General features: G+C 47.7%; 2 protein-coding genes across 5 annotated transcripts; both read right to left on the minus strand.

Annotated features, from left to right (window-relative positions):
- Positions 1-5,135: 5,135 nt before the first annotated feature.
- NCKAP5L (NCK associated protein 5 like) lies at positions 5,136-38,347 on the minus strand. Of its 4 annotated transcripts, none has more exons than XM_077170844.1 (13): positions 26,000-26,441; positions 23,278-23,339; positions 21,460-21,588; positions 20,726-20,794; positions 20,577-20,615; positions 19,711-19,830; positions 16,920-17,033; positions 13,312-15,941; positions 12,296-12,458; positions 12,001-12,082; positions 11,460-11,765; positions 11,224-11,363; positions 5,136-8,389 (listed from the first exon to the last, which is right to left on the minus strand). In XM_077170844.1, exons 1-13 carry the CDS (start codon positions 26,076-26,078, stop codon positions 8,345-8,347), a joined length of 3,978 nt encoding a protein of 1,325 aa, XP_077026959.1. In that variant the 5' UTR covers positions 26,079-26,441; the 3' UTR covers positions 5,136-8,344. The 4 variants fall into 4 exon arrangements, with proteins under 4 accessions (XP_077026959.1, XP_077026957.1, XP_077026958.1 ...); XM_077170842.1 differs by lacking the exons at positions 5,136-8,389; positions 26,000-26,441 and adding exons at positions 9,991-10,895; positions 38,237-38,347; XM_077170843.1 differs by lacking the exons at positions 5,136-8,389; positions 26,000-26,441 and adding exons at positions 9,991-10,895; positions 38,237-38,347 and having other exon boundaries at positions 21,460-21,624.
- A 9,907-nt stretch (positions 38,348-48,254) lies between these two features.
- On the minus strand, positions 48,255-56,058 carry BCDIN3D (BCDIN3 domain containing RNA methyltransferase). Its single transcript, XM_077170838.1, has 2 exons — positions 55,754-56,058; positions 48,255-52,230 (listed from the first exon to the last, which is right to left on the minus strand). The coding sequence occupies exons 1-2, from the start codon at positions 55,988-55,990 to the stop codon at positions 51,616-51,618; spliced, it is 852 nt and encodes a 283-aa protein (XP_077026953.1). The 5' UTR covers positions 55,991-56,058; the 3' UTR covers positions 48,255-51,615.
- Between the last annotated feature and the right edge of the window lie 12,765 nt (positions 56,059-68,823).

Consider the following 68,823-nt stretch of genomic DNA (forward strand, 5'->3'; position numbering starts at 1 on the left):
ACCTTAAACTCTCATCCTTATCCTATTTGCCTGACTCGGTCATACCCTCACGCAGGACTTAGCTGTGATATCACCTTCTCTAGAAGGCGGTCTCTGAGCCACCAAGACTGGGCTGGAGCCCCGACTGTGCCACCCAGCACGTTCCTAAGATCACCCAATGACAGGCTGGCATCACCCAGTGCGAGTCCTGAGGGCTGGGACATGCCACATTCATCTCGGGCCCCTGGCATTAGTATTTCATTCCTACTAGTGTCCAATAAGTAAGTGTTTGTTATATAAACAGCAGTGTGGCTAGAAATGAAAGAGGAGGTGTGTGTATGTGTGTAAGCAGGCGTGTGTGTGTGTGTGAAAAGGGACAAAGACTCATAAGGGTCACTGGGAGGTAGTGTCCTGACTTCAGAAGGGTCAAGAACAGAAAGAGAAACAAGGCCCAGAGACCCTCCTGCCGCCTTGCCCACGACGCATGCCTTGGGACAGGCTGCGAGAATGGCGCCCACCATGATGCCAAGTTTGGGGACTTGCAGGACTGGCAAGGATCAGTGCCAGGGAACAGACATGAGGGAAGATTATATGCCCGTCAAGTCCACATGTTCACATGCTCCGTACTTTGTCTGACGAACATAGCGGATGGGTGACACGCTCAGAGGGGAGGGTGGTCGGGATTTGGTGGGTTGGTCACAAGTGAAGGGAGGGCCCCCTGTACTTCCTCATCCAACCACAAGGTGGCAGTTCAGGCCCGCAAGCCTCTCAGGTGGGCCTGCCAATACTGGGTCCCTCTTGGCAACAGATTAATCCCGATTGTTCAGTAAAAAATGACTTTTTTTTTTTTTAAGTTTTAGAAGTTTGAAAAGGAAGCATATTTGTAGCTAACTTATATGTGTGGCTTCTGAATAACTGCTGGGCCTGTTCTGCCTTAGAGAAGGACCCCACGGCTACCCTGTTGGCTTCCATCCACCTCACTCAACCACGGAAGCCGGATTTCCCGGTGACCTCACGGCCGGACGTGACCCCGCCCACTCGCACTCGGCACGGAGGGCAGACCTGGCTCCATCTCCCTCTCCCTCCGTGTCCGTGTCACTCTGGGGTACCTTGGTGTTCCTGTGGGTGACCGCCCCCCACGCCCACCGCCAGCCTCTCAGCGCCTCCATGTCCCCTCAGGGGACTTTCACGTCTGCCTCAGCCCGGCACCCGCAGCGGATCTGAAAGCCTACTCTTCACCCTCAGACCCGAGCCCGCGGCCTTCCGGCTCTCACGTCCTCGCCCCTTCTCACCTGCGCTGGGGTTGCGGCAAACCCCAGCCCGGCCCCTTTACCCTCCCCTTTATCCCGCTCCGGAGCCCCACCCCCGCCCCTACTGCCCCTGGTGACCTGCTCGCCTCAGCGGAGGAGCCTCACCAATGCCTGCTTTGAACTTTGAACTCCAGCCAGGTGGTCCCGCATGACCCGTGCCACGGCCTGTTGCACGCTCCGCCGTGAGAGCTGGTGCGCGAGGCTGGGAGTGCCGCCAGCGCCGCGGTCAAGGCCAAGCGCACGGTCCAGTTTGTAGACCCGAACCAGGGGGTTCGAGGTCGCCGCCGTCTGCCAGCCCCCCACCGTGGGGCAGCGGGCCTGTGCCTGCCCAGCCGGGGCCCACCACGAGTTTGACCGGATGTCTGCCACGAGGGCCTCCTGCGCGGGCGTGGACGGAGGGCTCCCATTCTCAGAGGCTCGCGAAGGCTCACGAAGAAGGATTTTGAAGACGTGGGCGGAGAGGATGAGAGTGAGGTGGTCTGGGGGCCCTGCACCCGCAGCGCCGGGTCTGTCTCCCCAGTTTTGTAATTCTCATTCCTCTGTTTCCCTAACCGCCTACAAATACAGTTGATGTCACAAGTGAAAAAAAAAAAAGTGATGCGGTCTCATCTTGCAGAAGGTAGCCAAGAGAAAGCTGAAAAGCTCGCCTTAGGATGTTTTTGTTCCCTGGGTGGAGCTTCTGCTAAAATCTCAGGAAACCTGTTCTGAGTTTAGGCTCGGTAGCTTTCAGATCTTCTGTGCTGGGCATTTTCGGCATTTCTTAGGGGCTCACCTCCCTCAACTGCAGCCTTAGCTGCTCAATACCTTTGGCATAGAGCTGTAAGCTCAAATTCAGGGACTTTTTTTTTTTTTTCAACTTGAACGTTGTAAAATTTTATTGCAATTTCTTTCCACGGATTTTCTTACCACTGTTTGGAATCTTAAAATCCATGAGCCAGAAGAAAAAATGAAAAATCGTGGAATGGTAACCTATACCAAACTTTAAAATCTGTTGTGTAACTACTTGTTAAAATGTACTTGGAAATTTATTGATTTATGTATATATATATATATATATATATATATATATATATATATATATGTTGTTTTTTCACAATAAAAAAAGTTAAGGCATCTGAAATACGTTCTACAACTAATTGTGATGCTGCACTTTGAAATTTATTACTTTTTTGTATATATATTATTTTTCACAAAAAAGAAAGAAAATAAGTCGATTGTGGTGATAAAAAAATATTTAAGCCTTCTAGCCTCCTATATTCTGGAGCAGATAAAAGGAAAAATCTAAGAAGATCGTATGGTAGCCCATGACAAACTGGGATCTGTTCTGTAACCATTTGTTGAACAGTGCTTTGAAAACTATTGCTTTTTTTTTGTTGCTTTTTATATATGTTAAACTATACAATAAAAAAAAGTTAAGGCAGTCCAATGGTAGCTCAGTGTTAGAATTCTTGCCTGTTATCCTGGAGACCTGGTTTGATTCCCTTCTTTTAAAAAAAAGTTAAAAAAAGCGGGGGGAGGAGTGCAAGGATAGTTCAGTGGTAGAATTCTCACCTGTGATGCGGGAGACTGGGGTTCGAATCCTGACCCATGTACTTCCTCAAAAAAAACAAAAATGCAAAGAAACAAACAAAAATTCAACAAATGGTGCTGCAATAACCGATACTCACATGGAAAAAGAATGAAATTGACCCTGATATACAGCATACAAAAAAAAAAAGTGAAACTTCTCCTTCCAAAAGTAAAGTTTCTCTTTATCAGAGACGATTATCTGTATCTCTCAGCAGGTTAGTCACTAACCTGCTTGAGGACATGTAAATGGGGAAAGAAAAGGGTTTACATATACAGATAATTTAAATGGATATAACCTTATGAAACTTGTGTTACAGGAGATAGCAGGCTAATTAATCTACTTTGTTTCGCTGGACTGTGTTGTTGTAATTCAATATTTTGATGTTTTCCTTGGTCTGTGTTTTATAAAATGATGTGATATAAATGTTGTGAATTGTGATATAATTCAAAATAATGGATATTTAATAGGTTTCATTTTGGAACAATGTGCTAACAGTCCCCATTTACAAACCACTTCTTAAAGTTCTTTGATCAACCCCATAAAGCCTACTGACTTCCAACACAGTCAAAAGGTGGCTGAAGCACAGAACATAGCCAGATCTAGTTGGCTTTTGTGGGCTGACCTGGAAATTTAAGTTCCACCTATTACATTGTTACTGTAAGAAATAATACATTCCAGATTGGGAGTTAGGCTCCTGAGAACACCTCCTTCCCATGGTGGCCCCTGGCTACCTTACCAGATCAAAGCCCAGCCTCTCCACTACCAAACTACAGTTGTAAGTAGAGAGAGGGCCAGACAGTTTATAGGACATTCTCTAAGTCATGTTGAGTGTGCTGGTTTGAATCCGTTATGTACCCCAGGAAAGACCATGTTCTTTTAGTCCAATCATGTAAGGCTAGACCTCTTGTAGATGGGACATTTTGGTTAGGCTATTTCAATTGAGAGGTGACCCAGTCCATTCCAGGTGGGTCTTAATCCTTCACTGGAGTCCTTTGGGAAGAGGATAAAATACAGTAAAAGCATAGAGATAAATGCCTTTGGAGAAAGAAGCGAGGATCTACAGGAGCTGCGAGAGAAAGCCATTGAAACCAGAACCCAGTAGAGAAGGACCGAAGACTTCGCCATGTGCCTTCCCATGTGACAGAGGAATCCCAGATGCCATTGGCCTTTCCTCAGAGAAGGTATCATCTTGTTGACGCCTTAATTTGGACATTTTTCTAGACCTTAGAACTGTAACTTGTGGTAGAATATATCTCTGTTGGTAAAATCCAGTCCATTTTTGGTATATTGCATTTGGGCAAATTTAGCAAACCCAAACAGTGAGATTTTACCAATATCCATGTCAACTTTACTTTGGTATAAACTCCCTACTAATATAACAAAATTAAAAGCCTTAAATAAAACAATGCATGCTATCTAGGTGCTATTATAACAATAAATAAGCGTATTTGTGCCAATTTTATATACAGTTATCAGGTATAGAAAACTGACTTTTGACAGTATTTTTTCTACTCCATTTTCTGTTTTTATAAAGTCTTATTTAGTTATCGGGCTTAGTTGTGTATTGTTTCTGTTCTCACTGCCCTTGTTATTGCTGTAAAATGTTTCATCTATGCCTTCACAGTGTGAAATCTTTATTCTAGTCTTTTTTGTAAAACATACTATTGGCTTCCATGTGCAATAAACCCTTTCTGTTGGGATTATGGGTGCAGGCTGGAGCTGGACTGCCTGGGTTGAATCATGGCTCTTCCACATACAAGCTCTGATGTCGGGCAAGTTACTGAAAATTAATACCCATCTTAAATGGTTACTCTTTGGAGAAAAATCTGAATTCTCCACTGTGGATTTCAGGTACAGGCTGGGCCTCCATCTGTGTCCTCACTGACCTGTCACTGGGTTCCAGCTGCTCTGACATTTTCAACTGCATCAGGAACACTCTAAGCTCTTTCTCTTCTCAGAGTCTTTGACATGCTGGTCCCTCTGCCCAGAATGCTTTTACCTCCCATCCACTCTACCCCATCCCATCTTGCATCTCATGACACATGCACCCCATCCCTCTGGGCTCAGATGAAATGTCACTTTGATAGAGTGACTTTCCCAGACCACTCTATATAGCAGTGCTGTCCAATAGAAATATAACATAAACTACTACTGTAATTTAAAATTTCTAGTAGCCACATTAAAAAAAGTAAAAATAAACAAATGGAATTAATTTTAATAATACATTTTATTTTACCCAACGTTTCAGGTCACTACAGTCTCTTTTGCTGAAGAAGCCTTCTTGCTGGTCTCCTACTTCCGTGCTTGCCCTCCATAGTCTATTCCCATCACTTTCCAACATCTCCCCCCTTCGCTCTCAGTAAAAGCCTAAGTCCTTACAAGGCCCTGCATGATCTCTCTCTCCTATCAAATTGGCTAAGAATAAAATGCTTCACGAATACTCAATGTTGTGGAGGATATGGGGAGACAGTCCCACTTCTGTACAGTCGATGGGAGTGCACAAAAATTTAAATTAAACATACTTTATGACCAAGAAATTCCATGTGTAGGAATTTATATTATGGAAACAGACAAATGACCAAAGATGCATGCGTGATGTTCCCTGCAGCACTGTTTGTCATGGCAAAACAAAGCAAAACAAAATGGCAACCAACTAACTGCACATCAATAGGGTCAGTGGCTGAAAGATTTCAAATAGAGCTAAGAGGTTATTCGGGAGTTTATTCTTAAGCATTATATAGCTATCTCTTTCTAGTTTATGGTGTATTGGAGAGGCTAGAGGGAAGTACCTGAAACTGCAGAGCTGTGTTCTGGTAGCCATGTTTCTTGACGAAGATGGTATAATGATATAGCTTTCGCAATGTGACTGTGTGATTGTGAAAACCTTGTGTCTGTTGCTCCTTTTATCTATGGTATGGACAGATGAGTAAAAAATAGGGATAAAAAAACAAATATTAGGGGGAACAAAGGTTAAAATAAATTGAGTAGATTGAAATACTAGTGGTCAATGAGAGGCAGGGGTAAGAGGTATGGCATGATGAACTTTTTCTTTTTTCTTTCTTTTGCTGGAGTGATGTAAATGTTCAAAAAAATGATCATGGTGATGAATACACAACTATGTGATGATATTGTGAGCTATTGATTGTAACCATGTCAGGAATGTTTGCATGTCAAGGATGTTTGTATGTTTGTTCGTTGTTTAAATAAAATTTTTTTTAAAAAATAGGCAGCTGATTAAATAAATATGACACATCCATACAATGGAATTCCACAAACAATAATGGAGATTCATGGTCTTCAGAAAGAACTCTAAGATACATCTAGTGCTAAAAGGAAAAAGTAAGTCAGCAATAGTAGAAAATCTCACTGTCTAATAAAAGGTAAACAAAAACATACTTATGTGCATTGTATTTTTAAAATGTTTGATAGGAAAAAAATGTTTGATAGGCTTACTATCTAACTGGGGTTCTGTCTGGGGAGTGAGACTGGAAATTGGAGTGTGAAAGAAACTCTTCCTTTTACTTATATAAACATTCAATTCAGTTTCGATTAATTTTTTTACCATGAACATGTACTTTTATGATTTGTATGCTTTTAATACTTTAAAAACTAATTTAAAAGAAACCCCTCCCCACCCCAAGATTGTAGAAATGCTCACCTATACTTACTTCAAATTCAGGTGACTTTACTTTAAAATTATTCCTAGGATAGAATTAACTCACACGTGATTACAAACCAGGGATCTATTTGGAAAGCTGGCTGCAGAGTATGACTGTCTCTTTTTAAAAAAACTTTTCTTTTGATAAAGAAAGCAAACGTGCTATTTGTAGAAAATCCAGAAAAGGGTAAAGAAGAAAACCATTGGCAATCCAGAGAAAACCTTGATTAGCATTTTGGGACATTTCCTGCAAAAGGCAGCGTGCCCAGTGAAGTGGAACCTGAAAGCTTTTCATCATTTTTTGCTGAGATCTTGATGCCATTTGGGGGATTTCTGGCAGTTTAGGCTTCCTTTGTTTGGGAAACTTGGCAGAATGGGTCATACGCAATGGGTGGGCAAATATTCATCCACTGTCGTTGGAGAAAACAGTGTGGCTACCTTAATTCTGCGAGCAGATGTGGCAAGCTGAAATGTGAAGGGTTTGGTCATGATGAGAAACAAGTGGTCTTGTAGCCGAACCCTTCCTTGGAGAGCAAGGAGGAATCGGTTTCCTGGAGCATTTTAAAACTCAATTACGGGTCCTCCTCCACAGAATGATTTCTGCCAGAATTTCAGTTATCCCACCCTGTGTGGGGACACACACACAGTTCCGTGGGTTGCCGGGTGGCTCGCCTGGGGATTTCCCATCTCGGAACAGCTGGTAAGAAAGCGCTGGGCCCTGGCGTGGCCGACGCTGCCCTCTTCTGCCCACATTGCCCAGGGACCGCAGTGACTCCCTGCATTTGCAAACGCTGGAGCACAGAACCCAGCAGCGGACTCATCAGGCCCTGGTGACTGAAATGTGGACTGAGTCTCCACTTGTAGGATGTGGAATACAGGTCCAACCCAACCAAAACTCCTTCCAGGAAAGGAAATAGGATTAATAGCCTGCAGGCAAACTTCTGTTGCAATAAGGAAATGAGGTAACCCATCAGGTTCAAACCGAGAAAGGGGCTTGATAAATCAAGAAATGGTTCGCTATGAAAAGAATGTACACTTCTTTGAGCCCGCCTGGCAAGAGGCAGAGCTGTGCAGCTTGGTAATATCACACTTAAGCCCATAAAAGCAGAAGAGACAGTGGGTTAGAGACCTGGGACTAGAAGATGGAGGTGAGACAATGGGACGCTAACATTTAAACAAGACCGTGACTTCTCATTTGATCCTCCTCGAAGTCTTGTTCATTTTTTTGATGGTGACATCAAATAAGGAAACAGGAGGGACAGAAGTCAGATCGGGGAAGGAGATAGAAAGAGCAGAGTAAAGGAGAAAGACAGGCTGATGGGAGCCCCTGGACCGGCCCAGCCTGCTAACATTCCAGTGATGGGGAAAACCGAGGCTTGAGGCTCAGAGGAGGGACAAAACTTTCACCTCAAAACCAGGATTCGTAGCCAAGGCTTTCCACTTCCAGCGCAGGGCTCTCAAGCCGTGCTCACTGGGAAGGATGCACTAGGCCAGAACAGGATGAGATCAAGTCCCGGCAGAAGGTAAAGCTGTCCACCCAAAAAGGAACTATTCCCACCAGGCTCCATCACTTCTCGGCCTCAGGCAATCGTGGAATCTTCTGAGCCTCAACGTCTTCATGTGTAAAATAAGGTTGGTGATGCTTCCTCCGGCAGGGCTCTTGTGGGGTCAGGAATGGAGAGGCTGGACCACATGGTGGGTGCTTATTTTAATGGTGGTTATCTCACTGTCCTCAGGGAGCATGGTGGCTGCTGAGGCACCGCTGGGGGCAGCTAGAATAAAGGTCGCTGCTGACACCCTCCTCATCCCCAACTTTCCTTGGTTTGCTCAGGGGATGCAACCAGCCTCCAGTGGTATGACTGCATTTTTTTTCTAATTGTGGTTTCAAAAAAAAAATTATATATATATAATAAAATTTGCCATTCTAACCATTTTTAAAAGTACAATTCAGTGGCATTAATATTTTTACAAAGTTATGCTACCATTACTACCATCCATTGCTAAAACTTCTTTCATTACCCCAAAACAGAAACTCTATACCCATTGAGCAATATTTCCCCATTTCCCCTCCAGGCTCCCGTCCCTGGTAACCTGTAATCTACTTTCTGTCTCTTCATAATGTCCTTATTCTAGATAGTTCATATCAGTGGAATCATACAATATTTGTCCTTTTGTGTCTAGCTTATTTCACTTAGAATGTTTTCCAGGTTCATCCGTGTTCCAGCATGCATCAGAGCTTCATTCCTTTTTACAGCTGATTTAAGATTCCTTTGTAAGAATAGACCACATTGTTTACCCATTTATCTGCTGATGGATACTTGGATTGTTCCTCCCTGTTGGCTATCATGAGTAATGCCACCATGAACAATTGCACACAAGTGTGTTTGGATCTGTTTCCAGTTATGCAGCATATACAAACTAGGAGTTGTATGGCTGGATCATATGGTAATTCTGGTTAGCTTTTTGAGGAACTGCCAATTTGTGTTCCATAGAGGCTGCACATAACTGAGATTGGTATGGACCCTGCAATCCTCCCTGTCCACACACCCCTAACTTTGGCTCTTGTGAGTCTGTGGTGCTAACACAAAGCCGGACACACTAACCACGTGTCCACTACAGGGACCCCACTCCCACACACACCCCACCAACCCATGGGCACAAACTATCCAGAGCCCTGGCCACAAAGTCAGGGTCCCTAGGCATGCCCGCTGACTTCAGAGCTATCGATAAGTCATGGCAGGTGTAGACCAAGGCAGGTGGGTGCTCTGGACAAGTCATAGCACACCTTGCAGGAAAGAGGCCTTCCTTAGCCCAGCCCAGGCTGCACCTTCAGGCCACAGCCCAGGTTCTCCCCCAACAGGAAATCCAAGTGCTGAGGGGCCATGATCACCCCATGGTCTCCGGTGGCCTGTGGAGTCTGAAGTAACTCCTGGAAATCTGGACCCTTCTCTACAGCCTCATTCCTGCCCCCCTTTCTAAACTGGGAATTTTAGAGCCAGGGGTAGGAGCATGAGGGTTTGGGGAAAACCCAAAATGTGAAGAGAGAGTAGAGAGGGTGGCCAGTTTGATCCTAGCTGTGCTCCCCTCATAGGAACAAGAGGTGTCACTGAACTCCATTTGCTCTCAGCCCCTAAGCTAACAGTCTGCAGGTCCCACCCCGCCTGATGTGGAAGGGTTTAGTGCTGTGCCTCGGCCATCCTCTCTGCCTCCGTTCTCCAGAGACAGCCCTGCCCAAGCCTTAGGCCAAGGGAGTCTCCCTCAGCCCAGGCGCCATTCCAGGCCTAAGCAGGCCCTCCTTCCTTAGTCACCTTCTGGGGCGACTCCAGCCAGCTACCCTGGGTGGGGGGGTGGGGCTTGCAAGGGCACTGGGTCAGAGTCCAGGTCCCCGAGGTCCCTAGACCTTGAGCCCACACAGAACCTGTGCACCCCTCCACCCCTGGGCCCCCCGCAGAACCAGCCGAGGCACGGGCAGGGAGAGGCCTCCACGCTTTATTAGGGATACGGCAGAAGCAGAGGCTGGAAGCAGAGCAGCCGCCTTTTAAACAACAGATAAATTAACCGCGGTGCAGGGACGGGGACAAGGACTGGGCCAGGCGCTTTAATGTAAAAAAACAAACAAAAAAACAAAAAGGACAAACAGACCCCAAAGATGTGGGGCGGGGGAGGGCAGCACCATCCAGATAGCTGGGAGGACCAGGGCGGACAGAGAGAGAAGGCAACTTGTCCCCCTCACCCCCAAACTCCCCCACCCAGGGGCCTGGGACTGGCCCGCTGGGGGCTCCAGGGCGGAGGAGCAGCCGGCGAGGGGAGGCGGAGATGGCACGGCTGGCGGGCAGGAAGCCCAGCACCACAAGACGGCTCAGCCTCGGGGGTGGGCCACAGAGGCCTTGCACCCCACCCCCCAGAGGAAGAGCCTTACTCTGGGTGAGAGAAGGGACCAAGGGTGGCTCTCTCCCTGAGCTGAGAGCGGTCATCTCATCCACAGCAGTGGTGGGCAGTGGGGGGGTGGGAGGGGCCAGGTGCCCCCTTCGCCTCCCTGTGCCAGGGATCCACCTGCCCCCTTGGTCCCTCGAGGGAGGGGCCCACTGGCCCGCGGGGGCGGGGCCGGAGGAGAGCCAGTCCGGTCAGGTCAGCTCCAGAGGGGGCGGCCGCGCAGCGCAGCCCCTCAGCCCTGGCTCCCGCAGGAGGAGAGCGAGTCATAGAGCGAGTCACTGAGCGACTCGGAGGTCTCCAGCCCCGGGGGGCCCCCGCTGGCCACTCTGCCTTCCTCGCCCATGTCTGACGTGCTGGGGGTGCGGCTCCCCCCAAATGCCGGGCCCGGGGGAGTGGGAGATGGGCGGCTGGGCTCCAGGCTCCGCTTCCGCTCCACGGGCAGGGCCTGGGGAAGGAGGAGCGGCTCAGGAGGTGGCTCCCCCCACCTCTGGGCTCAGTCCGAGCCCCCCGATTGGTGGTCACTGCAGATGGGGTCCACGAGCGGTCAGTAGAGGAAGCAGGCTGGAGGTATGGGCTAAGCACAGTCCTACTGAGGTTTGGGGGGAAGGCCAGAAGCCCCTTCCCCAAGAGGGGTGTGTGAAAAGGTAGATGGCCAGGCTGCCCAGAGCCCCGCTCGCTCAGTCCTGCTCCTCATGGAAGGTGTTGGTCTCCCCAGGTCACTCCCTCCTGCCCCCCCAGGCCTCTCTGCCTGCTTCCCCCACTGCAGTTCTCACCATGGGGTTCCTGGGCAGCCCCTCCAGTTGTCGGGGTGGACACAGGAAAGGGTCCGAGGAGCTGCCAGTGGCCTTTGCATTGGGGAAGGTCCAGTTCTTGGCCAGCTGGACAGGAGGAGGGCCGGGGTCTTCACAGGAATCTGTCCAGGAATAACAGGAAGGCGGATAGTGGGTGTGCAGGGGTTCACCCTGGGACCCTCCCAGGGCCGGCCCACCCACAGGCCTGGGTCACTCACCGTCAGGACAGGTCTTCTGGCCCCGGCGGCCCGGAGCAGCGAGCAGTGCGGGGAAGGCTGGCATGCTGGGGTGCCGCCCACTCACCAGCAGCTCCTCCATGCCGGGCACCTCACGCTCCAGTGTGTGGGCACGGCGGGGGACTTTCGTAAGGGGTGGGGGCCGAGCCGGGGGCGCCCCGGGTGGGGGCTCCAGCCGTGGCGGCTTGGTCTTGGGGAGATTTTTGCTGGGAGTCCCACTGCTGCTGTGGTCTGGGGGAGGGAAGGTCCCGATGCCGCTGTCCAGGGTTCGAGTCAGGGAGCCACAGGCTGCAGCGAGGAGATGAAGGTCAAGGAGGTGGCCTTCCTCCCCCAACTTCCTGCCCCAGCGGTTAAGTCCACAGGGCCGGAGCCCACAGCCCCAGCCCGCGCTCTTTCAATGCCAGGCTTGGGGAGGGACTCATTCCTGTGCAGCCCAGTGCCCATGGAGTACGTGGCAAGAAGATGGCCTTGAACTTGCTGCAGCAACAGGAAGGAGGAAAGCATGCGGGCCCGCCCCACTGACCTGTGAAGTGTGGGGTGGGCACAGGCTCAGCCAGGCTGTCCTCCGAGGGGATCTCTTCCCGCCTCCCTGACTCGCTGCTCAGCTGTGTGGAGTTAGGAGCCCTCAGAATCCAATCCTGCCCCATTCTGAAGGCTCCTGGACCCGAGAGTTCCTGCAGCCTGCCCAGCCCCCAGAAGGCCCTTCCCTGCTCTCCAACACACTGAATACGTCCAGCAGTTCCCAGGCCCCAGGGAAGGGGAGCCCTCCAGAGCTAAGAAAGCCGGACACCTCCCCAGCTGCTGCCCCAAGAACTTACCTTCCCAGGAGGTTTCCCACAGCCCTGAAGAGGACCCACTAGGCCATTTCGGGACACACAAGCTGGCCAGGGGTTCTTGGGGTCAGAGGACACTGGCTGGAAACCCCCATACTCAGGCTTGGGCTCTCGCCAGCTCTTGGGTGGCAGCTCCTTGCCGTCCACCCTAGGGAGCAACAGTGCAGACAGGGGTGAGGGAGGCCTGCACCCCACAGCACCCCCCCAACCCGTGGAGCTGGGCTTAGTTGGTGCTCAGTACCAACCACCCCTGGAAACAGGACACATCCCGGCAGTTGCCCCCACCAGCTCCTCCTGTCACTGTGAGGTGGGAAAACACCCCCAAAGCTACCCAGGGTCAAGGCTAAAGGGTTCTTGAGCATGTTTACATGAGCAGACCCAGTCCCATCCTGGTCCATACACCCTGCCTGCTCCAGCTCGACTTCTGCACAGGTGAGCTGCCCACACCACACACTAACTGGGGCTCAATCTCTGTGGACTTTCTGCCTCAGCTGGACCCAGAAGAATCAACCCTAAGGGCGTGGGCCTTTTCTCTAAACCACAACTCCCACTCCTTGAGTCTGTGGCTAGTGCTAAAGAGCATGATAGGAAGGGGTCCCTCTTTGTCCTGTATGATAGAAAACACCTGAGGAGGTGCACAGACAGGAAGTAGCATTCCCTTCACTGCACACAAAGCACTTCAGAAAGGCTACCTCATCTGGTACTGGAGACCATCCAGGAAAATGTGGATGGCCAACTCTTCTCAAATGAGAAACTTGGTCTTGTCAAGTCTGGCAAACCCCAGGCTTCTGATTTGAGCCCCTGATCTCTCCTCCAGGCCAGGCCACTAACTCCTAGATGCTTGGGGGGCATTTTATTGACCTTCCCCACCATCCCTTCTGACCCCTGAGAAGCCCACATTCCCTGGAAAGGCAGTCCCAGCTCCAGGCCCTACTGTGCCTGCAGTAGAACAAGGGCCCTGAGCCGGCCGTGTGCCTGGCTGATTGGTCCCAGGCCCTCACCTGTTGAGGAGCTGCTGCATGAAGGTATCTGCGCCCTGGTACATGCCGGCCAATTGGCCCTGCACCTGCCCCAGCCCCGTGCTGGGCCCTGGGACTGGTACCCCGGGCCGTGGCCGGGCCCTGCTGCTTAGGTAGGCCTTCTCCTCCTCCAGCGCCCGGCGCAGGTCTTCCGCCTTAGCCATCAGCTTGGAGATGTTGAGGCTCTCTGCCTCCAGCTTCCGGGCTTCCATCTTGACCTCTTTCCGGAGCGGGGAGCCCCCGCTGGCCCCTTCCTTGCTCTTGGTGGCCTCGGTGCGGCGGTTCAGCGCTGGCAGCTTGCTCTTCTTAAGGCCGAACCAGCTAGCAATGCTGCTGGTGTTGCGGTGCTTGGCCTCCGTGCCCGGGGCCCGCTCCTGGCCCTGGAGCCGCAGCACGTTCTCCTCGATGCCTTTCATCACCTTCTCCTCGATGGCCGAGTGTGGGGCCAGCCCCTCGGGGCCCTGGATCGGGTCAGTGGGGCCAGGTGTGGAGGGCAAGGGTTGGGTGGTGGTGCCACCACAGTCTGCCCAAGGGGGGCCCTTCCCCTTGTCAGGCTTGGGCACCTCCTTGAGAGCGGGAGGAGCCCCAGGCCGGGGTGCCACCTTGGTGGGTGATTTGGAAGGCAGCTTTGTAGGGCTGCCATGCGGGCTCTTACTGGGCTTGCCCAGACTGGGGGCTGAGGTTGGCACTTTGGCAGGGGCACGGGGCACCGGGGGACACAGGGCCCCGGCCAGCCGGCTCTTGGCCAGCTCCACTTTGGTGAGACAGCTCCTTGGCGAGACAGGCTCCAGGTCCACCCGGGCCCCCATGGAGTGGGAAGAGTAGACACGCACCCCAGGGTCCCCCAGGAACCCAGGCTCCTGCTGCTTCAGGCTGCTCATGCCTAAGGCCACTGCTCCTCGTAGGACCCCCTTGGCTTCTGGCTGCTCAGGGGGCTTAGGGGTAGGAGGTGCCCCATCTCCAGTGCTCTCCCCCGACCTTCCTGGTCCCCGGGTCTTCTCAGTGCCGGGCCTGGCTGGCCCCACATTCTTCTCTGGGCCCAGGGGCCCCTCGGGGCCTGTCTTCAGTTTTCCCAGGACTGCCAGTCTGTCCCGCAGGGGTGTGTGACCAGGGTCCCCAGGTCGTCGCCCTGCCCCCTGGCCGGGCTTCTTAGAAGAGCCGCCTGGGGTCCTGCGGCCAGGATGGGGAGACTCAGAGCCTGCCTTGTCCAAACTCTTGTCCTGGGGGCTTCCATAGGGGCAGGATTCTGGGAGGCAAGGGCTAGGGGGTACTCCAGGGCTTCTGAGGACCTCAGAGCCCCGAGGTACCTCCAAAGTCAGTTGTGGGTATGTGGGCACCTGCAGTGGGGATGGAGGGGGTTCTGGGGAAGGCCCCCTGAAGGTGCCCCGGGAAAGGTCCAAGATATTCTCGTAGCAGGGAGACATCACCGGCCCTGGGGACAGTGCAGTGGACAAGGCCGACTGAGGGGGTCTGAGCTGTGCAGAGTCCGGGGTTGTGGAACAGGGAGAAGGGCTGGTGGGCAGGGCCTGCACCCCCTCAGGGGACAGCTCTCCCCCACCCAGACCCCTGCGGGTCAGCAGTGGGGAAGGGCTTCCATCCGAGCCACCATTTCGACAGGGGATTCGGGAGTTTCGAGGAAGTTGGGGGCTTAGCTGGGGGCCTCCTGGGCTGGGGATTTTTTCCGAGGCTGGAGGCAGCTTTAGGAACTTGGGACCTCTGGCTGGAGAGGACAGAAGGGGTCCCTGGGCTTCCCCAGGAGAAGGGAGGCCAATTTGGAGCTTGCTTTTCACCTGAGAAGAGGAATGGGGGTGGCCAGGCCGCAAGCCTAGGGGAGCATCCCCTGCACCCATGAACATGCTGAGCAAGGGAAGGGGCCCCTGGCCTTCTGAGGTAGCACCAAAGCCTGGCCTGTGGGCCTCTGGGGTGCCCCCACCCCATGCTGACTTAGGGAGGCCTTTGGACTTGGACAGCTGTGGGGGCCCCTGGTCTGGGGCAGGCGGCTGCCCCGGACCTGGGTGGTTGCCGTTGAGTGGGCCTGCAGCCCCCGCCAGGAAGGCCTGCAGGTAAGACTCTGTGTCCTCAAGGAGTTGGCCTAAGTTCAGCTGTTTGCGGGCCAGGGCGCCGAGCAGGGTGTCAGGGCTGGGCGCCTCACTGGGGTCACCAGCCTCATCAGAGGAGGAGGAGGAGCTGCTGCCTGGGGCACACTGTGGGCCAGAGCTGGTGTCCTTGGCCTGGGGAGGGGTCCTACCAGGGCCCCAGGGCTGCCTGGTACCTTCCTCTTCACCAGGGCCTCCCAGAAGGCGCTCCCAACGCAGCAGGCCTTCCAAGTTAGTAGGGCCCAACAGCAGGTAGGGGGCCCAGGATGAGGGTTCAGGCTGGGGCGGGCCACACAGTTCGCCATTGATGGGCTCTGGGGAGCCAGGACCCTCGCCTGGAGGCTGCCAGGGGGTGGCAGGTGAGCACAGAAGCAGGGGATCAGTCTCCTCCAGGGCTCTCAGCACCTCCAGAATCTGAGCTTTCTTCCGAAGGAATGGGGACAGGGCATCCAGCGCTGGGGGTGGGGTAGCTGGGGGTCCTGGGCCTCCTGGCCGCAACTGCTGCTCCCAACACACCTTGGAGGAGAAACACCATGAGGAGGAGGCCAGCTGCAGCTGGGACCTGCTCCTGACCAGAGCTGTGCATAACTGAATATGTGGGGAACAGCACTAGCCTCGTTTTGTCTGTGCCCCCAAAAGGAACTGACAAACGGCTCCTGGGATATGGTGGCTCAGTTTATTCAAGGATTGCTGAGCTTTGGTCACCCCAACTCTCTTCTTCCCGGCACACTCGGGGTTGGGGTAGGCACCCCACATCCCCTTCTTGGTTGTCCCAGACTCCCCCTCCTTACTGCAGTCTAGGCTAGCCATTCTGACCACCAATAACTCTGTTCTCTATGCTTACCCCAGGGGAGGGGGCCAGTCCATTTTTCAGGCTGCAGAAAGTCCACAGAAGTGGATGTGATGTGGCCAAGTCCTAACTCAGTTACTTCGGGCAAGCCCAGGCCTTATCAGTCAGCTGACCCTGCTGGCCTGGTCCCCAGCAGGAGGGGGTTGGGAGAGACTCCATGCAAACACTTCACTGCTCTTACCGGGTCCCATCTTGGGCTTAGTATAGTCTGGTATAGTGATGAAACTACATGGGCATAGGTTCAAATCCCAATTCTACCATTTAACCAGCTGTATGCCCTTCAGCAAATTATTCAGCCTCTAAGCTACACAGTGCCATCTGTAATGTGGGAGGGTGACTGTGCTTAACCTCACAAAATAAGATGAGATCCAGGGTGTTCAGCCAGAGTTCGGCATGGAGGAGGAGTTCAGTTAAGTGTTAACTACTACTACTACTGCCCTAACTAATGTGTTCGCTTGCCAGGCCAGCGGCTGGGGGTGGGGAGCTCTTTTTCCTGGTATGAGGTCAGCAACTGAGGGCTCACATCTGCAGCCTGTAAGAGGCCATGCACCAGAAAGTGGCCCTGTTCCCAGTTCTCTTCAGGAGGCAGCAGTGGAGTACAGACCAGCTACCCTTCACTCAGCGAAGCCCACAGACCCGCCTACCTCTCTCTGCCCAGCACAGCGCCCCACAGGCAGTAAGGTGGCTGGTCCCTCGGCGGAGCTCAGGGAGGGGGAGGCTGGTGGCTCTGATGGCAGCTGGAGTGGACTGAGTGGGATCTGCAGAATGAGAGGCAGAGTTTGCCCAACTGCTATCTGGTTTCCAGGGGCAGGAAAATACTCTTCAGAGTTTGCTCCTTTGGAATGTCTCCTGGTCCAAGGCTCCTCAGGAGACCATGACACAGGTAGATGTGAAGACAGTGCAGGTCCCACAGACCACGTGGCAGGGAGGTGGGACCAGTCTGCGTGCTTTGGAGAAAGAAGAGGAATCTCCCTGTCCCAGGGGCAGTGAGTGGGCCTAACCCTGGGCACCCATCTCGGCTCCAAGGCTGCTCTGCTTTCTGTGTCGCTTCTTTCCCATTACAAATGGGCCTAAGGGCAAAGGTCCCTTCCTGTTCTGCCCACCCGTGACTGCAAGACCACAGAGGTGGCTGGGACTAATAAAAGAGGGAGGCATTTGCTACCAGCTCTTAGAAAAAACTCTATAGCAGAGAGTTATCATTTCTGTCTCCCCAACTGGTCCCATGTGAAATGTAAGAGTACTACTTAATCATGGGCCTCTTCTCAGTCCCTGAGAATGAAATTTCCTTCTCCCAGGAGTCTTGGCTAGATATGTCAGCTTTAACTCTTCCCTCCCCCTCATTCTCTGCAACTTTTAAATCCTGTCTCTGCAGCACCTCTCCCCCTTCCTCTGTACCTCTGTATCTGTAGCCTCCTCCTTTAGCTCAGCGCCTCATGCCTCCAGGCCAGACACTGCTCACCATTTCCATCAGTCTTTTCAACCTGGTCCGGCCTCTTCCACTTCCATGCACATGGTAGCCTAAAGCATCTTTGTGCTCAAAAGCCTCCAATGCCTACCTACTGCCCAGCAAAATCGGTCTGAACTCTACCAGCATCCCTGGCCCCATGGGTTCTTCCCCTGAAATCTCCTCCAGTTTTCTAATCCCTCTCCCCTCACACAGCCTTTGCTTCAGCCCAGCTAAACAGCTGCTGCTCCCTGGGATTTCCTGCCCTGGTCTTTGTGTATGCTGATTCTTCCACAGAGAAGCCCTCTCCCCAACCCTGACCCCACTTTTTCTAAATCTTCCATCTTTCAGGTCCCGGCTAGTGTCATCTCCTTAAAGGAATATTTCCTATCCCTTCCCTGGATAGCCTTTCTCCTGCCTTCAGATTCTTGGGCAACACTTCTCATACTCTGCTCTGTAGCGTGGCTATCCATAGACCTGTCTGGGCTTCCAATGACCCCAGCACAGGCCACAGCCCTTGGGGTCTAACTCCACCAGGATTTGCGAAGCTCTGCTCACGCTGTTGCTCAATGAAAAATTTGTCCTAGCAAAACACAAATTGGAAATAGCATTCATCGATGATGATAAATAGCTGCCATTTATTAATTCTCTACTGTGTACTAAACACTATATATTATCTCATCCTCACAACAAGTGCAATATAGGTATGTTTATCTCTATCTATAAGGAAAAAACTGTGGTTTGGATGTTTAAATAATTTGCCTGAGATTCCAAAGCTAAGAAGCAGCAAGTTAGGGATCCAACCCAAGTTTATCTGAGGCCAAGGTTCGTGCTCTTTCCATTAAGTCATGTTACCCCTGGTGAAGATAACTTTATTGCCAAAATCTCAAAAAGGTCCCAGAATTCATTTCAGTAAAAAATAAATGAGTTGAGGATTATTGAGAGGTTACAGAAGGGTGAGCTCGCTGGCGGGGGAAAGGCCTCTGGGATTCCAGGGAGAACCTTGCGGCAGGGATGGATGTAGGCAGGGAAGGCTGCAGGGTCACTGCTGCCGACTGGGACCCAGCTCTGCCCTGGTCTGGTGACACGGGGGCTTGAGAAAGGCTGTGGGGATGGCAGGCTTCCTCTGCAAGGGCCCTGGCTTCCCAGGGAGCAGAGGGGTTCCGTGCTCAGGCCTGGGAGCCAGTTGGTGCTTGATTTACTCCAGACAGACACACACACACAGAAAGTGCTTCTCTTGTCAAAATGGAGGGAATGGGCTGGTTGACCTCAGAAACAGCCTGCTTTTCACCTCAGGTACCCAGAGCTGCTCCTGACCCTCCCATCCTCAGGTGTCACCACATTCTTGGGGGTTCCTGACAGAGTAACCCCAAGTGACATCTTATTCAGCCTAGGGTTCATTCCCAGTAGCTTCCAGCCTCTCCTGGGAAAGCCAGGTGTGGGGGTTGGAAGCAGAGACCAGTGTCTGTGCACACGGCTGTGGGTCAGTGGGTGAGTGTGCATGATGTGCACATACACAGGTATTAGGATGAAGTATCTTTCCTGACCCTACTGTGACCCCAAGCATTGGACTGCCTTACGCCCCACCCCACCCTCTGCCCCTAGCCAAGAAGAAGCAATGTCAGTGGCCCGAGGGATCCCTTGGGAGCTTGAAGTAATTGCATTTCCAACCTCCACCTACCTCCCCACACAGGGCAGGGGCAAGGGTGCACTCTGGCAGTAGGAAAGGTGCCATCAGCTGGGTGGGGGCATGAGAAGGCGGAAGACAGCCAAGCTTGAGGGGACTCAGTTTGCTTTCACACCATCTGAGACTCAAATCTGTCAGGCTAGGCAGATCCCTTCCCCGAATGGACAAAATCCTCAGGAAGGCTGAGAGTTTCCTTCTGCAGGTGCTTGTGGTAAAAGAGGGTGAGGATGAGGATGATGATGATGGAGTTGGGGAGAGGCAGGCAGCTGGGCTACGAGGAGGGAGGAGATGCGCATGTGCCTACCTGAGGCAGGGAGCCTGTCGTGAGCTGGATTTTCTGCTGAAACAGGGCGCTGAGCATCTGGTTCTGCCGTTCCAGGTCAAACACCCTCTTCTTCAGCTTGATGCACTCCTCCCTCAGGTCCTGCCGGCCCAGAGGAGGCCGGGGAAGAGAAGAAGAGGATGACAAGGAAAGGAAGAGGTTAGAGCACAGCTCTCCTTACCAAAGCAGCAGGCACAGGTATACCTAGACAACCCAGGACACCTGTGGGGCCTGCCTCCTCCCACCTTCTCCCTCCGTCAGGCACCTGAGCCTACCTGTTTGTAGTGATAGCATTTTCCTGGGATGGGAAATACCATCTGGGGATCGTAAACTTGGGGTTTACTACCCTGTATGGGAGAAAAATCCCATTCCCTTTGGCGCCTCTCCCATCCTTGGAACCAACCTCCTGGCACTTAGGACCCACACATCAAAGAAGGGCCCATATGGGCAGAAGAAGGTCTGGGGTTGGCCCACATACCAAGGAGTTACCCACAGAACTTGAGTAAATATTTAGATGCCATCTCAGGCTCACAGCATCAGCACTGCTTTCAGTCCCTTCACAACTGGAGAAACTAATTGAGGCCAGGGTAAGGAAAGCATTCAAGCCCAAATCAAAGCTGCCAGAACTCAAAGGGATGTGGCCTCACCTAGCCTCACACCCACCTCGACGTAGAACAAAACTGGCCTGTCCAAGGCCAGGAGAGAAGGCATCATTGGAGAGTCAATAGGGTCATCTCTACCAGCCCCCCTCCTTTTACCCCCAAATGAAAGCTTAGCTGAGCAGGTTCAGGGAGTCCCCAGGAAGGGGACTTGACTTGGGGGTGAGGATGCCTTCTGTGGCCACTTACCTTCTGGTTCAGCAGAGCCTGCACCACGTGGTTGGCAACCTGGAGACAAAAAGCCCGAGGCACAGCTGTCAGCTGGCCAAGCCTCTGCCTGGAGCAGAAAAGCTGTGCCCACCTCCACCAGCACCAGTCCCACCAGAGACCCCGCAGACCTCGTCCAGACAGCGCTCATAGGTCTCCCTTTGGTTCTCATTGGCCTGGGCAAGTGCTGAGTTCTCTGCCTGCAGGAGGGAGGGGCAAAGAGGGCAGAAAGGAGGCTTTGGGATCATTCTTTCCCAAGGGAAAATTCATTTTGGGAAAGGGAGGGAAGGAGTCTACTGCTACAACCCTGCCCTAGCTCTTGGCTCTATGCATCAACGATGCATATCTAAGATGGGCTGGTTTTCTATAAACCCTAACTGCAGGCAGTAAGGCTGAAAGGACTAAAAAACATGGTAGCCAGGAGGAAATGAGGTGGGGGATGCCAAGAGTAATGCTTATTTCCCTGGGGGTGAGCAGGGGAAGCTGGAGGGAAGAGGGCAGGATCTCAAGAACGTGTTGAGCAGCTGGTTTGAGGATTCACATCTTGTCCCTCTATTCTTGAGCCCTGAGTCATCTAACACCTTTCTGTAATCCCAGAGTTGCTGGTGTCACAAAAGCGTAAGGAAGAAGGTAAAGAAGGGAACTACTGGGGGACTCAGGGCAGCCGTGCCCCATGCATGCCACTCATCTCCCAGCTTGGATTGGAGAGCTAAAGCCAAGGAAAGAGCTTCTCAGACAAGTTCTGTTAAAGGACTATTCAGCTCTGCTCCAGCCCGGCAAAGGAGATGGAGAGGAAAACCCACGCTGCCTCCTCCAGGGCCCTGGTCAGCACCACTGCCCTGACCCAGTGCCATGCCCTACCTACCTCCAGCTCCCGCAGCCGATGCAGAAGCTCCTGGCAGGTGCCCAACTCCATGCTGCCGTCACCCTCTTCTCCTGGCCTCGGGTTTCCAGGAGCCCCGGCCGGCTGTTCCATGGCCTCTGACATGGGGCCCTGAGGACAAGTGAGAGAAGACCTGGAAGGCTACTCCTGGGCACAGGGGTGGGTGGTGGGGGGAGAGTGGAGGAGGATGGAGGTTAGATCGGTGGGACCCACGTGCACACACACTGTAACATTTCAGTGGCAGCCTGGGAGTCTCCTGGGTCGCAGGACAGACACAGAGACATTCTTACCAACCTCAAAACAGAGTCCATTGTTTCATAAACCCCTACATGTGCACAAGCCATATCACAGATCAGACAGGCCCTGGGCTAGGAGCTGAAAAACCTGAATTCTCAGCTGGAATTGGCCTCAAACTGACAAGCCATTCAACCTCCCTATGCTTCGGTCTCCCCCTCTGTAAATGGAGTGATACTTGGCATGTAGGAGACAGAAGATGTGATGATTAAACAGACCAGTTTGAAAGACAATAAAACTAAACACCTAATCTCACTTAGTGGTTGGAAATGAAGATTAACTCTGTGAAAGTGATTTGAAGAAGCTGAAAAGAAAACTATTTAAAAATATGAGGCTATTATTATTCAAAACAGTGAACAATAATCATTTAAAAACAATTCTTGGAACTAACTTAACGGATAAGGCCACTATGATTTTGTTCTGATGATCAGTGGGGCCCTCTGAGTGGACCAAATCCTGGCTTTGTGGCCAAAGGCCTCCCATCGTGAGCTGGGGAACGCGCAGAGACTCGCTTAGCTCATTCATTCCCTTGGCCAACAGACTGATCTCAGTATCCTAATTATACGAAGTGGGCTGAATTCTTCCTTACAGGGTCGTTGTGAGAGTCTGACATGACTACACACGGGAAAGCACTTTGAAAACCGGCCTACGAAGGAGCTACTCCCTGGGGATCTGAGGTCGTGACCCAGGATGTCCGGTCCTGGCTCTGCGGCTCTCTTGCTGTGTAGCTCTGACACCCTGGAGGCGGCCTGTGCACTTCCAAGGCCCCTCCCTTCCAGCTCCAGCTGCTCAGGGCACCCACCGCCTGGGGGAAGCAGAGGGCAAACCAGCCTCTTTAGCCTCTTTGTACCTCCGTCCCCTCTGCAGGGGTCTCCTGACCTTCCCCTTTTCTCTTGCTAGCTCCCATTCATTCTTGAGGGGTACTCCTCCAAGTCAGGGTTAGGTAACCATTTCCCCCACTAGAATGTTAACTCCCTGAGGGCAGGAACACTATCTTCACTTCACTGTCCAAACTCACAGATTCTGGTGAGTAGGAGACAGCCTATTTGATGACTAAACGGACCAGTTTGACAGACATAAAGGCTTCTGTCCTGCATTGCATTATGCAATTCCCCTCCATCCCAACAGTCTGTTGCCCTAGTTATTACCTGGCTAGTCCTCATCTTCCATTTGCATTTCAATTTCTCTGCTAGAGGAAAGTTCTCATTTTCTTTTCTCCACTAGTACTGTGGAGGATGCCAGCAGGGGGGAAACCCTTCTCACTGTAAAAGGGTGGAAGTCCTGAGCCTACCAGTGACTACTCCCCTTTCTGCCCCATCGAAGCCTCCACAACAGGGGCTCAGGGCTTTGGGGACAAGGTAGAGAGGGGTCCTCAGTAGTTCACTAACCCAGGCATCTGCACGCCCCTTCCTCTCCTCAACAGCTGGGCACGACGGATGACCCGCCCACCCTCCAGCTCTCCTCTGGTCCCCATCGTCAGCACACACAGGCCTCCAACCCCCTCACCTGTCTCTGCCTCCTCACCCAGGCTGGCACACTCACTCTAGCAGCCAGAATGGTCACCTCGCCTGTGGAGAAACAGAGGGAGACTGTGTCAGCCGTGCATTACACAAACATTTATTGGGCTCCTTCTGAGCGCCACCCACTGGGACACGGGGACAAACAAGATAGGCGAAATCCTGCCTTTATGAAGTTCCCATTCTACCGAGGGAGGCACATATACACAGAAAAACCAATGAATGTACACCGTTGGGTCGTGATAAGGCCCTGAAAAGGTGACAGCTAAGCAAACACCTGAATGAAGTCCAGCTGATAGCCTGGAACAGGAAAAGCAAGCCGGGCAGAGGCAACACCAAGTGCAAAGATCCCAGCTCTCAGCAGGAATCACTCAGATGACAGATGAGAATGAACAGCAACACCTGGTGTTTTAGAGCCCTTCTTCTTTAATCCTCATAAACACAAAGAGAGTGAAGTACTACTATCACCACCTAAACTGAGGAACAGGAGGTTACACTTAGACATTCTAAGTGTATCCTCTGTGCCAGGGAGCTGACACTTTCTCATGCATCACTGAGTTCTGCACTGACAACTCCGCAAGGAGAGTCTAGGGGGAGGAAGCAGGCTCCAGAGGCAAAGGACGCTGCTCTACTCTACAGCTGGTTCACAAAGTGCACTGGGCCATCCCCTTTACCACGTGGTCTCTCTGTCCATACACCAGTTGTATGGGGAGTGGCTTTGTCTCAGGACTTTCCACAAAGCCTGGCATATTGACTCCGAGCTTCGCAATGGAAGGATCTGAGTGAGAATCCTGATTCCAGAATTGATTTGGACGGTTCTATCACAGGGCTGTTGACTGAACTTCTCTGGATGAGTTTCCTCACCTGTAAAACGGGGCTAATAATTCCTAGCCCAAATGTTTGTTGAAGGACTAAGTGAGTTGGAGGATGTAGTGTCTGGTGTGAACTCATTGAATGAAGGCTTTTATCGTCATGACCTGACGCAGTGCAAAGCCCTGGGGGAGCTGCGCTGCCTATAACTTCCCATCTGTCCACACGTGGGTGGGCCCTCGCCCAGGGGTCACAGCTGTTTGGGTGCCTCAAGATCTCAGAGGATGCTGCCTGGATGCTCCCTTCTCCTACGGACAGCCCAGCCTTCCTCCCCTGAGAGCCTGAAAGAGAATGTGGATGGATGTTTCGAGGCCGGGGTGGGGGTTGGGAGACAGTAAAAGGGGAGTGTGTTTGTGTGCATCTATGGCAGTGGGAAGGGGGCTCCTGGGGACATTTAGAGGAAAAGGAAAACCTGTCTAATACTCCTTTTTAACACTTCTTAGCAATCTCAGGTCCTTTGCTATTTTAACACCATACACATTTATCATATATAACTTGACTTGCTCATAAAAATAACATTATCATGTTTGATATATTTAGGCCTAGAAAAATGAAAAAAATTCAGAGAATATCCTCCTTCCTATTCACAATTAGGAGTTAAACCCCCCAAAAAAGGGCCTCAGGAACAAAAATAAGGGGTAGGGCACTTGACCCATTCCACCTCCACCCTTAGTCTCCAGCCCTTGTCCCCTCGGAGACTCCTACCGTGTTAGGAAGGACCCACCTCCTTCTCTTCCCAGCTCTTCCCTCCATCCCTTCACCATTTATTTCCCTAATGGAAGTGGCTGGGAAGGTTGAGGAAATACTAGAAGGGGGAGGAAAAGGAATGAGATGAACAGGACAGTGCCCAAGGGCCAGAATAGGATAAAGATAAAGTTTAACTCAAAATCAAAAGCCGAGCAAAGGGGGGGTGCACGGGTAGTTCAGTGGTAGAGTTCTCGCCTGCCATGTGGGAGACCCGGCAGCCCATGCACTTTCCAAAACAAATAAAAAACAAACAATTTCAACAAATGGTGCTGCAATAACGGGATACTCACATGGAAGAAGAAAGAAATGTGACCCCCACCATACAAAATAAAAGAGCAAGCAAAGGGCAGGGTGGTTTAGACTATCTTTTCCTTTTAAAACAAAACAAAACAACGACAAAAAGTATCCAGGTTAGGAGTGAGACCCAGGCTGTGAAGAATGAATGTGGATTATGTATGTTACATCGAGGTGGTTCTGTGTATATTAAGGGCAAGGACCCAGCACCCCCCACCACCGCTGCCACCCTCCAAGCCTAGTCCCTACAGATCCCACTGTGTACTGGGGGAGACCCTTCAATTTATAAGTCACCCAAAGGCAACATTTCTTTATGTCTACCAGGCTGGGCCTAGGAGTGGCTCAGGAAATGTTGGCTGAAGGCAGCCTGTGACAGGTCACTTCGGACGAAAAGCTGTTCTGTCCTCACCCCAGCGCGGTGTGGGCCGACCCTGGACGGAGGGCAGGAAGCAGTGGGCCTGGATGATTGAAAAGTCACAGGGAACAGGCTGCATTTAAACTTGGCGGTGGGGGTGGGCACACTGCTGTGTGACTCAGGCCAGGGTGTCAGTTCAGGATTTCTACAGTGGAAAGAAAACTCCCTGCTTCCTTACCCTCCTCTAGGGAAAATCAACATCCAGGGGACACCACCACCTCCAGTCCCAGTCTGAGCCTAATTAGGGATTTGGGCCTTCCGAGTCTAGGTTTTTCTGCCTAAATCGCATGGGAAAAAGCCAACCCAGGCCAGTTCCCCAGTGGCTGCCCCTCTCCTCCCCCGCCCCAAGGGCTTCTGTCCTCCGTACCCCGCAGCTCCTACTTACAGCCTCTCTGCTCGGCCTGATCTGGGGCCCAGGGAAACCCTGGGTCTGGGTCTTTCAGGACGGCCCTGGTTTCGGACATTCCTGGTGGTCCCACAGCACATTCAGAAACTTAGGTCTGGAACACATGACCCTGGCGGGCTGGGAGGGACGGAGCTGCAGGGGTGGGAGCTCTAAGTTGAACTGGAGGCTTCTCCCGCCAGAACTGCCAATGGGCGGCCCCTCCCGCACAAAGGCCTGATTCAGAGGGAGGTGACCTCAGAGCGGAGGGGGAGGGAGGGAGGAAGAGCAGACAGAGCCCTTGGGCCTGCCCTTCAGCCCAGGGGTGGGGGGCTGCTGCTTAGGGGTCTCTGGGTAACTTAGAGTCTTGGCTAGTTTAGCCCAACTGCTGAGTGAATCTGAGCGACCCTATCTCCTGGTCAGCTATCTGGGGCCCCACCTCTACCCCCACCCCATTTAAAGCTGGGGGTGGGGCTGGGAGTAGGGGCAGGGGTTCTGGGCCTCAAAAGAGATCTGGCTACACTGGCCTTTCTATCAGCCAGGCCATAGAAGGGGTCTGCAGCTCCCACCCCCTCCATGGCCGGGGCACAGAGTCCAGGCCTGGGAGGAAGGGGGGTGCGGCTGTGCAGACAGACTCACAGATGGGGTGGCAGCAAGCCTGCCTCAAACCCCCCCTCCTCCCCACTCCCACCCCCAGCCCCTAGCCAAGGCTTTCTGGCCCCCCATGAGCCATCACTCACCAGCTGTTCTCCCCAGAGACCTCTAGGGAGAGAAGCCAGGAGCCAGGAGGTAGGGAGGGGTGGGCAGTTGTGGGAAGGCAGAGATGGAGGAGCTCATTTTAATAACAGAATCATCCGAAACATCAACCAACCCTCTTCCCTCTACCCCAGCTGCTTTTCGGAATCCCTTCTACTTGTCCCAGCCCATCACACCCAAAACAGACTCTGCTCTTAAACAACAACTTCTGTGTCCACAGCCAACACTACCCTCCAGCCAAGGCCAGCCCTGGGCTTTTTTCTGGAGGGTGTGGGATGGGGCACAAGGCCTGAGGTCTGGCTCCCGGGGGGACCACTGGCCTGCAAGTGGACACCTCAATTCTGGCCCCAAAGCATCTTTTCGCCCTGAGAATTCCAACTGCTCCCCACCCCACCCCTGCCCCCAGGGAGAGAGGGCAGACAAGAGGTTCTTTCCCTTTTCCTGACAACTGGCACCAGAGACACAAGAGACCTTCTGAGAGGCATCTGTTCTTGGGGAAGGGCCCACTGCACAACCCCTTCCACCTCCTCTTCCCAGGTGCTCCCCGAGCCTCTCCTGCTGCAGTGCTGGTTCTTTTTAACCAGCAGCAGGATCAGTTCCCTGACCTCCCAGGCAGGGCAGGGGGAAGAGCAGTCATGCTGTGTCCCAAACTTCTAGATTTCAACACCCCTTATCTCCCCTCCCCCGGATCCTGTGTTCTCTGGCCACAGCATAACCCAACAACAAAAATAGCAGCTGCAGGAGCGGGGACAGGGAGGGAAGGGGCTCTGACACAATGGGTGTATTTAGAGGACTGCACACCAGGGGCTCTGCAGCCCACTCCCCAAAGCCCAGCCTGGCCCATCCTCTCCCAGCCACGGGTACTGGAGAAAAAAGAAATAAACCAGAAGGCAGAAGATCTATTCAAGTCTAGTTCCAACTCTGCCGCTTCCTTGTTGTGGCTTCAGACAAAATCATTCTAAGGGGCGGGTTCCTTCATGCCTTGTGGAAGTTGTTCTTGAACACTGGTGCTCAAAGTGTGGTCCAGGGACCAAATCCTTTCAAGGGGCCCACAAGGTCAAAATTATGTTCATAATGCTACTAAGGCATTATTTGCCTTTCACTCTCATTCTTTCACGTGTGTACAGTGGCATTTTCCAGAAGCTAAGTGATATCTGATATCAGAACAGCTTGAATGCAGAAGCAAATACGAGAATTCAGCTGCCGTCTGTTGTTAGACATTAGAGATTTGTGAAAAGAACAAGGCCACTCTTCACTTTTTTTCTTTAAATAATATAGTTATTTTTCACAAAATAAGTTGACAAGCAATGGATTTACTAGTGTTATATTAAAACGAACTGTTTGGGAAACACTTTTCTAGAACAGGGCTGTCCAGATGAAAATGCTTTATTGTACTAGCCATACTAGCCCACTAGCCATACTAGCTGGAATGAGGGCAGCCCCCCTGCTATCAGGCTATTAATAGGTGAAATGTGGCACATCCAACTGAGGAACTACATTTTTTACTTCAAATTATTTAAAATTCAATCTTAAATAGACATCTGTAAGAAGTCGTATTGGACAGAGCTCTAGAAGATCCCTGGGACTCTGTGACTTGCACATTCTCGGCCAATGCTTCTTTGCATAGACTCTAGAAGCTGGAGCTGGGGAAGGGGCAAGACTTTCACTCCAGACCCCGGGCTTTTGCTCGCACTGTTTCTCACTCTCTCTTTCTCATCAAAGGACAGACATCTCAGCCAGACTGTCGGTTTTGCCTGATAGTCCTTTCAAAGTTTCCTGTTGGCCTCTTATTCTCTGCAATGACCAGGTCACACGGTCTCCGCCCTCCTCAGACTTCCAGCCTACCACCTCCTCTCCTGATGACCCAGAAGATTAACATCAACAGGGAACCCACCCCCAAGCCTCCTGCCACCACACTGTCCAGCCTCCTGGGTACTGGCATCAGAATCATCCTGCCTCCTTATGCTCCTCGACAGCAGAGGGGCTGCCCTTATCCCAGCTAAGGCCAGTCCTTCCACAAATCCCCAGCCCCTCAAATCTGTCTGCAGTATATACCTCCATCCTGAAGGGAATTGGTCCCTTCGAGTCTGCTCAGGTGTCTCTCATCTTAAAAATAACCTCCCTTAACATTTCTCCAGTCTGTCCCTTCCTGTCCTTTATAGCTGAACTTCTTAAAAGGAGCCATCTCCAATTCTTCACTTCTCACTCCTTCCTAAACCTGGTCCAACTTCAGCAGTAACTTCCATATGAATAAACCCAAACAGGCTTTTTCAGTCCTCACTCCACTTGCCTTCTCAAGGCCCTCTCCCAGGCGCAGGGTGGACTAGTGGTTAGGAGCAGACAGCAGGCCATACGGTCCACTGGCTGGGTTAGAATCCTGATGCTACTGGTTATTACATAATTCTGGGCCTTAGTTTCCTTGTCAACATGTTCACAGCGCCTCTATCATAGGGTGACCTCTTCCTCCTGGGTAGATTTATTTTTTAAGCCTTATTGCGATATAGTTCCCATACCATCATCCATGTAAAGTGTACAATTCGATGGTTTTTAATATGTTTCCCTAGGCAGCCACTAATTTTGTTACTGTCTCTATAGATTTCCCAGTTGTGGGCATTTCAAATTTTGGAATACTAGAATACGCGGTTCTTTGTGACTGGCTTCTTTAATCTGGTATGTTTTCAAGGCTCATTCGTGAAATTATCAGTACTCCATTCCCTTTTCATGGCTGAATAATATTCCATTGTGTGGCTATATCACATTTTGTTTGTCCATTCATCTGTTGATGGACATCTAGGTTATTTCCACTTTTTGGCTATTGTGAATATAGCTTGTCATAAATGCTTTTGGGTGGCCCTATGTTTTCAGGTCTCTTGGGTACACTTAGGAGTCAGAGTGCCAGGTCATATGGTAACTGCATGTTTAATCATTGAGGAACAGTCAGACTGTTTCCCACAGCAGCTGTACCAATTTACATTCCCCGCCGCAGTGTATTAGGGTTCTGATTTCTCCACATCCTCATCAACACTTGTTATTATCTGACTTTATGATCCTGATGATCCTAGTGGGTGTGGAATGGCATCTTGTGGCTCTGATTTGCATTTCCCTGATGACCAGTGATGGTGAACATATTTTTCATGTGCTTATTGGCCATCTGTATATCGTCCTTGGAGAAACAGCTATTCAGTTTCCTTCCTTTCACTTTTAAATTGGGTTGTCTTTTTATTATTGAATTGTAAGAGTTCTTTAGACATTCTGGACATCTTATCAGATATACGATTCGCAAATATTTTCTCCCATTCTGAGGGTTGTCTTTTCACTTTCTTGCTAGTGACCACTTCCTCCCAGAGGCTTTTCCCCTGCCTCTTGTTCTCTTCCTCCCTCCGACCCCACTCCCCACATTTCTCACCTCCGTCTCTTTGTGTGTGTTATTTTATGTATACACACATACCTTAAAAAAAAAAAAAAAAAAGCATGGTAGCATGCTCTTCTAACTGCTCTGTGCCTTTCTATAATAGAACAATTTTTTTTTTATGAAGCCACAGACTTTATTCAGATTTTACCAGTTTTTTCACTGATGTCCTTTTCCTGTTCAAGATCTAATCCAGGACCCCACACTGCAGTAGTCACCGTGCCCCTTCAGTCTCCTACAATTCATGAGTTCTTCAGTCTTTCTTCGTCTTTCGTGACCTTGATACTTTTGAAGGGAACTGGTCATGTATTTTGGAAAATGTCTCAATTTGGGCTTGTTATATTCTCAGATTATCTTGAGGTTATGGATTTGGGGGAGAACATCACCAAGGTGACGTGCCCGTGTCAGCGCGTCATGGCAGGGCATGCCAGACGTACTGCCAATATGACTGGAGATGCCAACCTTGATCCCTTGACTAAGGAGCTATCTTCCAGGTTTCTCCACTAGGAAGTTACTATTTTCCTTCTGTAATTCATAAATATTTGGGGGGGGGGTGATACTTTGAGATTACACAAATATCCTGTTTCCCAAATTTCCACCCACCAAATTTAGCATTCATTACTGCATCTTCCTTGTGGCAATTATTACTATGGTGTTCTAACAGTGATTTTCTCTTTCTCCCTTATCTCCTGCATTTATTAATTGGATTTGTTTTGTAAGGGAGAGTTGTTCCTTCACTACCATTTATCTAATCATATATTTATATCAATATAGGCTCATAGATATTTATTCTATTCTTTAGGCTATAATTCAATACTATCATTATTATTATTATTATTATTATTGCACAGGCAGGCACCGGGTATCAAACCTGGGTCTCCAGCATGGCAGGGCAAGAACTCTGCCTGCTGAGCCACCGTGGCCTGCCCTCATCACTTATTTTGTGGCTCAAATTCCAGCTTTGGCCTTTGGGAATCCTTTCAGGTTGGCTCCTATGTCCTTTCAACATGCTCTCACTTTTTTCTCTTTAATACTTCCTTGACTCTCTGGCATCATAAGATGGTTAAGGCTCATCTTGTATTTTCCCAAGCCTAGCCAGTTTTCCGAGGAGCCCTACCAGACAGCGATCTTCTATAACTACAAATCTGATTGTGTCCCTCCTGCTAAAAGTCTTCTCAGGACTTCTCACTGCCTTGGGGACAGATCAAAGCCCTCAACGTGGCCTAGAAGCTTGCACTGGTCTGGCCCCAGAGCAATTCTCAAAAGCCTTCCAGGACAGTTGCAACCCACACTGATTTCTCTTCTTAAAGCACCTCCTGCAGGTTCAGTACGTCGACATGTAATGTATCCCGTTAGCAAGGGCGCTCCCCCCAGGCCCTCTGTCAGTGCCGCGCTCCTGCCAACAAGGCCCTGAGCCCCCAACTCCTGATGGTTAGTGGCGAGCTCCTTTCAACCCAGGCAGAAAAAGACCAGGAAGAATGGACAGGTAAGAACATATGCCCCTCCCAAATGGCTCTGAGGGCCCAAATGACAAACCATATGAGGAATAAAGTAAGGGATGTTTCTAGATTTGGCAGGCTTTCTGGATTCCCCTTCTGGTTGGGCCTTGATGCATGACCCTAGGTGGAGCCTAGAACCCCTCTGGGCCTTGGTTTTCCTATCTATAAAATGGGGTGAGCCTTCTCTGACTCCTTACTCCCCGCAGGGCATAGAAGAGCTGGATGAGATCATGTCTAGAAGGGGGTCATAGCTGAGAAGACGGGTCCCCTGGTGGGAAGTGGGGGGACAGGGGGTAGGCACTCAGCAGGGCCTTTGGGGAGAAGTTCTGGTTTTTGATGTCTTCCTCCTCCAGGGCCTGCAGGCTTCCCAGGAAAGCAGTGGAGGAGAGAGGAAGGGACAATGAAGCCAAGAGTAAATTTTAGCCTTCTTCTGGTCCCAAGGACAGGAAGTGAGGTGCCGTCTACAGAGGAAATAAGAAGTAAACATCCCCCCCACCCCAATTTCCTCTACTCACAGTGGAAAGCCAGGCTCCAGCTTCAGAAACCTACCAGCCCAAAGCCAAGGAAATAATGGGCACTGGGGTAGGGGTGGGGAAGAAGGCATTATCAGCACCATCTGGTAGAGAAGGGGGTCTCTTGTATTGGACACAATGAGGTGCAAGAGGCCCAGGACATCCCACAGACTGAGAGAAGGGGAAAAAAGTGAAGCCACTGAAGCCAAGTGGAGAAACCCAGCTTTCCAGGTCACATGGTACTGTACCCACAGCCCTGGACCAGACTCTTGCCTCCTTGCTGTGTTGTGCCATGTGCCTCCCCTAGCACGTCTTTTAATTACTCACTCTTATTGCCCTGTTCTTTCTTTGCAGCCCTTGTCACAGATGTAATTGTATAACTGTTTAATTATTTGTTAATGTGGGCTTTTCATCATCAGTGTATCCCCATGTCTGTCAAAGCACCTGGCACACAGTAAGCTCTAAAATACCTGCTGGGTGAATGAATGGCCTGGCCATAGCCTGACAATTCCTCAGGCTAGTTTTGACCTAAGCCCTGGCATCTGAATCAAGTTGAGTACATGAAGGTCAGTGAACCTTGGGGTCATGACTGGGGCCAACTCTGGGGTGGGTGGCAAAGGACAGAAAAAGGAGACCTGACAGAGGTGGTGGAAGAAATCCATGCATATCCAGCAACTGCCTACAGGCAAAGGGACAGGTGAAGACAGTGTTCACTATATGCTTTCTTTTGAGTAAGGGGAAACAATGAGAATATATATTTGATTTTGTTTGTATTTGCATAAAGAAACTCTCGATTGCTATGTAAGAAACTAATAAGTGATGGGAGAAGGAGATGGAGGTGGATTGAGATTTCTCAATATATGCCTTTTCATATCATTTTAATTTCTGAACTATGTACAAAAAATTCTAGTGAAATAAAAAAAAAAGAAGAAATCAAACCATTCAACTAGGTGATTTCTAAAGCCCCTCCTAGCTGAGGCCATCCATGGTCCTAAATCTTTTCCACCGTAGAAACGAGGCCCATGGGGCAAGAGTGCAAGTAAGAGGTCTGGCTAGATGAATGTGAGACTTGAATCAAGAAACACCAATGCCTTCACTCCCTTTCTTCCCAGAAATCTTTCCCTGGGCTGGCAGAGAGGCCCTCTATCCCTCAGGCTTTGGGGATGTACCTACGGCACAGCAGTTGGTCAGGGCCACTGCCACCTGGTAAAAGCTGGGTTTCCAGATCCCTGGGAAGTAGGACAAGGTCTGGTCAAGGGTAGAGATGGGAGACTGGGCAAAAGGAGAGTTATGGGCAGGTGGGGGTCAGGTGGGGTACATGACTCCTGGAGGAGCCTGGAGCTGCTGCAAGCAGATATTGGGGGTGTCTCAAAAGATTCTCACACAAAAGGGCCAATTACAGCCCCCACATCAAGCCGGCTGGGCTAGAGGTGAATCAGCCTCTGGAAACTGTTGCCGCTGAGAACCCCAGGGCCACACCCAAGGAATTCAAGGGCCCCTCAGAGCCCTGTTCAGAAAAAACGCCATCATTCCCCACCCAGAGGGTCTACAGGTGGGAATAATTTCAGGCTGAATAACATGAGGGTGAGGAGTACTGCCAGCTAGTGCCCTAAGTGGCACCCTGCACTGAAGCCCTGCAGGCAATAGCAGGAGCAGCAGAGTGGGGTTTGCTCTCTATTAAAGTGTCTATGAAAATTTTTTTTAAAGCTCAGTGAGTCCTGGAGACCAGCACAAAGTTCAGGGAGCTGTGCCTGATGGTGCTCTTCTCAGCAGCTGCTGGGTTTTTAGAAATCAGTAATAACAGCAACAATAATTCACCTTAATAACACCCTGGACTCCTCAGGTCTCTTTCATCTGTGTAACTCCCAGAGCTGGGGAAAACGGTAATTATCGAGCAGGTACCACACCCCAATGATGGTGGATGATGAATGCATCGCACATGCTGGGAAACTGAGGCAAGGGAGTAGGATATCCCCTCACAACAAGCTAAGGATTCCTCTAGGCAGTGAGGAACTGAAGGCACCAGCTCTGGACCTGCCGTTTTGGGAAAATGGTGATGACAGGGGAAGGCTTTCCAGAGCATTCCAAACCTGGTTTGGGGAGAGAAAAGTCCCCAGATATATGGGGAAAACAAAAGTCCCCTCCTCTGCAGGCTGCAGTAGAGCCTGGCTGGGACTCAAGGCCTCTGATCTGGAGCTCACCCTCCTAGAGTTCTGCAAAGCAGACCCACAGCAGCTTGGAGCATCTCTGCCCTCTCTACAATGTATTCAAGCACCCAGGGCAGGGGAGGGCTCCGCCCTCCGAATAGTCCCATGCCACAGGCATGGTCCATGAAATGAGAGCGGGGACTTCTGGCAACCTGGTAGGGGAAGCAGATCAAAACATGTCAGGAAGCGGGGAGACTGTTTCTTGGGGATCCAAGCTTTCCATCCTTGGCACTGGTCCTAAAATAATGGGATCTTCCCTATGGCAAAGCCTGCCTGGGCCCTTCTGTGGAAATGTGCAGAGGAGACCAAGCTGGCCTATGGTCACCCACAAGAGGGCAGTGGAGGGTGGGCAGAGAGTCACAGGAGACCAAAGGTCTTTTCCCACTGTGGCCAAAGAGGGAAGAGGCAGAGACTCAGGTAGCAGCCAAGACCTTGTCCTCCAACCTCCAGAGCAGTGTTTGGGGAAAAATATTAAGGGTATTCTAAGGGATTTGAAGGGTTTTTCTTCAGCATGTTAGAGAGTGGACCAGAGCCCCTGAGACAACACTCAGACACTCTAAGGGCCGAGCTCTCCATAATCTCAGGCTCAACAACTGCCTTCTCTTGCCGGAGAAATTAAGGCAGAGGAACCATGGAAAACACTACGCCAGAGTCAGGAGCCCTGGCCCTGACACTCATCACCCCATGAATCACTTCCCCCTGTGGACTTCAGTTTCCCCATTTTTAACATGAGGGCGTTGGACTAGACTGTCTCTAGGATTCCTTCCAGCCTATGACTCTATGTTGTTTTGATGTGGTGGCAGATCCCAGATTGATTTGCATAAATTTGCATGTTCAACCAGAAACTCCAAATTCCAAGTATAGAAAAAAATCCAATCAGTCCGTTAGTACAGCCAGACTGGGGCTGGAGGAACCTGCTGCGTTTGGGTGAGGGTTGTCAAAGCAGACGGTGACAGTGGGGGTGGGGGGGGTCAGGGGCCTGGGAAGCAGGGGCCTGGAGGGGCAGGTGCTCTAAGAGATGCCGTTTTGGTGACCCAGGACAGATGGGGCCAGCACCACCATTTCAGCCATCAGGAAAGGGTCTCTCCTCCTGTTCCTCATGGAGCCTCAGAGCCATGCCCGGGAGGGAAGAGCAGCCTCTGCCCAGCAACAACCACATCCCTCACTCTGACAGGGACTCCACCATTAACCTCTTTCTGGAAATATGACATCTCCCTGGGAGCTTCCATTATCCATTATTCCAGGGGCTCACAGCAGATCGTGAGAAACATTTTCTTGGAGTCTAACCTAAATACCTCCTGCTTCAGCTTCACCCCCTCAGGCAGCAGGGCTAAGGGCAGAATGCTCCCCAAACCAGGAGAGTCAGCAAGGGGAAAAGAATGTACCCCACATCCAGCCAATCCCAGGGCCTCTCTAACCACCACCTCTCCTTCAGCATTCCCCTCAGCACCTGGGAGACCAAGGATGAAAACAAACAAGAACAACGTGAAGGTCTCTGGCTCCTGGGCTGGAGAGCAAGTCCCAACCTGGAGAGCCTGACTCCTGAAAAGGCCCTAACCAAAGGAGGGAAGGGGGCTGGGAAAGGTGAGGTGGGGGCAGCCTCTCCCTGCCACTGCAGAGTCGGCACGGCAGGGCCTGGGAGGCTGGTTGAGGGCAGCAGAGAAGATTCCTTGGTTCCCCTCCCTGAGAGCTGGGGGTGGGGATGCAGGGGTGAGGCAAGAAGGGTGGTGGTGGGGGGGGATGGGCAACAGCAGTGGGGCGGACCAGTGTGTTATACTCCCTGGCCCAGATCCTAAAACAAGTCCCAACAGCTGAGATCAAACTGTCTCCTGGGAATCTGCTTACCCGGCTGGCCCTTGGCTGCCTCCTCTCCCAACCCCTCCCCAGAGGCCCAACTCCAAGGCTGGCCCAGCCAGGATATCTCACCAGAGGCCTTGATGCGTGGGCCAAACCCAAGAGAGCAGGAGTTCATACCCCATGGTGCCAAGGTGAGCAGGACCAAGGCTATTCTCAGGCTGGATGAGGGAATCTGCATCCCTCCACCCAAAGTTCTAACCCTATACAATTGTGATTTAGAACTATTATCACCCAACACCTTTAACTGTCCCACATGCTCAAGTCTCAGCCAGAGGATCCTTCTCACCTCCAGATTCAATGATCAGTGGAACCACACGCACAATGTCAAAAAAGTGGAAGGGAATGTTATAGCTTTCTAGTCCAACCCCTGAATTTTATAGATTCAGGAAGACAGTTGAGGTCCAGAGATGCAAACTTTCTTGGCCAAGGTCACACAGCAAGGTAGGAAGAAAAGACACCACAGCTTCTGTCTCTCAGTCCACAGTGATAAAAGCTTGATCCTCATATATATATATGTGTGTGCGTGTGTGTGTGTTTGCCTGCCTATTGCAGAAGGACCATCTTCCCTGCAGCCCAGGCCATCTGCCTCTTGGTTCTCGCTCTCTCCCCAAAGGACAGAGCCAGAGAAAGATGCTGAAGAATCGAAGCCACCTCCTGAACAGATTATTGACTTAGAAAACAAAGTTGAACTATGTGGGAATATCTCTCCAGACAGGAATACATGTGGTTTCCTTGGGGTAGGAAACTTGCTAATGCCAGGTTGCTCTTAGGAAGACATGAGACCAGTTTAAGAAGAGGATTTTCTATGTCCCCCTTCCTGTCAGACAAGGGGTCTCAGAGAGCAAGCTGGCATAATGTCTGCAAGAGAGTCTGCAACAATGCAACTAGGCCACCTCTATGCCAGGCCTCTACCACCAACCACTTCCTTTGGCTGGGTAACCATGTTTATGCAGCAGACCCCATGGGCAGGGGAGCAGTGGTAAGGAGGGAATAAGAGGGACTGTCTCCACAGCCAGGGAACCATTCAACCTAAGACCCCTGGGGTCCCCAAATGGCTGATAGTTAATAAGTACCAGCTGGCCGGTCTAGGCAACTCGGCTCACCCAGGGCTGAGACACCTGGAAAACCAGGCCTGTGGGAAGTAAGGGTCCTCTGTGTTCTTGGGGTAGGGCCAGGGCTGGAGAGACCGTGGGGCCTTGGGCCGAGAAAGGATAAGAAGGGAGCTGGGGTCAGGTCAGCCACTCTCCTAGTCGAGCCTGGCCAGGGGAGTGTCGGGCACAGATAAATTCTCTGCATTCTTCTGGCACCGCAGTCAGGACCCAGAGAGCCTTTTCTGCAGGCGCTGCCCTGGCCCGACTCCCTGCCCAGCATTCTCCCTTCCTCAGCCTCTCCCTAGCGCTCAGTCCGCCGGGGTCCGCTCCTCCTTCCTGCAGCCCCTCAAAGCCTCCTAGAGGTTTCGCCTTCTCCCCGCCTCCCCCACGCCCTACCGCCCCTGGCGACCGGGACTGCAAGGAGTGCACAGAGAAGCCCCAGGCTCGACTCCGCGCGTGCGCTATGGGGAGAAGCCCCCCCCCACCCCAACCAACACCGCTAGCCCGGCTCCTGGACAGCGGCATGCGGGTGGGGTGGGGTGTGCAGCCGGAGCAAGGTCAGTGCTCTACATGCGGGAGGGAAACCGGCCCCCGGAACATCCCCCTCTCCCGAAAGTTTCCCTTCCGGGGCCACGGAGTGTGCGCGAGGATGGCGCGCGGGGCCGGGGGAGGGGGGCGGGGGATGGAGGGGTGTGGGGTGGACAGAAGCGCAGCCGGACCCTCAGGGGGGAGTGAGGCGGGAGGAAGGGACTGGTAGACAGGTACGGGAAGGAAGATGCGCTGCCCCCTCCGGCCCAGGGCTGCCACGAGAGCCTTATCCTCCATCCCCGCCCCCCACAATCCCTGGCCCGGAGCTTGAAGATGCCCCCACCCGCCGCCCTCTAAATTCCAAGTAGACTTAGAACTCACTGAAATCAGGTGTCGAGCTGGGCCAGGGCAGGCCTGATCCGCCGGGTCCATGGCCGTGGCTCGAGAGTGGGGGGCAGAGAAAGGGGGGGTGCTAAGGCCGCCTCTTGATGTCAAGGCTTTAAAGGGGCCAGTGAGCCCCGCCCCTCGCTTAGGCCCCGCCTCCCTCCTCCCTTGCAGCCAATCCACGTTCACCTTGCATGCGCGCCCCTCCCAGCCCCCTCCAGATGTTCCCAGGACAAGAGCTAAGTCTGCCCGGTCGGCGCGCGCCGCTTCCGGCCGAGAGGGAGAACCTCCCCTTCCCCCTACACAAAAACACTCTGCCCAGGTCGGAAACTGTAAACCTCCCCAGTTCCAGGGTAGGGGTAGCTGGGCTGGGTCGAACGGGATACCGGAGCGGGGGAGGCGTCTAGAGCAAAGAGAACTAAGTAGCTGCGCGCGAGCCCACGGGCATGCGTGTCGGCTTCTGTGGGGCTGGGCGTGCACGTGTGTATGTGGTTGCGAGAGCTGGTGTTTGTAATTTGCCTTCCTGCTGGTTCGTGTTGGGTGTACATCCGTGAAAAGAGGCTTGAGTGCCTCCTTGGCCTTAAATGCTCCTGTCTTCCTTTTCCTCTTTCAGGATCGGGTCCTCCCATTAATTCGGAAAACTGGGCACTAGGAACAGGCTCTGTTCTCATAGCAATGCTGGCCATTCCCCAATGATTTAGGAGGGGGCAGGTTTGGGCAGAAAAAGGACACAGCCTTGTTCTCAGCCACTTGATATCTCAGTGGGGATAAATTCCTTTCCTGTAGAACCACGTGCTAAAAGGGGAAAGCAAACCGCCCCACCCAGGCCCCTGCAAAGCCTCAGAGCTCCCCTTGAGTAGCATTCTCATTGATCCTTGGTTAGACATCTGTTTGCCCTCTGTGGATACCAAATAATCCTCACAACCTACACTGTACCGAGTGGTCCGGAAATGCAGATTCAGAACTGGGTTCTGCAGAGAAATACAGAGGGATCCCTAGTCACAGTCTCTGCCCATTTTATTAAAACTGCTTCAGTTGCAAATATACATGGCAATCTATTGGTTAAGGCAACCTATTGGTCCAATAAATGAAAACAAAAGTTGAGGGAACACAGGATGTTCAAATTGCCTAGGATAAATCAAGGGTTAATCAAAGGTTAGTCGCCAAAGGAGGATTACTTAATTTTTTATTTAAAATGGGATTTGAGTAGGATCTAAGTAGAGTAAGGGTATAAGGTGACTCGGGTAGGAATAAACACATCCTCTGCAGTGAACAGATCACTTTGGGAGGGTGAGGAATAGAAGCCAATGGAGGAAGTCTTGTATGGAGGAGGTCAGAATGAAGATATGGATTGGACAAGACAAATGATAAAAAGAAGTCATCTGGGTTTTTGAGCATAGGGTAGCTTGATGAAGAGTGCCTGTGGTGGGGTGGGGGGAGTGCCTGAGGGCAGTAATACATATTTTTGCCTACTTAAACAAGAAGAATTTATTGGTCACTTTTTAGTTGTAGAAATTTCTTGGAAGATTCCCTGGGATTTTCTGTGTAATCATGTCATTTGCAAATAAGGACAGTTTTACTTCTTCCTTTCAGATCTGTATGCTTTTTTCTTTCTCTTATTGCACTGGCTTGAATTTCAGCACTGTACTGAATAAAAGTGGTGAAATAGGTACATCTTCCCTTTTTCCTGATTAGGAGGAAAGTATTCAGTCTTTTACCATTAGGTATAAGGTTAGTGTAGGTTTTTGTAGATACTCTTGAGTTGAGGAATCTCTCTATTCCTCTTTTTGAGTTGTTTTTTTAAAAAAACTATGAATAAGTGTTGAGTTTTGTTAAATGCATTGATTAATATAATCATGTGGGTTTTTTTTCTTCTTTAGCCTATCAATGTGGTGAAAATGATATGACTGATTTTAGAATATTGAACCAGCCTTGTATCCTTGGAGTAAACTGTACTTGGTCTTGTGGTGTAATTCTTTTTATATATTGCTGAATTCTATTTGATAATATTTTCCAAGGATTTTTGCATTTGTATTCATGAGGAATATTGGTCTGTATTGTCATTTTTCATACTACCTTTTTCTCATTTTAGTATCGGGAATACTCTCATAAGGCAAATTGGGAAATATTCTCTCCTCTTCTGTTTTCTGGAAGAGATTGTGTAGAATTGGTGTTAATTCTTTAAACATTCGTAGAATTCTCCAGTGAAACCATCTGGGTCTTGAGATTTCTTTCTTTTTGGGGAGTTTTAAAATTACGAATTCAATGACCTTAATACTTAATATACAGCGATCTTAATACTTAATATACAGCTATTAAAACTATTTATTTCATATTGGTAATTGGTGTTTTTTGAGGAAGTGCTCCAGTTCATCTAAGTTGTCAGATTTCTATGTGTAGTTGTTATTGCAGTTACTATAGAAAGCTAAAAGATATCATGATGGTTACTCCCACCAGCTCTCATATAGCTCTGCATTGATTGACTGATTGATTGTATGGCAGGGTCACGTTTCATTCTTTATCCATGTGACTATCCCGTTATTGCAACACCATTTGTTGAATCTTTTTTTTTTTTTTTTGGTGGGGGGAAGTGCATGGGTGGGGAATCAAACCTGGATGACCCACATGGCTGGCCAGAATTCTACCGCTGAACTACCCTTGCGCTCCCTTTATTTATTTTAATATTTTTAATTGATGTATCCTTAAATGCACAGATCTTAGGTATTCTCTTTGAAGATGAACAATAATATGCACCCATGTATCCAACACCCTAGACAAGACACTGAACATTTCCATCACCCCACAAAGTTCCCTCGTACATCTTTTTTAGTCCATTCCCATGCACTACTCTGCCCAGCAACTTTTTGAATTCTATCACCATAGTTTTGTATGTTCTTGGGTTTCATATAAATAAAATCAAACAGTATATACTTTTTTGTTCCTGGCTTCTTTACTTTAGTAATGTTTTTGAGATCCATCCAGGTGATTCTGTAGTCTATTCTGTTTATTGCTGAGTAATATTCCATAGTAGAAGTATATCACACTTTGAAATATCCATTTTCCAGTTCATGGAAAATTGGGTGTTTCCAGTTTTTGACTCTTACGTATAGGCAGCTATAAACATTGTGGAAGTTTTTTTATGAACATGTTTTCATTTCTCTTTCTCACCTTATTTATGGATGATAGAAGTGGCATCTGCAGAATCCTGCAGCATTGATTCTTACTTGTTCAGTCATCCCAACATTTATGGAATAGGGACCAGTGGGCTAGTCCTGGGATTACAACACAAATTAGACATGGTCCTTAAAGTGCTTTAGAGTTCAGTAAAACTGCATGTATCTGTTGTATTCCAAAATCATGTGGTGGGAAAACCTTAAAAGTTTGCCAAGTATTTTGAACTATTTTTGGATGTTTCCAAATAACTGAATTTTTGGAAGCAAACAGAACATCAACATGACACTTTTCACCCAGATGTTTATCCATTTAATAAACAAAGCCAGAACATCTTCCCTCCTTACTTAAAGGCTCTTGGGCACTTGATAGTTTAGGCATTCAGATCTTGGCAGATTCTGTATGCTTCATAGACAACCCTCCTGACAGGAGATGAAAGAAGTATAGCTACCATTGCTTCAAGATCCCTTTGCTGATCTTGATGAGACTAAGATACCTTCATTTCTAAGTGATACTGTACACTTAAATTATTAAAAATTGTACAGAAGTCCCAAGGTTGGTTCTCAGTCCTTGTTATAAACCGTTAATCATATATTGTGCCTTACTTGGGTTGCCTGTGTTACCAAACAAGCTAGGCCTCTTAGATCTCCAGTTGCTACAAGCTGTTGGTAACAAACCAGTTTGGTGGCGTGGTCTAACTGTGCCTATAGTGCTGATGACTGGTATCTCAGAGAACCACTCCCTCACTGCTCACATCAGTATTTTGGAGGCTATTCCTTGCTTCAATACTATGTGGTCATTGGGGTATCTTCATACCTGAGCTTGGCATTGCAGCAGTTAGTGGCAGTGTTTCATTGGTTGCTAAGCTGACCCTAGTTTAGAACTCCCGACCTCAGGAGATGGTCAGGTTGGTAACTGGCCTCTCAACATTTTAATAACCTGGCTTTTCTCCAAGTTGGATCACCTCTGAGTGCATTCTTGATGCTTTTCCTCATCAAAAAGAGGAAGAAAGGAGCTGGGAACAGGCTGCTATTTGGTTCATTTGCTGAAGAGGCAGAGATCTCTGCTACTGCTGCTTATTCTACAAGATCCTTGTAGGTTCTCACAGCATTGCCAAGATGTGCTTTGAAGCCTCCTACCTTGCACAAACATGCTAGATCTTTGAACCCCTTTCTCCTTACTTCTCATTACTCAGCATCTCTTATGGAGTCTTTACTGTATGCCAGGCACTTTGCTTATAGCATTAGAAACAAATATGGAGTTTAATGTGGGGTATGATAAGCAATGAGATTGGAAAGGTAAACAATGGGAAGGTAATACTTTATCCTAAGAGCAATGCAGAGCCTTTGAAAGGTTTTAAGCAGAGGGGTGGCATGATCAGATCTGCATTTTTGAAACAACACTGTAGTTGCAGTCTGGTAACTACAAGTCAGGGAAACCAGAAAGAAAGTTTTTGCAGTAATTGTGGGGGCGGGGAATGAAAAATGATGGTGTCTAGACTAGGAAAGTGATAGCGTTGATGGAGAATGGATGACTTCAAGAAATAAATAGTAGTAGAGTCAACAGCTGTTGTATTGGAAGTGGACAGAAGTAGACAGCTAAGGCAAGACCTCCGGACTGGGTAACTAGAAGATGGTAGGAACACTCACTGAAATAGAAAACATGGAAGAGCAGGTTTGGGAGATGACATGCTCACTTCCAAACATGCTGACACTGAATTGCCTGTGGGACATCCAAGTGCAAATGTCTATAGAAGAGGTCAGAGATTCCCAACCATTGTGCCTAAGGAAGATGTTACAGATGTGCCGCATAGTGATCTTCTCACCCCTCAGGGCAGCGTGAGCCCCCTCTGACAAGGGGGTTACTATGGGTTGCTGTGAAAACATAATTTCCTATGTATGCCTTGACATAGAAAAGGTTGGGAAACACTGAAATGGGCTGTCAGATAAATGGAGAGAGATCTGCACTAGAGATGAGAAACTGGTGAGTCATCAGAGCTTAGGCAGTAACTGAAGCCATGCAGCAGGGGAAATCATGCAAGAAGAGAGGAGAAATGGGGCTGGAACGAACTACAAGGAACACTGCCAGTAGAGAGTAATCTCCAAAGACGTAGGGAGAAAACTGGATGAGTGCTATCACCAGATAGCAAAAAAGAGGTTTCAAAAAAAAACAAAACCTTTAGTTCCCAATGTTGCTGAGGTCAAGATGGATCAGGACTGAGGCATCCCCACTGACTTTAGCCACATGTCATCAGTGGCTTTGGCAAAACCAGATCTTGAAGGGTCAAGAAAGATGTATAAAGTAAGGAATAGAGACAAGAAGTGTTCAAAACTCAGGAATTTTGGCTATGCTTAGGAGGAAAATGTTGGGGAGATAACAGTGGGGAAATGGGGGATAAGATATAGAGTCAAGGTAAAGTTATTTTCAGAAAGACACTACTTAATTTTAAAAATAATTTATTTAGAATTAGTTATGTTTTTTTAAATATGTGCATATGGTTAAAACAATCAAATAATATAGAAGTAATTATTTGCAGCACCACCATTTCCAGCCTCTATCAGTGAGACATTTTAACCTTTTGGCTGATTCTTCTAATTTTTCATTTTTCAACGTTTTATTACCTTCCATGTATATATTCTTTTAAAATAGAAATGGAAACAGCCAAAATGTCTAGCAACAGATGAGTGGCTAAACAAATTGTGGTATATACATACGATGGAATATTATGCAGCTGTAAGACAGAATAAAGTTATGAAGTAGGTAACAACATGGATGGACCTTAAGGACATTATGCTGAGTGAGATTAGCCAGAAACAAAAGGACAAATACTGTATGGTCTCACTGATATGAACTGACATTAGTGAATAAACTTGGAGAATTTCATTGGTAACAGAGACCATCAGGTGATAGAAATAGGGTAAGATATTGGGTAATTGGAGCCGAAGGGATACAGATTGTGCAACAGGACTGATTGTAAAAACTCAGAAATGGACAGCACAATACTACCTAACTGTAATACAATTATGTTAAAACACTGAATGAAGCTGAATGTGAGAATGATAGAGAGAAGAGGGCTGGGGGCACAAATGAAATCAGAAAGAAAAATAGACGATTAAGACCGAGATGGTATAATCTAGGAATGCTTAGAATGTATAATGATAGTGACTAAATGTACAAATTTTAAAAATTGCTTTTGCATGAGGAAGAACATAGGAATGTCGTTACTGCAGGGTGTTGAAAATTGATAGTAATTAATATTTAAAAATTTTAACTTATGTGTGAGACTGAAGCAAAAAAAATGTTTATTTGGTACAAAATTTATATTTTGACTAATGCATTTCCTAATATAACTTATGTAGACAGCTTAATTGAATACCATAAGCACATGGAACCTTGAGTAGGGCATGAGATTTTGTTGGTTTGTCCAGAGTGATCCCCCGATGAATCCCAGAGTGATTGAAACAGTGAATGAAAAAGTATTTGCAAAGTCCCCTTCGGGGAATGGTGAGAACGGTGGAAAATTCAACTTCTCCAAGTTGAATTCTTGATATTCTCACAAGCAGTGTGGACAACCAAAGCTATAGGCTGAGCCCCCAGTCTTGGGGTTTGTTCATATGAAACTTAACCCCACAAAGGGTAGGTCAAGCCTACTTAGAATTAGGCCTGACAGTCACCCCCAAGAGAACCTCTTTTGTTGCTCAGATGTGACCTCTCTCTCCAACCAACACAACAGACAAACTCACTGCCCTCCCCCTGTCCACATGGGACATGACTCCCGGGGGTGTGGACCTTCCTGGCAACGTGGGACAGAAATCCTAGAATGAGCTGAGACTCAGCATCAAGGGATTGAGAAAACCTTCTTGACCAAAAGGGGGAAGAGCAAAATGAGACAAAATAAAGTGTCAACGGTTGAGAGATTCAAAACAGAGTCGAGAGGTTATCCTAGAGGTTATTCTTATGCATTAAACAGATATCACCTTGTTAGTCAAGATGTAATGGAGAGGCTGGAGGGAACTGCCTGAAAATGTAGAGCTGTGTTCTGGTAGCCATGTTTCTTGAAGATGATTGTATAATGATATAGCTTTCACAATGTGACTGTGTGATTGTGAAAACCTTGTGTATGATGCTCCTTTGATCTATATTATCAACAGATGAGTAAAACATACGGAATAAAAATAAATAATAGGGGAACAAATGTTAAAATAAATTTAGAGTGAAATGCTAGTGATCAATGAAAGGGAGGGGTAAGGGGTATGGTATATATGAATTTTTTCCTGTTGCCTTTTTCTTTTTCTGAATTGATGCAAATGTTCTAAGAAATGATCATGATGATGAATATGCAATTATGTTATGATATTGTGAATTACTGATTATATATGTAGAATGGAATGATCATATGTTAAGAATGTTTCTTTCTTGTCATTTTTAATTTAAAAATTAATAAAAAAGGTACAAAAATACAATTTTACCATTCACAAGGTGTTTTGCACCTTGTTTCTTGCACTTAAAACATCTTGGTGACCTTCCCATATTAACATATATACATCTCCCCTGTTCTTTTTAAATGATTGAATAGTACTCCATATTTGGCTGTACCATATTATTTATATCTTCTACTGATGGGTAGTTAGGTTGTTTCTGGCTTTTCACTATTATTAGCTATACCATAATGGGTAATACTGAACACATATCCTTGCGTACTTATGTTAAGTATATCTACAAGATAAATTGCTCGCAGTAGAATTCCCGAGTATGTCCTGCATACATTACATTCCCACTAACAGGGTGTAAAGATACCTATTTCCCCCAGATTCCCGCCATCACTGTTTATAAAATTTGTGAATTTTGTTCTCATCCAAATGATGAAAATGCTTTATTTGCATGTGATTAATAAGGAGTACGAGTAAACAAGCCTTTAAGTGTTTATCTGCCATTATAATTTTCTGTAAATGTTTTTCTAATAGACTTATAATTTGTTGCATTATAAATTAGTTCTTTATGGACCTGGGTTTGAGCACTTGACCAGGGCCACAAGGCAGGAGGGTCTAAGCAGATGACATCTGTTTGGGGGAAACAGATGACAGACACCTGACTGCCAGAGCCCTGCTCTGTGTTCCAGTCCCTGTTCCCCAACCTTCCAGCTGGAACAACTGTGCAGTGGGGAGAAAGGTTCCCTGACTGAGCCTAACTGTGCACTGGCACCTAAGAACCTCCACATGCTCAGCACAGGGCCAGGGACACAGAGACACATGAGACAGAAGCAGATCAGCTGTCCCCAGGGTCCTAAGGAGGTGAGAATGGAGAGTGACAGCTGAGTGGGGTGGGGATCCAGTTTGCGGAGAAATGTTCTGGATGTGACAGTGGTGATGATTCTCCAGCATTGTAATATATGCATGACACTGATATGAACACTTCAATACATATTAAAATAAAATATTTTTAAAAATTAGTCCTTTAACACATGTATTAAAAGTAATTTTCCTACTTTCCTACATAGTAGTATGTCATGTAACTTTATTGGATTATTTTTCCTTTTTTATTTATGTGGTCAAATTTATCAACCTTCTCCTTTAAGGATATTGGATTATGTTCAGAAGATAGTTTGAAAATTACCTGTTTGCTCTAGCATGCTTATGGTTTTCTTTTTTCCATGGGTAGGCACCGGGTGGTTTTCTTTTTACTTGTAAATATTCCATCTATAAGCTAGTTAAATGGCAAGAATCACTATTTTATCATTTTCCTTTATTGCCCAGAATGACATCTCCATTCTGCATCAGCCAGCCTTATCCTTAACATACAACACACCCACTCCTGGATGCACTTGCTAAGAGGTTCCTTCCTCCTGGCTCAAGGGAAGTAACTCCTTTCACCCTTATCTGTCATTCCAAATGCTACCTTCCCTTTCAAGGACAGCTCAAGTCCCCCATCTTCCAGATTTCTTTCATGCTCTTTCTAGTCCATGAAGTATTTCCCTTTTCTGAACTTCACCTAATCACATTCTACCTTGTATGAGCTTCTCCTTTTCTCCTCAACTTTAATATAATTGTGGAATGAATCAAGGATAACCTTTGGAGGCCTGGGGTTCTGTTATCTACTTTCCTCTAGTCCCCATAGCTGCTAAAATCATGCTGGGTAAATGGAAGGAATTTGATATGTTAGGATTTGCCATAAAAATGTATGGCTAAGGAGTATCTGGAATGTGGCTGGCTGGTCTGAATTGAGATGGTGTAAAACAAGCCTGATTTTCAATTATAAAAAAATTGTGTAACAACTCATAATAATTTTTAACATTGACTATATGTTGAAATGAAAATATTTTTGGTATATTACAAAAATACATTTAACAAAAAATTTTAAGTATACTCAGGACCATACTATTTCTTGTCCCTTAAGAAGTCGCACCACGCATGGTACTGGATACTAAATTAGGCTGGTTTAAGGATAAATAAGATCTTTTCTTGGAGCCAAAGATATTCTCACCGTCTCCAATGGCTCTTATAGGCCATTATGAATCTTTTTGGTGTACCAGGGCTCCATGGCTACAGGCACTAACTACATGCTTTCTTTGGAACTATCTGCCACAGACTTGAAATACAGTGGTTCTTCCCAAAAGGTCAGGTTCAGATGCTGAAGCATCCCGCCAAGCTTTTAAGTGGTTGAAGATTCTTTGGTTAACCATGTAGACGAAGCCCCTGCCTGCCCTCTTTGGTCTCTGGAGCCATTTTATGCCATTAAAGAATTGTTTGGGAGAGGTGCCACCTGGTTCTTGTACCCATGTCTCTTTGTAGTCACAGCTCCTGTATTTGTTTCCTGTTACCACTGTAACAAATCACCACAAACTTAGTAGCTTAAAACAATGCAAATTTATTCTTTTACAGTTCTAGAGATCAAAAATGTGCAATCAAGGTGTTGGCAGAGCTCAGGCTTCAGGAGAGAATCCATTTTCCAACTTCTAGAAGCTGCCTACATTTCTTGGCTCATGGTCTTTCCTCCCATCACTTCAACCTCTTACTTCTGTTGTTACATCTACTGAGGTCAAATCACCCTCTCTGCCTCCCACCACTTATAAAGACACTTGCCATTACATTTAGGGCCCATTTGGGTAATCCAGGTTAATCTCCTGATCTCAAGATTTTTAATTCAATCACATCTGCAAAGTTCCTTTGCCTTCTAATGTAATACTCACAGATTCTGGAAATGGGGGCATGGACATTTGGTAAGCCATTATTCAGCGCACTAGGGCTCCATAAACACTCCTTCGCACTGTCTTGTTGAAAGATGGTGGGAGAGAGCCCACAGTGGGGTTGAGTGTTCCTAAATTAAAATCTGCAGCAAAATGGGTAAATTCATCTCTGTAACTACTATGCTCACTCTGAGACCCATCATAAACTGGCTTCATCTCCATTAGCAACAATTGCTCCCTCCCAACACTGCTTCCTTTAAAATGCTTTGTAGAACTGAAGCCGAATTCCTTATGGCTTCCCCATCCTAAAAAACAAACTATTACAGATAGTAAAATGCATGTGCTTTACAGAAATGAGATATTTTTCTCTGAAGCCATTTTGGTCTACCAAGCATAGCGGCCGTCTGGGGCAGCCTGAGCAATAAATTCTACAAAATACCTTCACATTCCTTAGGCCATTTAGCATAGGAAATGGAAGATCTTGTGATTCCAGTTGTACAGATTAGTATATTGGGGCTCAGAGGGGTTAAAGACTTGAACAAGGTGGCCACACAAGGAGTTACTAGCACTGTACCGACCCCAGGCCAAACTCAATCCCAGGGGGTTGAGAAGGATCCAACTGAATTGATCCCAGGATCTTGGTCCACCCCTGAGCTGGCCTTGGAATCCTTGTGTCCTCAACATAGAACAGACTGACCTCCACTTTCAGAAGGTCCTACCCAGGGGTTAAAGCTAAGGGCAGATTGGAAATTTAAGGAATCCAGGAGATTAGAGTTGCTGGCAAGTCAAGGGTACAGTGAGAAGGTAGCTGGGACAGAAGAAGATTTAGGAATGTCTATGTCTGCTCCATGTGGCTGCCAACTCCTAATTTTCTACAGCAGCAGGAGGGCCAAGCCTATACGCAGCAGTAGGAACACTACTCAGGATTCAACCTAGGTTTAGATCTGACTCCTGTAAGGGATTTCTATGCTATCAGGCATAGCTAAGGGTAAACTGCGTCAGCCTCTTGTCAGGTCTGTACACCTACAGTGAGGAAGTGCAGTAACTCCAAAGTTTATGCTCTTATCACCTTCACTTCACTGGGTTTCTGGAGTCTCTTCCTGACCTCAATTTCTGAGACATCTCATGCAACTCAGGCCCAGACTCTGAAACCATACTGCCTGGGTTCAAAGCCCAGCTCTGCCATTCACTACATGTATGACCTTGGGCAAGTCCCTTAACTTCCCTATGCTTTGGTGTCCACATGTGCAAAATGGGGGTAATAAAAAAAAACCTACCTCAGAGGGTTGTTTAAAGGATTAATGAAGTTACATTGGCACACGTTCTATATTATTATTTTTTTGTTTTCTTTTTTCCTGTTTCTAACCAGACTTTTTTAGTTGCTTCTTTCCTTCAGACCTAGAACCTAGCCCTCTCCTACAATATGCATTTATTTGTTTTTGGAATTTACTGCTCATTAAATCTCACTCATCCTATGTGAATGACTTCCACATTTTTATATCCAGTCTTGCTCTGTTGTCTGTTGTCCTCTTTCAAATCACCAATAAGCAAGGATTTGATATGGACATTTTGTATTAATGACATGTTTGAGAAAACATACCTCAAATTTCTATGACACCTACGTCTCCCTGGCAACATGGGACATGACTCCCAGGGATGAGCCTGCCCTGGCACTGTGGGATCAACAATGCCTTCCTTACCAAAAGGGGGAAAATAAATTTAACAAAATAAGGTATCAGTGGCCAAGAGATTTCAAATTGCATCGAGAGGCTGTTCTGGAGGTTACTCTTATGCAAGCTTCAGCTAGACAATGCTAATTGCTATGGTATACCAAGCCCCAACCAACAGTATTCCTGTAAACTCTTAAGAATACCCAGGGTTCTATGAGACTCTATAAAAATTTCACTCCCTAAGTTTATTTTCAGAAACCTAAAACCTCCAGGTGATTCCTTGGCCAGATAAGCCCTGAAACCCAGAGTTACTAGTCTCTTCAAAAGGATCAACCAGTTGTATCCCCCTACCCCATAATGTTGACACCCCTTTTCATCATGAAGTTAGAATGGTCATTGCCCAAATACCCTTTTAAAGGTAAGGATCAAAGGAGGAGTTGTAACAAAGAAGATAGGATTTGACAAACGAGTATGACTACTGAATCATTATATTGATACTTCTTTTAGTCTCCAAGGTCTTAGAGCAGCTAAAAGGAAATATCTGAAATTGTAGAACTATATTCCATACTGTACCTCAAAAATTGTTCTATATCTACTTGTTAAAATGTGCTTTGAAATGTATCACTTTTTTTGTATATATGTTACATATTTCACAATAAAAATTGTTAAAAAAAACCTTCAAGAAACAAAGGCCAAGCTTACCTTCCTCTCAAATCCCTAATTTCTCTTTATTTTCATGGTTTCCTGGGCAGTCTTTGCCCAATCATAGATTTCCCTTTTCTTCTCAATAATTGGATTCAGGTGGATTTCTCTTTTCTTCATTTATATAGTCATTCAACAAATAATTCTCTGCTTCTTGCCACGTGTTTAGGCATTGTGCTAGGACTAGGTGTACCAAGATAAGTTGGGCTTCAGGAGATTGATCTTGTGGTGGTGGTAAAGATGCATGTAAACAATTTTGATATGATTGGTAAATAGTATAATAGAGGTTTCTATTCAAAGTCCCCACTAGAATGCTGTGAACAAATGCAAAGTGCTATAGGACTCAGGGAAGGTTTCTAAGAAAATGTAACATAAGCTGTCTTTTAGGACAAACAGTTCACCCAGATTGCAATGTTGGAAGAGTTAGGGGAGAGAGAAGGAGTAGAGGGACAGCTTGTGCTTAGTCCTAGAGGTACAAAAGGACAAGGCATGCCTTGGACGTTTTGCCAAACATTTTTGCTGGGTTTTGAGGCTGCCCAACTGTTAAGGAGAGTGAACCCAGGAATCTTAATTCTCAGTGTAAAACCCTTTCAGTATTTCTTCTCTTGGTTGTCTTCTATTCCCATTTCACTGCCTCCAGAATCTTAATCTTAATTTTCCTCTTCTTTCAGTGATTCAGCAATCAGATGAGTCTCTATGGTCTGTTTTGCCTTAAAGAGCAGAAGGCTTCTGTCCCATTTGGTGTTACCAAAGCAGCACACTAACTCCATGCCATGGTCCTGGGTCAAGATCTGTACAATCTGTTTGGCCATATCACCTCGGATGGTAAGGGAGTGGAAGTGGTCGAAATCATGGTGGCCCAGCTTTCGGAGACGTCTTGCAGCTGCCCGGTAACACTTCCAGGGTTGTGGCTCCACAAGCAGGTAGTGGCAGAGGGAGGAAAGGTGGGCCAGGAACTCCCACAGGCCCTGGTCCCCATGGTTCAGATGAATCCACATGGTTATTGACATGCAGAAGCCAATGTCAAAAACTGAACGTCCAAACTGGCTTAAGAAAGAGTTCAAGAGAATCTTCCGGGTCCTTCGATTCATAAAGTCCAGGGTGACAAAGGTCAAGGTGCCAGGAAAAGGGGATTCTTTTTCAGCTCGCTCCACCAGAACTGGATCTATGTCACAGCAGAGGAGGCGAAGTTCTCTTGCAGCATCTGAACAGGTCTCCCCATCATGTAGGGAAAGGAAGTGTTTGTACAGAGCCACGCTCAGCTCCTAGAGGAACCCAAAAGAGCTTTGTCATTGCAACTCTCAACCAGTGAATGGAAAGAGAAACCCATAGTTCTCATTCTCCCACTGAGTCTGCCATTTGTCCCTGGCATCCTAGGATGTGGGACTCCTAAACTGTAAGGTAAGAAGGTTGAACGGAGTTTTCCACAGATCAGACTCTCAGCGCCCTCCAGGGGTCACAAGCTGTAATGCATCATTTATATAGTTTCCTGACACTAAGGAGAGACAGGATCCTAAAAAGACCAATGGATGGGGCAAAGGAACCTACAGCAGTGTTTTCTAGCCTAAATATTATGTTGGTAAACTTTCTATCTTTTCCTCTACTCATTTTTCGGGTACTTCAGACCCCAGGAATGATAGAAGGAGGAGAGGGGCCCAGAGACATAAACAGTATTCCTTATCAGGAAGGTAAGGAACACCATCTCATAAAAAAGTTGCTTCTCAGACCTGTGGTTGGGAAAGTCTGGATTCCAAAAGGTCCTCATCCAAAATTCACTCCACAGCTTCAGTTACTACCTGTTTTCAACATCCCCTGCTGAGACATTCTGCTTCTGTATCCATCACTCCCCACATTTACTGCTGACTTCCTTCTAGCCAAATCCAATGATCTGTGATTTTGACCATCTTAGTATCACTTTGACTTTTGAACAAGTTATCATCTCCTTTCTCTAACTGTGACTTCTATAACCATTATAACTAACTTAAATTTATGTTGTTCAATACAGTTTTTTCAAGGTATTTTTCTATTCCCTACCTCATTTGTTCTGTGCAGTAATCCTGTAAGGAAAATATTTCTATTCTTTCTGCAGGTGAATAAAATGTGGCTGGAAACATACCAGATGTCCAATAATAGTAGCATGGATATATTAAGAGGCAATACTACATAGCAATTAAAAATGAAGGAACTCAGCTCAGTACAACATGGTCGACTTAACGAATACATGAATGCTGAGTGGAAAAAGTAAGACAAAGGAAAATATATGGTAAGCATTCATTTACATGAAGTTCAATAGATAGAAATTAAGCGCCATTGTTTAGGGATACAATAGTAAACTATAAAGAAAAGCAAGGAAACAATACTAAAAGTCAGGCTAGTAGTTACTCTAGGTAGAGAGCAGGTTTATGATCAGGAAGAGGCACAAAGGGAATTTAGGGGATGCTGACAATGTTTTATGCTTCACCTGGACAGTGGTCATAAGGTGTTTGCTTTATAAATATTTGTAAACTTCAGATTTATGTTTTACGAACTTTTCTGTATACATGGCATGGTTCACAACAAAAACCATATCTAAAAACTTTTGGTTCAATGGTTAAAATGGGAAATGTTATGTTGTATAGATATTACCAGTATAAAATTTTTTTTTAAATTATGATTCAGAGACTACTGACTTACCTGTCCAATGTCACATGGTGAGTACATGGCAAGATAAGGCTACATTAGATTCTTTCCTCTATGCTGGGTTCTGCAACCTTTTATAGGCATACAATCACATGGGGGAAATTATTAAACTAAAGATTCCTATTTAGTAGATCTGGGATGGGGGCTGAGATCCTGTACTTCTAGCATTACCTTCCAAGTTATGCCCATGCTACTAGTCCAAGGCCCGTACTTTAAACAGCAAGGCTCTGTACCAGCCTGCTTGATTTTCTCTCCATTTCTTTCCTTACTTCTTCAGTCTCCCTCTTCCCAGCTGATCATGTTTGGAGGTTCTAGCAGGGAAGCGCAGCTACTCATATACCCTTGACCCAAGAATGATCCTCCTCTGGTGGGGAAGGTCATCCTCTTCGACCCAGCATGCAGCTTAGGAAGGGATACACACAGAGCAGTGAGGGAGGAAAGGAACACCCGACTTGTCAGCCAGATCAGCCCAATCAACCCCTCTCTGATCTTGAATGTGGCCCCACATTTGATCACTTCCTTCACGTCATTCCCTCTACCACATCTGTCTAGAGTTTAAAAAAAGAACAACCTCCTTAAACTAAGGTACATGTATATAATGGAATTATTATGAGGCTGTTACAAAAATGTAGAGCTATGAGTATCTCCAGATTATTAAATGAAAAAAAAAAGGTGTAGAATGGTGTCCTACTATTTGTGAAACAGGGGGCAAATTTATATATACACAGATGTTTGAATACACACTGGATGGATACCCAAGAAATTATAAACATTGGTTGCCCTTGTGGAAGGGAAAAGGAGGACTAAACGTTGGGAGTATAAAGACTTGCTTCTCACTATATACCCTTTTAGGTTTTGAACTTTCTGTTTGATCAAGTGCAAAAATTATATATATTTTTAAGTGTGAAATAAAAAGTTCCCTAAATAGGGTGGGCCACAGTGGCTCAGCAGGCAGTTCGTGCCTGCCATGCCAGAGACCCGGGTTCAATTCCCGGTGCCTGCCCATGCAAAAAAAAAGGTCCCTAAATATACAGCCAGGTTTGGGAACCACTGCCTTAGTTGCCAGCAACTATGTCCTTGCCTCCAACGTGTGTAAACAACACCCTCTCAACTTTTAAAGTCTGCAGTGGTTTCCTAGTGCCTTGTACGAAATCCCAAACCTTAAGCTCTGTCTCTTCCATTGATTTCCCCTTTTGACTTCCGATATCACAGTGGAGAAATGTTTTCAAGGAACACCAGGACACACAGCCATGTGTTCATTTCAGCCTTTAAGTCTATATTCAAATCCGCCCCCACCCCTTACCAGCTGCGTGCCTAATGGCCTCCAACCCTCCACCAGTCTCTTCCGCGGAAGGCCATCAACACTGTAAGTCCAACTCTCTCCACCCTCTCCGGCCCTGATCGGTGGTGATGGAGGGAATGGAATGAGGGTACTAACTTTCTAAACATCCAGTGGATACAAATAGGTATCAGAGCGAATCTCGTTATTTTGCAGGTGGTTTAACCATAATCATTATACGCCTAAAGGAACACTTTGCTGTAAGAAGACCAGGCAATGCCTCTCTCCTTCTCCTCCGGCGAGACGCTGTAATTTCCTTCTCCACTCACTCCATTATACTCCGTCAACTCCTTACTTTAAAAACAACTAACAACCTGACTCCATTACGGCACACAGTGCACGACTCTGACATCCCTGCCTCATTTCTCTCAGTAAACTCGGGTCAACCCCACGCTCCCAAACGTGGGTCTCCGGAAGTCTCTTTCTCCCCAGTCAGGTCGCCAGCTACAGTAGACTAGAGGCTGGCGCGGGAAGTCTAGACGGGCTGCCCCTCCCCACCGGGGTTGGGCCGTGAGGGCAGCGAACGCGGGGATGGAGACACCGGAATTTGGAACGTAGTTGAGAATTATTTCTCCGCAAGATTTCTAGAGAGATGATGGTGGGGAGCTGGCGCGCAGGTGGCAGCAGCACCGAGCCGATCATCGCTACGCCTTTAAGCTCATTTTGGGAAAGTCTTGGGTGTGATGTCACGCCCAGGCCAGAACCCCAGTGAAGGTTAAGACAGCCAACCGCTCTGCTCCTTGAACTCCGATCCCTCCCCGGGCACTCACCCCGGAGTTACACCCCACGTCGAGCCCCAGGATCGGCCTAGTGTCTGGGCTCTCGGAAGGGAAAAGCCGACGAAGTAGCTCCGGGGGCAGGAGGCGGAGCCTCAGCTCTGGAGGGTGGAAGCGGGAGTAATGAGGGAAATTTCCAAACGGGGCGGCCCCGGGTTCCAGAACTCGCCGTTCCTCCCTTGCCGCGGCCTCCTCAACGCCCCCGGTGGCCTGTTTCGTGGGCGCCGCCATTAGCCTCGGCCCCGCCTCTGGGCCTGGGTGGATCGGGAAACCCGGAAGCGGACGCCGGGCGAGCGCGATCCCGGCGGTCAGCGCGCGTGCGCAGTACGGCAGGGACCACGAAGGGAGGTGGGTGGGAATTCTGCGGTGCGTAGTAAAGGCTGGCGTTCCCTGAGCGCTTCTCGTGTGCCGGGTACCTTGTGAAGCGCGGCTTATCTTATTGAATACCCAGGAGATGGCTAGTAATGTCACCACCATTTTACAGATGAGGAAACATGCCCAGAGAGGCTAAGTGACTTGCCCAAGCTGACAGTTTGAAACTCAGGCTACTTGTCCCTGCACAAGGACTTTTTGGGATTTTGGAAATCAATTTTGGTACAACTTTCGTCCTTTACATGTGCATAAAATAAGACCCAGAGAAGAATTTGGTTTTCTGGGTCACCCAGTGAATCTGCGATGTAGAACTTCTTGTCAGCTTTAGATCGTGAAGGCATGGAGAGGCAAGACTATGCACTGAGCACTTCCAGAGTGTTTTACCAGGCACCAGACACTCTTTACACCATTTACATGTGTTAACTAAATCCTCACAGCACCCTGTGAAGAAATGACATAGTTACTAACCCTTTTGTACAGATGAGGACGTTGAGACACAGTCAAACTAGGAAGTTGCCCAAGGTCACAGGGGTGGAAGTGTTAGTACCAGAATTTGAGTCTAGGCAGTCTGGCTCCAGAGGCCATGCTTGCAACCACTATGTTATTTTCAGACTTGAATCTCGTATGTGAGTATAATGCCTGGCACAAAGATGCTCAATGAATGGTTGTTTTTAAAAATATTTTTATATTTAATAGTTTATGTTATAAAATATTTTATCACATACTTATGTATTCATTACCATGGTCATTTTTAGAACATTTTTCATGGCTCTGAGTGAATGTTTGTTGAATGAACATTCAGTAGAGGCTGCAACTAGATGCTTACTTGCCGAGATGGTTTTGGGAAAAACTAATATAGAAGGAAAAAAGGAACAGAGCTGAAACAGACACGGTAGAATAAGACTGGGGAAAAACAACTACAACAACAACAAAACAGAGCTGGTCAAGAGAGCTACTGAAGGGGCAGCCTCACTAGCAGGGTCAAGTCAGAAGGGTGGTCCAGAATGTCCAGTAGGATTAGCCAGCAGTCAGCAGAGTTGTGCCAGGCAGCTCATGTTAAAGGGACCTCCTGCTCCCAGGAGACCACTGATCTGCTTAACTTCCTCTAAGAGACTGATGCCTCGTACCTGCAGACAGTGCCATCAGGGGTTCCAATAGCCCTGTCCCATTTATTTCTAGTTTTTATTTCATAACATTCATATACCTGACCTGCCGTTCAGTGTTTACTTAGAAGATTTGGGGACATAAGTTAATTACTGAAAATCACAGTAGAATACAGTCAATCACAGTACTGAAAATCACAACCAGAAAAGAGAGAGAAAACAGCAGCATTGGTACCATTTCCCTCCCTGGTTTTTGATGGATTTTGGTGAACTGAATTTACCCTTTCTGTCACTAGATGACGCTAGCACAAACACTTGACAACCCTTCATTTTCAAGAAGCTGGAATCAACCTCGTTTTTGTAAAGGCTTTTATGTTTGTTTCTTTAAACACAGTTTTTTGTTTTTGTTTTTTTTTTTGCCAGTAAAAAGTTTAATTTCACTAAGGATCTGGACGTGCTTCGAACACTATTCTTGTCTTGAAACACTATGCACCAGAAGAAAAATAGGCCACAGGCCCAGATGGTGAACTGCAGGCTCCTCCTGATTGCAGGGCTTCTCAAAAAGCAGACTGGGAAGGGCCCAGAAATGTTACTGGTGACCTAAAATGCTTTAGAGGTGAGCCAATTAAGAGGCGTTTTTGTTTGAACCACTCAGGTGACTTTTCTAACTTATGACCATTTTTCAGAGCTTAATCAGCACAAGTGACCTGATGATACCCAGATTTTAGGTCTGTGGCTGAGTAACCAGCCTCAACACCTTGAATAGCTGAGCAAGACCTAAGAGCATGCTAGCACCTGTACTGAGGTTAGCCAGGTTTTGTGAAGCCTGATGCTTATACAGTAGGGGGAAGAGTATTTAAGAAAAAAAATACCAAGGTGCAAAGACAGGAGCACAAGTGAATATTTATTTAGAATGAGAAGAGAAATCACAAAAAGTACACATTTTTAAAAGTTGACAAGTACCCCAACATACCCAGAATTGTTTAACTACCGGTCACACCCAAATATTACTTTTTTCTCTACATTTTAAACTGCATACACTTTGATTGCTTCTTTATGTGACAATGATTTGATAATATTTTTATAGAGGGAGACTAGAAAGATAACTCAGTCTTTTCCTAGCATGGCAGATCATATGCGATATTTATTATTTGATGGTTTGGAAAACTAGTTTCTCTCAGGTTCACAATTTGTTATTGGCAATGTCATTTCAATTTTTAGGTTTGTTGTCAAACTGGGGAAACAATCTTGATCAAATTTCTTTCATCTGTGAATTGTAAGCTTTCAGAGCCTTTCAAATGTCCTTGTGCGGGAACTAATCTCTTCAAACTGACTATACTCATTAGCCAGTTAGGCTTCAAAAACATCATTATAAATGGTGTATTAACAGTTTTATATTACCTTCATTGACATTAGTAATTTGTGTCATAAAAAATTCAAACATACGCATTTTGATAAATTGTACGTCGTACAGTTTCTATGAAAAAGCAAAGAAGGTGTGGTGCATTTATAATTGTATGTACCATGTTATTGAGTATATTGCCGACAGGACAAAACTTGTTTTGACAGAATGTCAATAAGTATGGAATCCTCTGCTTCCATTTTTGTATGTCTAATGATTGGAAGACTTTTCTTCGGACTAGTTTCTGCCCTCATACCTTTTCAAACCTTGATTCTCCTCCACTCCCACATACTCCTGCTGACAGGTGCTATAGGACATATTTATGTCTTTATTTGACATCTGGCCTCACAACTCTGGGTGAGTCAGCATGGTGGGTGGGAAGAGTATCCCTGGAAGCTATTCCTTTAACTCGGTGACAAGTTATAACTCAACTATGCAGGACATTGACTGTAAACTTTACGGATATATCCCAAACGGAAAATATGCCCAACTAAACTTCCTCTTAGTTAGACCTCAGAATTACCTGTGGCCACCCCAGTGCCATCTAACCCAAGGGGAAATGTGAAAGGGGAAGTCTAAGTGGAAGCGGACAGCACTCTTAACTGACTTCAGTAAAAAGCTCTTACTCTTTCAAACTTTACAATAACCGATGAATGACCTTGTGAATGTATGGCTAAGGTCTTGGTAGAGTCCCACATGTGAATGAGAACCCTGAAGCTTGAGGTTCATTTCCTCCATGGTATACCCATCTCTGCCCTGACCAGAACATGTAACCAAGGACAGTTAAAATGAAGAGGTATATATAGAACTGGAAATATCCAATTTAGGAAAGACTTACATGTGTAATCACTTCTGCTGCCTCCCAAGAGAACCTTGTGCAGCTGTCATCTTGGTCCATGGTCCAGCCCACACCACCCACCTGCCCTGTCCCTCTCCAATCCTGCCCTCCCAGGTCTCTGCTCAGCTCTGTCTCTCCTGCCTCACTCACTGCCTCTAGTGTGAGGCCACAGGGGGCCTCAGCACTGAGTGTTTAGCAGGAATCTATGTTTATTTCTAAATATTTAATCTACCTTCTCACTGAAACAGTGTTCTAACAAGGGAGTCCTACCTGAACTGTTGGAGCATAACCCATTTATAAATTTACTCTTTATTGTAGTCGAGAAATTCTACAATTAATCCAGGCAGAGTTTAAAATCACCTGCAAATAAGAACTATATAATTTATAAATTAGAGTGTTATAGCTTAAAAGGTAGCCACCAGAACACCCAGTCTAAATCTCTCATTTGCAGAGAAAGAAACTGAAACCCAGGAGATAAAGGCAGTTTCTCCAAATATGGGGCAGAATTATCCAGCTGTCCCAGACAACCTCAAAATCTCAGCGACTTACCACTATACAGATTTATTTTGCCCTCATGTCATAGTCCAGTATGGGTCAGTTAGCAAAAGGAGTGGAGGGATCTCTGCTTTTCAGACACTTCAGGGACCCATTAGAGGTTCTGCCTTCCTGTGGGGCCCAAGAGTTTTCTCTTTGGGTAAGCCTCACTCTCTTACTACTAACGGGCTTTCTCCATGTGTTTAGGAAAACTGTAGCTATTTTCGTAACTGTCCTGCACAGTAAACCTGAACAGGAGGCGCCTAGAGAAACTAGGGGACATCTGATGGCTTACCTTAGGTCAGAGTCCATTCCCTGAATCTATCACTAGAGCCAGAAAGAAAGGATGTCCTGATGGGCCAGGCCATGTGTCCACCCCTGTGGCAGAATAGGAGGTAGAGGTGGGGAAGGTGCAGCGTGGGGATTGACAAGCTCCCTCCTACTCCCCAGAAGCACGTGGAATGGGGGAGATCAATTCATCAAAGGAAAGGAAGAGAGCAGGTGAAAACTATATCTGTATACTATGGGATGGGAGTTGAACTAGGCTTTGAAGAATGAGCAGTATTTGAGCAAGTCAAGAGGAAAGAAGAAATTGTTCCAGAACCATGTTCTGAATTTTCTTTGGAGGACCCTTCATACACACTCTCCTGTCCATGAATGTGTGAGAGAGCTGATCCCACACACAAATATATGGCCCACGTAGGTCCAGACAGTCAGGCTATTCCACCCCAGTGCCATGGTGATTGGCCCCAGGGAGAGCTTCTGAACCAGGGAGGACCATCAGAGCCAATTCAGGCCTTTGACTGGTATTGCTGGACCAGAGAACTCTTGGAACTCACATAATATAACTTCCATGAGTCAAATTAAGTTGTATGTCCGACCCAAAGCCAAGGAATGGAGAAATAGACTTCATATCTTAAAGGGAGGGGCTGCAAAGAATTTGTGTCCATTTGCATTCACCACACTCTCCAAGTGCTAAAATGAAAAGATCTTTCATTTCAGGGTAGAATGTTGCGGGAACAAAACAAGAATAAAGAATCTGTATACTGTATGCTACTTTTTTTTTAAAGCAAAGTATGAGGCAACAAGAGTGTACATTCAGATTTGTTGTGTTTACATAAAGAAACACTGGGCATGGTTTATCAGGTTGGATCTTAAAATAAAGGGTCCTAGATTGTAAGCTCTTACAGCAGTCACATGTATTCAGGAAGTGTAACTGTTAATTCTAAATTCTGAGATACTGAGCTGTTTGTATATAATATGGTCTTTCCCAGAAACTTCGGGTATTTATGTGACACCTGAGACTCAGAGTCAGAGCACTGAAGCTATGAAAGTCCCCTTAGGGGAATGGGGAGAAAGGGGGAAAGATTCAACTTCCCCATTTGGAGAATTTCTGATACTCTTGCAAGCAGTGGGGAAGACCAATTCAACAGGCCAAGCCCTCGATCTTGGGGTTCGCCCCTGTGAAATTTCTTCCTGCAAAGGATAGGCTAAGCCTACTTAAAATTAGGCCTCAGAGTCACCCTCAGAGAGCCTCCTTTGTTGCTCAGATGTGGTCTCTTTCTCTCTAAGCAGACATGGCAAGTGAACTCACTGCCCTCCCCCACTACATGGAACATGACTCCCAGGGGTGTAAATCTGCCTGGCAACGTGGGGCAGAAATCCTAGGATGAGCTGGAACCTAGCATCAGGGGGTTGAAAAAACCTTCTTGACCAAGAGGGGGAAGAGAGAAATGAGAAAAAATACCATTTTCAATGACTGACAGGTTTCAAACCGAGTTAAGAGGTTATCCTGGAAGTTATTGTTACACATTATATAGATATCCCTTTTCAGTTTACGGTGTATTGGAGTGGCTAAAGGGAAGTACCTGAAACTGTAGAGCTGTGTTCCAGTAGCCTTGTTTCTTGAAGATAATTGTATAATGATATAGCTGTTACAATGTGAATGTGTAATTGTGAAAACCTTGTGTCTGATGCTCCCTTTATCTTAGGTATGGACAGATGAGTAAACAATATAGATAAAAATAAATAAACAAATAATAGGGGGGACAAAGGTTAAAATAAATTGGTTAGATGGAAATACTAACCAATGGTCAATGAGAGGGAGGGGTAAGACGTATGGCATGTATGAGTTCTTTTTCTGGAGTCATGCAAATGTTCTAAAAAATGATCATGATGGTGAATACACAACTACATGATGATATTGTGAGCCACTGATTGTACACCATGTTTGGAATGTTTGTATGTTAAGAATGTTTGTGTTTGTATGTTACTTTATCATTAAAAATATTTTAAAAAGAAACATTAGGAAAAAAATAAACACAAATAAAAGAAGTCTGTCGCAGAAGTTTTAGGAAAAGGGAGGGAGAGGAGAATAGGGTGAAAAGAGGCCAGAGTGGGAGTGAGATTCCTCAACGTGTGCCTTCTGATGTGGATTTGACTTTTTTTTTATTTTCATGATACATAACCACATATAAACACAAACATTCTTACCATATGATCATTCCATTCTTGGTATATAATCAATAACTCACAATATCATCACATAGTTTTACATTCATCATCATGATCAATTCTTAGAACATTTGCATCGAATCAGAAAAAGGAATGAAAAGAAAACAGAAAAAAATTCATACGTACCATAACCCTTACCCCTCCCTTTCATTGATCACTAGCGTTTCAATCTGCTAAATTTATTTTAACATTTGTTCCCCCTATTATATATTTATTTTCAATCCATACGTTTTACTCATCTGTCGATAAGGTAGATAAAAGGAGCATCAGACACAAGGTTTTCACAATCACACTGTCACATTGCGAAAGCTATGCCATCATACAATCACCTTAAAGAAAAATGGCTGCTGGAGCACAGCTCTACATTTTCAGACAGTTCCCTCCAGCCTCTCCATTACACCTTAACTAAACAGATGGTATCTATTTAATGTGTAAAACTAACCTCCAGGTTAACCTCTCAGACTCTGTTTGGAATCTCTCAGCCATTGACACTTTGTCTCATTTCGCTCTTCCCCATTTTGGTTGAGAAGGTTTTCTCAGTCCCTTGATGCTGAGTTCCAGCTCATTCTAAGATTTCTGTCCCACGTTGCCAGGAAGGATTTGACTTTTTAAACATGTGAAAGTATTATCTATTACAATGAAATACACAAGAAGAAAAAAAATACATGTTCACTGAATGCTGGCAGTCAAGGGAAGAGAGGGTGGCAAGAAATAAGACCATTTATTTGTTTGGGAAGTTTGGTAATGGAAAGAAGGAAGTGAGAGTTAGAAGGATGTTTTAGTTATTATCTATTACTGCATAACAAATTACTCCAAATGTAGGGAAACAAAATACTCATTTTATCTTGATCACAGTTTCTGTGGGTAAGAAATTCAAACAGGGCATAGAGACATGGCAGGTGCCTACTTTATGATGGTAGGACCTCATCTGGGAAGCCTTGAATGGCTTGGGTTGACACATTGACTGGGGCAGGAAAATTCCCTCCCAAGATGGCTTCATGTGTCTGGCACCTTGGCAGAAATGTCTGGAAAGCTGGGCTCATTTGAATTGTTGACCAGAGCTCCTACTCTTGGCCTTTCTGTCATGGTGGCTTCAGGGTAGTTGAATTTCTTACATGATGGCTCTGTCTTCCCGTGAACAAGGCAGAAGCTGTATGACATTTCATGACCTATCCTAAGAAGTTACACAGCATCACTTCTGCCATATATATTGGTTGAAGCAGTCACAAGCCTACCCAGATTTCAGGGGAAGGGACATACATCCCACCTCTAAATAGGAAGAATGTAAACTGCTCCAGTCTATCTATAGGTCTCATGTAAAATATACTCAACCCCTCCAAAGACCCTCCAAAGTCTCATCTCATATGACATCAGGCTCAGACTTGAGGTCCAGAATCATATCTAAATCAAGTCTATGTATATATAAGCTTCCTCAAGTTTGGTCCTTGGCCAAGATTGCTCTAAATATGAAGACCTGAAAACTAGAAAGACAAGTCATTTATCCTCACATCACCCTCCAATACAATGGCTTTAAAAACTCTGTGGGTTTTCTATGAGTTCCATTGAGCATCACTCCATTAGACAAAAATCACACAAACAAATCTCTTAAGGAGGGTCTTCTCCATCTTGGGCCTCCAGTGAGGCTGCTAAAGGAGAATAAACTTAAGATCTTTAGGAGCACTGTTTAATAGAGTGGTATTTAACATATACCCTTAAGATCCTTTGGATCACTTCTATCTGTCTGGAAGGTCCTATGAGGAACTACCGTAGAACTTTCTGAAGTCTTAACTAAGGGTTTGACAGTCACACCTCTGGCTTCATCTTCACTTGGACACTATGACGGTTCCCTGGATTTGATCTTTGCCCTAAGGCCCTATATTGCTTTGAGACTTCTTTGACGACTAGAAAGACTGCTGTAGACTCTTTACGTCTCCTTCAAACTCTTCTTTAGCTTTCTCACTATTTGTGTCCTATAAAGAGTCAAAACAGATGACACTTTCACCGTTCTGCCTGGAAATCTTCCTAACCAGATCCATTAATTCATTAGGCACTTTTTCTAGGTTGTTTTTTTTTTTTTTTTGACATTAGTGCAGACAAAAATTTTGATAAACTTTCTACCAGTACATAACAAGGATCTCCATTCCTCTGGTTTTCGATGGCATTTTCTCAACTTTCCTTCAAACCTTCACCTACAGTCGCTTTGAGGTCCTTCCAACTTTCCCTAGCAGTCTCCTTGACCAGTCAGGTTTCTCTCACCACCTAGCCCCAAAACCAAGGCCATATGCTTTAACTTTCATTATGGCAGTGCCTCAATTCCAGGTACCAAATTCTGTTCCAGTTATCTATTGCTGCCTAACAAACCACTTCAAACTCAGTGGCATAAAATGACAACCATTCTGTTATGATCACAGATTTTGCAGATTAAGAATTTGGATGTCTTGGACCTCACGAAGGAAGACTCAATGGTTGGGGTCTGGGATGCTGAAATTAGAGAATCCATTTCCAAGATGGTTTCTTCACTCGTGTGTCTGCCTCCTCGGCGGTCGTGGTGGAAATGTTGGGTTCCGCTGGTCCTGTTGGCCACAGCGTCTATACATGGTCTCCTTGGCACTACTGCCTCAGGACAGCTGGACTTCTTACATAGCAAAGGAGCCCAGTGGATCTATCAAAGGACAGGGTGGGGCTCACTCCTTTTGTCAGGATTTTCCCAGAAAAGAAAGTAGGGTCAACTGTCACTGGAGAGAGTTGGAGATAGTAGGCTAGGAAGAAAGTCTATAGCAGCCATCTGTGAGATAAGAACCGTGTGGCGGGGGCACCATTAGTGAGGACAAACACAGATTTCCTGGGACTAGCCAGATGGGCATATGTGAGCCAGAAGGCATCAGCTCAACTCTGGAATTTCTCCAGCCACACTTAGATGCTTGGGAGTGAGAATGAAGAGCCTTGGTGGGAGGCTATCCCCAGGGTGGGGGTGGGGACTGGGATGTGCATGGAGGTCACCACTTGTAGCTACCAGAAGGGAGTGGATGGGACTGGGTAGGAGAGAGTCATGATGAGGTGGGGCAAAGACATGGGAGCCCAGCACTTCACCCCATCCCTACCATCACTTAGATCGCTTCAGCTCTTCCTTTGCTCTAGGTTCATGCCCCTTAGCGTTTCATACTCTTCAAACCCTGATTCTGAGACCGCCACTTTCCACTGCTCCACATCCTCTCAGTACTCATTCCCTGCTGGCGCTACATTAATGAGCATTTACTTGGGACTCTCAGCCATGTCTCGAGCTGTGGCCCATGTTTCCTCTCCTATAACACAGTTGTTTTCTCTTCCCCCATCTCTCTGTGTCTATGGAAGTGTTTTGTACCTCGTGGGTGCTTAATAAATGTTACACTCTCTTCAGAGTCCCTTAACTATTGCCTCTGTTCCTTTTCCTGCTCTGGCTGAATTTATACCAGAACCTTCTCAGAAGCAAAGGTAATGGCTCCCACTCCTCCATTGTGACGTGACCCAGTCCATGCGCCTGCAAATTGGGGCTTCACGCTAATCCCACTCCCAGTCACTAAGTCATGTGTGACCTTGGACAGGTCACAGCACCTTCAGCTCCTTAGTTTCCTTTTTGGAAAAATGAAATAGTTGGAGTGGATCTATTCATGTTGCTTTTTTCATTCTCCCATTCTTCCATTCGTTTAAAAGTTGTTTGCTGAGGCTGACTATGTGCCATTAGTCCTGGAAGTTCAAGGGTGAACAAGCTACAGTTCCTGCCTTCAAGAAGCTCAAGTGTTATAGAAGGAGGCAGAAGGAGTAGTTAAGATAGTAAAGACAGAGCCTGAGTTGTACAGAGCAGGAGGGTCTGGAGCTCCCAGGGCAAGGATTGAAAAAGTTTCCACAGGGTCACTCTCCTTCAGCTGCTGCTCTTGGGGATCTGTCTGGGTGCAACACGAGGACATGGATTTGGGCTCAAAACAAGGAATAATCTTATAACAGAACTGCCAACAAAGTAACAGGTTTCCATGGAAGGTGGTGAGCCTCCTGTCAGGAAGGAGACTTTAGAGCCCTGTCATGGGTGCAAGCTCTCCGGGATGCCTTCCAACCCTGGAATCCTATGAGCCTCGGAAAAGGATTTATTGAGCAAGAGGACCAGTGTCACTTTGTCCACATAAAAATAAATGTGGAGGGGTTGCCAGGGTAGTTCAGTGGCGGAATTCTTGCCTGCCATGTGGGAGACCAGGGTTCGATTCCTGGCCTGTGCACTCCCCCACCCCCCCAAAAATTTTCCACAAATGCTGCTGCAGTAACGAGATAGTCACATGGAAAAAGAATGAAATGTGACCCCCACCATACAGCACACCAAAACAAATAAATAAATGGAGGTTTAATTCAAACTTGCCTACGTTGAAAGGAGCAATCCCGGCATAAAACCTTCGCACTGAATCTGGAGTTGCACCTCAGACTCCAAGGACCTTCTGAAATCCACTTGGTAACAAGTGAAAGGAAGGTAAAGGAAATGGCTCAGGTGTCAAAAAGCCTTTTATTCTTCTCTCCAGTCAGTCGCAGACCCAGAGAAGGTGAGGCCAGGCAAAGGAACAGGGCACTGGGGAGCTTGAAGGAGCTGAGGCTGGAATGACAGTGTGGGGGGAGGGGAAGGCAGGCAAGACCCTGTCCCTGCTGCTGATCTCTGCCGTGAGACCCTCCGGAGATCCGCTTGAGGAAGGGGGCTGCGCAAAGGGTGGCTTCAAGCAGCCCATTAGGTAAACAGTGTCAGACAAATGCCACGGTCACTGGACAGAAGGGAACAGCCAGAGACTGATGGAAAGAGAAGTCTGGGGAGGTCTGAGAAGCACCGGGTAAGAGAAGGCTGCCGGCCATATCCGTCCCTAACACCTGGGCAAGGTTATGCCCTATTTCCTTCCCACAGAAGCAGGCACTGCTTTTCCTCAAATAGCCACAGCAGGGCAGCAAAGCACTTGTAAAATCCTGACCCACCGAGGCGAGCCGATTTGATCACCTGGGACTTGCCCCGGTGAGGGATCAGTAGGGAAAGGGGCAGCATTTTGGACACAAGGATGACTGTCTGTCTGATCCAGACTCCGCTGGGACGAACCAAGATTCCTGGGGCTTCCCCAGATGATACAGAAGGAGTCATGCATGTGCCTGGAAATTGGTAGGGGGAGTCCAGAGACTTTCTCCTACTGCCCGAGCCCCAATCTACAGCCCCCAGGGGGAGAATCTCCTCTTCTGTCCCCCCTCAGCAGGAGGTCTCTGACCTCATGTTATGGAAGGTCAGATTACTGGCTGCCTCTAGCTTTTTAAAATCCAATTTACTCCTTCCTGGTCCCAGTGCCATCTCTGCCAAAAATGTGAGGGGCCAGAGGCTCCCCTTTTCCTCTGGAGCTTGTGGTGCCTGCCCAGCTTTGATTTCCCGTAATCCTGCATTCCTGTTTCCCCGCCCTTCCTCCTTCTAAGACCCATCCAGGTATTTATGGGACTCCTCACTGCCTGGGACAGAGGTAGAGTGCACAGGCGCCTGCCCTGGCTCTACTGCCACCTCAGAGGTGTCCTGGACCCCTCTCCAGACCCAGAATAGGAGACTCTACCTCATACCTGCTGGGCTTCCCCGCCACTGCACAGGAGGTCTCTGGCATGGCTGTGATTTGCACTCTGGTCACGTTTAGTACTGAGGGTTTACCCTACCCCCAAGCATTTGGAGCTCAGCCTCAGATAAGCTTCTCAGTCCCCAGTTTCTGCATAAATTATCCCAGGAAGAGGAGGACTTGGAGAAATGGATTCTGGGAAGCAGGGCCAAGGCCCGGGCAGGGAGTGGCAGGGCAGGAGGTAACCTCCAGAACTGGGGCCAGAGATCAGGAGGGAAACCAAGAGACCTCAGAGGAGAGGTGGCCGCTGGGTGAGGAAGCCAGTGGAAATAAGTGTTCTGGTGCCTCCCCACGGGCCACGATCTTCCATCTTGCTAATAGGAAATACTGAATCACAGATGGCAAGAAAACTTGCCTAATACCCCGAGCCTATTGGCAGTAAGGTTTGGAATCAGAAACCAGAATCCTGCCCCCCAATCTGTGTCCAAAAAGGTGGAAACCTCAGAGCACAAATGTGGCAGAGGGAGAGACGGAAGGTCAGGGTGGCACGGGAGACAGCGAATCCCAGAGATGTCAGGGTCTAACCACCCTTTCTCAGGGCTCCCTTGGAGTCCCATTCCAGCCCAATCTTGGGGGTTAAGAGTGATGCCTTGTGGGTGAGACAGCTGTGAGTCTGAACATCAGATCCACCACTTATTAGCTGTGTGACCCTG

The sequence above is a fragment of the Tamandua tetradactyla genome, chromosome 7 (assembly GCF_023851605.1).
Source record: "Tamandua tetradactyla isolate mTamTet1 chromosome 7, mTamTet1.pri, whole genome shotgun sequence".
Classification (NCBI taxonomy): domain Eukaryota; kingdom Metazoa; phylum Chordata; class Mammalia; order Pilosa; family Myrmecophagidae; genus Tamandua; species Tamandua tetradactyla.

Excerpts from the sequence above, each read along its gene's own strand:
- NCKAP5L (XM_077170840.1), bottom strand. The coding sequence starts at position 26,078 with ATGTCCGAAACCAGGGCCGTCCTGAAAGACCCAGACCCAGGGTTTCCC. Across the intron at positions 21,589-23,277 it reads GGGTGAGGAGGCAGAGACAG|GGCCCCATGTCAGAGGCCAT; the intron begins GTGAGGGGGTTG and ends ACTTGTCCTCAG. Across the intron at positions 19,831-20,576 it reads AGGCTCTGCTGAACCAGAAG|GACCTGAGGGAGGAGTGCAT; the intron begins GTAAGTGGCCAC and ends CTGGGCCGGCAG.
- BCDIN3D (XM_077170838.1), bottom strand. The coding sequence starts at position 55,990 with ATGGCGGCGCCCACGAAACAGGCCACCGGGGGCGTTGAGGAGGCCGCG. Across the intron at positions 52,231-55,753 it reads ACGTGGGGTGTAACTCCGGG|GAGCTGAGCGTGGCTCTGTA; the intron begins GTGAGTGCCCGG and ends GGGTTCCTCTAG.